A 72,089-nucleotide genomic window follows, 5' to 3' on the forward strand; every position below is an offset into this window, starting at 1 on the left:
TTAACCAATTACATAAATATATCCCTAACAATATTACTTTCTGTTTGGACATTGATTCTTACATACTGTTTATTATATATCGTTCGTACATAAAACTCTAAATATTACATGACATTGTAGACGTTATATATATATATGAAATGTATAACAATTAGTGTGGGAGAACAATTACCATTCTGTTTTTATTTTGATTTTAGTGTTAAGATTGTTTCTATCTATTTACCTCTATATTATGGAAAGTTACGACTGGAACTAAGAGGATTGAGTGCATGGCACGTGGGTTAGCTAGCTAGATATGACAAAATATTGCTCGCAGGCTTTTCACATACACTCCTTGTATCATATTCATATCAAAATCGTAGGGGTAGATGGGTGGATTAGGCCATAGGTTTTTAGGAATTAGGATAGATCTCCATATATATATCCGCCGTATGTTCCAAGAATGGAATCACTACCGAGAAGACTCAAAGGGGTGCAGCACTTGTTTGGCTAATTTTAGGTGGATATGGCATCAATCTCTGGTATCAGGAAATGGAAGCATTATAGTGTTTTCTGTTTGCTTCCAAGAATAAAATTTTAGAAGATCTTGTGGATTTTGATTCCCTTCTTTTCTTTTCTGCCTTTCTCAGTGAAACCCTGACACACACACCCCAAGTGTTTTGGCCTCATTGGAACATACAAAATCTTGGTCCATTATATGTTGACTTCCAGTCAAATAAGTGACAAAATACAATGCACACAAGCTTGATTCCCTTGTGGTGGATAATTTTAGGCCTTTGAAATTAATCTTTATGGTCCCCTTGAGATTCTTCTTGATTGGAGTGTTGGTTATGAAATAAGTTGTGTTTGTGGTATAGTTGGATTGAAATTGGTTTGACTACTAATTATACCATCCATAATGAGTTAGTTCTAATTATTTGTACGAACCTGTGTACAAGTCAAAATAGTACAATATGAGTGCCTTAATGCATTGAAACTATGGATTTTTAACATTCATTTTATCCAAAAGTTAGTTGCAAACCTGCATGACCAGTGGAAAAATTAGCAGATTTGTTTTTTTTTGTTAAGTAAAAAATAAAATAGTAGATGAAACTTATAAGTGTTAATCTTCAACTTTTCTTAAAATGATGTGATTATTTTCTAATAAAATATAGTTGATACAATATATTATATTTTAAAGCTATCTATATTTGTTATTTGAAAGTGTTTTAAATTTTATAAGTTTTTTTTCAAGAAAAAATAATGCATTTTACCTTCAATTATTATATAAGACTAGATGTGTGTGTGTATATTAAATAATGTAAGGTGTTGCTAGAATTTGTTTACAGTGCCCTTTACAAATAGTTCAGTCCTCTATAAGTTTTAAATGGCTTAAAAATGAAGCAAATATAAATTAATTAATCACTTATATTAGGGAAAAAAATACAATACTTTAATAACATAATAATTTTTAATTTTATCAAGAACCTACTCAACAGAAATATGGTAACAAAAAATATTATATTTTAGTTTTTAGATATTAATATAGATTAATTTGGGAGTTCGCATTAAGTTAATGCATTAGATTAATACAATTCAAAGAAGTTGTTACGATAAAGACAAAATGAGAGAGAGAGAGAGAGAGAGAGAGATGAACACTATAGAATCTCTGTATTCTGTATAGTTTTCTCTACACAAAACTATTCAAAAATGTCCATATAGATAGAGTTCATAGTTGATCTAGAAGGATCCTAGATCGGACTAAAATTAAGGGCAATTAATGTGTATATCCTTGATCTTAGTTTCGATCAGGGATCTCAACATGTATTAAATATTATAAATATGGTACATGCGCTGCACTAACACTTGTGTGTGTGTGTGTGTGTGTTTGGGGGGGGGGGGGGGGGGGCGGTGGTGTGGTTGGTTTGGTGTAAGTGATATACTAACACAAATTAACACTTGGCAAATATGTCTGTAATATGTCAAACAATGATCTCATGGGTCTCAATCTAGGGGGCTGCAAATTTTGTAGTTTACGGGATAAGAACTCTTGCTTTTAAAAAGGCCCTTGCCGTCCAACAATTTCCACTCGTACGTACTGTTTTAAGGTGATGGACTCTTTGTTTATGTCTTTTTGCTAGGGGGGTGATGGACATACAGGATTTGTAATGTGGACAAATTGAATTGTGCTCTTTTAGAAAACGATCCCTAAGAAAACAATGGGAGGGAGAGTCCAATGACTTTTAAATGGATAAGACGTGAGAGGAAGGAATAATGAACATTGTTTCCAGAATGCTGAATAATTACTCTGAATTGATTTGGGTTTTTGTTTTGTGATAACTAAAATATGCTTTGAGCTCTCCTAGCCATGCAAATGTAACCAAAGAGATAGGCTCTACAATGATAATCAGTCACTTTTCATAGGACCAGAAATGAGACACATTGTTTGCAAGGTTTTCTCTTCTTGGAAAACTGAAGAGCCGTGTTAGACCCACATTACTTTGAAGTTTGGTTAACCTTATATTGATATATGCTTTTTGTCATTTGCTACATGCAGTTTCTGCTGACCTCTACAATGGCATGCATACTTTACATTTGAAAGACCTATCAGTTCGCTTTTATATCAAAGCTGTAGTTGGAACAGATAATTTTTTATGCATGTGTAGAATTGCATATTTTGCTTTTGGATAAGCATGTATAGGGTCATATATATATAGTGAAGGAAAAGATTACAAAGAGCTCCCTTACTCTTATGTAATTTAGCACTTCTTAAATCCGCTAGCTTATGTTGCACATTATAAAACATGGTGGCTAAATCTGTCAGCATCGAACTTAAAACATTCCTTCTTGCGTTTGCTTGGATATTGATGCTTTTTGGGCTGATATTTGCAGAAAGATTTTCTTAGAATTCTCTACTAACGCAATGTTGCTTGCATTAACTTATGTGTCCTAACTCCTAACATCAAAATTTTGAAGAGAGAGCTTGTGTCAATTATTGAAAGAGTGATGTTAGATACTACTATAAATTTTAGTATATCTGTTAGTGTCAACTTTTAAACGCAAGATAATAGTAATTAAGAAGTCTATTCACCATGTTATTAATGTGGTATCAATTATATTAATTGTCATATCAATTTGTATTACTTGACGTCAAGAGTTTGCCTTGTTTCTTTTGATGACTTCGTCATATCCTCGAAAAGCTTTAGACTTATTGTTGTACCGTGAGTTATGTCATTCCACCTCAAAACCAATTTGTAATGAGGACGACACACCCAAGATTTTTATCATTTGACATCGCGCCCCACACCCCGCAAACCTGTTTTTAGAACAGTTGGAGGGAGTTGAATTGCGGTCTCCCAACAATCCCTCCTCACGATGAGGCTCCACTACTCGAATACATGATCACCTTATCTCTTATACCATTTGTCAAACCATGAGATATGGCACTCCACCTCAAAACTAATTAGTAATGAAAAAAATACACTCAAGTTTTTTATGGCATTCAACATCGCCCCCCCACGGTCTATTTTTAGAGCAGTCATAGAGAGCAAATGGTGGGCCCCCAACACTTATTAAGTACTTTGATCATAAAATTGTTCGCACTAAACTTAATGGAGAGTGATGTAGGCACAGGCTGGGCTTATGCATCTAGCAAAACTGTGTTGGGAGTAAATAGTGAAATGTTCGGTCACATTCATATAAGGAAAGGTGACGCCGAGGCCATGCCTAAGGAATAATATATGTTGAATTCTAAAGGTGACGCCGAGACCATGCCTAAGGAATAATCTATGTTGAATTCTAAAGCCAGGAGGGATGGTGCAGTGCCGTACTGAATTGGCCTTTCTTGTAGCAATCTCTTTAAGATCTAATGAAGATTCATAGTTACCTATTTGGATGCTTGCCTATAGAGGGGCTATGAATCCAGATGTAGCTCGACTTAAGCAAAGCCATCATTGCTAGCACCAAGCCACCAATAATCAGCGAAAAAGAGAATACTATTTTGGATGAGTATCATTGACTCATTTTGATTCCAAAGTATCTTACAGTAGGAGTAGGACCCTTGATCGAGATAATAGATTTTGGGGTTATATCCTCCTCAATTTTCTTATCACCGTATAATTGGATTATGTATGGTTCTTAATTTGAAACAATATACTTTGTCACCCAGTTTACTCTAAGAGTATAGCCATCAAAAGAAACATTTTACTATAACAACGAGAACAACAGCAACAAAATTAGTCCTAAATTTTTCTAGTCAGCTAAGAATCGGGATCCTCAATAGATTAGTCAAAATTGGAGGTATGTAAAATTGTATTTTCTGTCATTATCCATATTCTATTTAATTACTCTTTAATTGACATATCCTTTTTAACTTATACTAATGATATTTTCATTTTTCTTCCATCATTTTTTTTTATTCCCTCAACTTAAATTAACTTACTTTTTCTCACCAATGTATTAACTGTTCTCCTCTAAATATGACCAAACATCTCAAGTGACTCTCCTTTGTCTTTTTATCAATAGGGGCCATCCATATTGTTAACCAAATTTTCTAGTTTCAAATCATATCTTTCTGTGTATTTTTACTAATCCATCTTAACATCTTCATTTCAGTTATACTCATTTTATAGATGTGTTGCTTCTTGATAGCACAAAAACATCCAGTGCCCTAGAGTACAACTGCTTTTATATCAGCCTTATTAAATTTTCTCTTTGACTTAATAGTTATTATACAATTACATAACACTTGTAATGCATTTCTATAATTCATACGCTATGCTCTTATCCTCCGATTTGAATATTTTGCATTCTCTCCATCTTTATGAATTATTAAGTCAAGATATCGTAAAATTTCATCTGTTGATATCTTTTTGACCGTCAAACCTCACAATCCCATCCTCAAAAGAAATATTTGAGAATAAAAAATTAGGTTAAAAAAGGAGAATGTTAAGTACTCAATTTGCTTTTAGAAAAGCTGAATAATTTGGAATAAAATGGATGGTTGATCCGTTTTTAGAGTTGCTCAAAGAATTTGAGAGAGAGAGTCTTGGGATAAAATAAGTCGAGATGCAATATTTAAGCTACAAATTCATGTTATAAGAATGAGGATATAAAATTTCATAAGGCTAATCAACAGATCTAAGGTAAAGATAAAAGTTAATGTTGCTTTATTTCCCCCAATAAATAATTTAAATCTTCAGTTAATTGTCTTATAATCAAAGTTAACCGTAAGAGTGATATCGATCAATTCATAAGAATTTTAGCTTAAGGACCCAACAATGGAATAAGGATTTTCTCTCTATTGAGTGCAAATTCTAGGACAAAATGGGCTTTTGCCCTTTTCGAGCAAATTAATTAGCTTTATACCCCATTTTCCAAACTAAATAGGGAAATGTCCCTCTTTTAAAACTTGATTTATGATAAATCGAGTTAGGAAAAATAAAATTCTGAAGCCCTATAGTGGCGTTTTAATGAGCCTATAGTTACGTTTTTAAGACCTATAGTGACGTTTTTTAACTTGACTTCAATGAAATCGAGTTATAGGCAATTTTTTTACCTATAACTCGATTTCATTGAGTTCGAGTTAAAAAAGTCACTATAGGTCTTAAAAAACGTCACTATAGGCTCCTTAAAACGCCACTATAGGGCCTCACTCGATTTATCATAAATCAAGTTTTAAAAGAGAGGCATTTCTCTATTTAGTTTGGGAAAGAGGGTATAAAGCTAATTAATTTGCCTGAAAAGGGCAGAAGCCCATTTTGTCCACAAATTCTATTTCAAAACCAAAAATTTTCAACTATGTTTTTCTCCCTTCCAGTCGAAACCAACATAATATGTCATTCCATTCAACAGATTGATACACTTATGACTTACCGATCTCATGTTCAACCTAAACTCAAATTCCAATCTTTTTTGACCATTTTGATAGATTATATCTTCATTTTTCATCTTTACTAATTTCTATTTCCATCTCATACTCTATTATATTCTTTTCCATTCTCTCTCTAATGGAAAATGTGTTTTTCTCATAAAAATATTAATTAATTGGAAATAAATTTCAAAGAAAAACTCAATTATTCAAGTATGATACTATCTTGTACATCATACTTCAAATTTAGTGCCACTATATTTTATGCAATGAAAATTTTAAAAATATTATATTTTTTTTAATTGATATATTATGACTAACAAAATTATATATAATGAAGAGTTAGATATATTTATTTTTTGTTATGTTATATATTACAAATAGCAGTAAGCTCATAATTGTTGAAGTGGGCCCGTGTGTGGCTTAAATTGCCACAAGCCCAACTTAGTTGATCAAATCCTATTTGTAATAGGAACCTTTTTCAGCCGACTTTAATATATATATATATATATATATATTGTATTTCTAGTGCAGCCGTGTGATTTAGAGTAGTTCCAATTAACTTAGTGAGTAACCGCAAGTTATACTCTATATTTTTCCCTGATAATAGTGAAATCCCTGCAACTCCGTGAACGTAGGCAAATTGCCGAACCATGTAAATATTGTCTTGTGCGTATGATTGTTTTCTTTGGCGTATGTTTTCTCTATTTGTTTTGTTTCTCATAGGTTGGGATTTCGGTGTAATTCCCTACAACTGGTATCAGAACCTAGGGTTAGGTTTGAGTGGGAGCAATGGCAGAGAAAGCAGGAAAGGCGTCTGGAATAGAAAAGTTTGATGGCACAGACTTCGCGTATTGGAGGATGCAGATTGAAGATTATCTCTATGGGAGGAAATTGCATCTGCCTCTTTTGGGGACAAAACCTGAGACTATGAAGGCTGAGGAATGGGCTCTTCTTGACAGACAGGTATTAGGAGTTATCAGATTAACTCTGTCTAGGTCTGTTGCACATAATGTTGTAAAGGAGAAGACCACAGCAGATCTGATGAAGGCTTTGTCTGGTATGTATGAAAAGCCGTCAGCAAACAATAAGGTGCACTTGATGAAGAAACTGTTCAATCTGAAGATGGCAGAGAATGCATCAGTAGCACAACATCTGAACGAATTTAACACTATCATAAATCAATTGTCGTCTGTAGAAATTGATTTTGATGATGAGATCCGTGCACTAATCGTTTTGGCTTCTTTGCCAAACAGTTGGGAGGTAATGAGGATGGCAGTAAGCAATTCTACAGGAAAGGAAAAGTTCAATTACAATGATATACGAGATTTAATTCTGGCTGAGGAGATTCGCCGAAGAGATGCAGGCGAAACCTCAGGATCTGGTTCTGCCCTAAGCCTTGAGACAAGAGGCAGAGGTAATAACAGAAATTCAAATCGGGGCAGATCAAAATCCAGAAATTCTAATCGAAACAGAAGTAAATCTAGATCAGGCCAACAAGTACAATGCTGGAATTGTGGAAAAACAGGTCACTTTAGGAACCAATGCAAAAGTCCTAAGAAGAAGAATGAAAATGATTCTGCTAATACTGTAACAGAAGAGGTACAAGAACACCCTTGGGTAGTCATTTCAAACTAAGTAAAGAACAGTCACCAAAGACAGAAGAAGAAAGGGACCACATGAGCAAGGTGCCTTATGCCTCAGCTATTGGCAGCTTAATGTATGCTATGGTGTGTACAAGGTCAGACATTGCACATGCAGTAGGAGTTGTGAGCAGATTCATGAGTAGGCCTGGAAAGCAGCATTGGGAGACAGTCAAGTGGATTCTGAGATATCTGAAGGGTTCATCAAATACATGTCTTTGCTTCACAGGTGTAAGTTTGAAACTGCAGGGTTATGTAGATACTGATTTTGCTAGTGATATTGATAGTAGAAAGAGTACTAGTGGGTTTGTTTTTACTCTGGGTGGTACAGCTATATCATGGGCTTCAAATCTGCAAAAGATTGTCACTTTGTCTACTACAGAAGTTGAGTATGTTGCAGCAACTGAAACTGGAAAGGAGATGATTTGGCTACATGGTTTCTTAGATGAATTGGGTAAGAAGCAGGAGATGGGCATTCTACACAGTGACAATCAGAGTGCAATCTTTCTTGCCAAAAATTCGGCTTTTCATTCAAAGTCGAAGCACATACAAATAAAATACCACTTTATCCGTTACCTTGTTGAAGATAAGCTGGTAATGCTTGAGAAGATTTGTGGATCTAAGAACCTGGCAGACATATTGACTAAGGGTGTCACTATTGAGAAGTTGAAGCTGTGCGCAGTTTCAATTGGTCTTCTAGCTTGAGGACAGGAGGATGAGTTGCAGGGATGAGAGATTGTGTTATGGAGGATTGTGGCTAATGTTTGTAGCTTGTGAGCCCTTAAGGGCTAAGGTGGAGCTGATGGAGGAGTTTGCTAGTGTAGTTTGATCAATTCAAGCCAAGAGATTTGTTGAAGTTGGTCCGTGTGTGGCTTGAATTGCCACAAGCCCAACTTAGTTGACCAAATCCTATTTGTAATAGAAACCTTTTTCAGCCAACTTTAATATATATATATATATATATTTTGTATTTCTAGTGCAGCCGTGTGATTTAGAGTAATTCCAATTAACCTAGTGAGTAGCCGCAAGTTGTACTCTGTATTTTTCTCTGATAACAATGAAATCCCTGCAACTCCGTGGATGTAGGTAAATTGCCGAACCACGTAAATATTGTCTTGTGCGTGTGATTGTTTTCTTTGACGTGTATTTTCTCTATTTGTTTTGTTTCTTATAGGTTGGGATTTCGGTGTAATTCCCTACAATAATGATATGCCATAGTAGACAAGTATAATTTAATACTTCATACAAAAAATAATTGACAAAATAATTGATTAATGAAATTATATTATTGACAACTTTCTTCAAAACAGCTACAAAACAGAAGTTACTCTATGCTTCCTGTACCTATAATATAAAAGTTTATTGAACACCGTGAACATTAATTATTATTTAAGCTTGTCCACTTTCTTCTATCATAACTTGGCTGAAAACGTTTTCAAAAAGTGGCACTTATAACGTAAAAGTAGAATTTCTAAAACAAATGATTAATTTGCTAGCAAAAGATCAAGCAGCAGGCCAGCCAACCCTGATTAATATTGCTACTAGGAGAGAACAAAGTACAAACCCAAGGCATTAGAATGTACATATTGGTGCTGAATATATATATATATATATATATATATATATATAAAACAAACTCCAAGACAATTGTAGCTTATGATCATTATGATAATCATTCATATTTAGTACACAAAAATTCAACGACGACTGCGAATTCTAGCTGATAGAGCACGTATGTGACAGGCCATTAATAAAGGCATGCAGACATGGCATAGTTATCTTAATATGTGACAAGTGCCACAACCCGACAAATAATGATAAAAGTTATATAGACAGAATGTACTATAGGATGAATAATTTGAAATAATTCACTGCCATGGCAGCATAATTGGTCATTTTAAAAGGATAGAATGCCTTGAATGACCATAACAAGTGAGTAAATTAAGAAGATGAACGGTTTATGCTTATCTTAACTAATTGAGAATCCTTCCATTCAAGAAAAACAATGTATAGCACTATAAAAGCACATGTAGAAATTAGAAAAGGATAGGTGAAAGAGACAACTTAATCTATCATAGGTCTTAACATTAGCTTCTAAGCATTTTGAAGTTTTTCACATTGGTCATGTGCTCTATGACAGTATGACTCGATTCCTGACAAATTTGCCACGTTTCAACAGGGCATTTGGCCACATCCCAATTGTTAAGATTTTTATCATATTGAACTTTTGGAACAACTCTTAATTTTTTCATGGCACTAAAGAAAATTATACAATATTCTCGGATCATAATAATGATGTACTCTTTTATTTCACATCAATATTGGTCTGATCATAAATTTAATTAGCGAACTTTACTATCATGTGTGAGGAGGGTGTATGTCATAATTGTGCTCCCAAAGTACTGTAAAACTACTTTTAGTATAAGATGGCCTTAACTCCTAAACTCAAATCTTATATTCATTTTATTTCATATTTAAAAAGTTAAAAAAATTCTATTAATTAAACCTTATTTATTAAGGGGAATTTTTGAAAAATAATAATTTTAATTTTTTTAACTATTATTCTAACACTAACTGACTAGTTAATTTAGATAACATGTTGTTGGTAACTTAGTCAATAATTGCACTAGTTAGCTTAAAGATGAAACTATTGAACATTGGATTAATGACTGATTTAGTGAGTTAGTTGTTGTGTAATAGAACAATGAATAAAAGTTGAACGTGAAGAACACAACATTTTACGTGAAAAAGGTCATTGAGATAGCAGAAGTGAAAAACCAATATGATTAGGGTAGAGAAATCCCTACTGCCAAATATTGAATTCTCCTACACAAATATCTCAATCTTTCTTAGCGACAAGTTGCCTTCCTATTTCCTTCTTCGGCCCTAATAATGAAAGTCATCATTCTTTCCTTTTATATCCAGGGAAGGTGCTGGACCTTGTTACAGGTGTTGAATGCTTATTGCTTATAGCTACATTACAAAACCAAGTACAATATTTCTTGGACTTTAGAGCATTTTGGATCACCCGTGTCCGTCTATTTTAGCATAAGTGACTTATTTTTCTATTTTATATACTCACTTCTTAAAACACTTTATATCATATTATTTATTCTACACTATATTTCATTAATTAAATTTTAAATTATCTTGATTTTGTTTTTATTAGTTTCTTTTTCTTCACACACAACAATCATTATCTACCACCTTCTTTCATTCTCAAGATACCTAAAAACAAAAAATAATACAAAATATGCAAAATGATAATGTTTGTGTGAATTTACACAGAAACGGTAGAAGCAATGTATTAATCTATTTTTACACAGTTTTACATGATATGATATGGATAAATTTTGTATTTACTTAGCTAAAATATGATGTTTTTTCTATTATACAAGTATTGACGCATATGGTCAGGCAATAATCTCTAATATATATTTAGGTGGCAAAGGTAAAAAAAACACTTTTATTCTCTTGTACGTATTGGTGCTCCGTGAGGACCGTGACCAATGAGATTTCATTATAGTACTCTACCCGTTGCATTTGTATCTTGTTGTACGACTGTTGTCTTATGCATGGCTGCTCTTCCTTGCATATTACGACTTGCTCGGTTGGAATGTCCTTTGGTCTTGCCTTCAGCCTTGCCTGGTTATTGACAGTCTTATCTTTGAGAGTTTCTTGGATATTCACTGGAAACACAAGCTTTGGTTGAATGTTAGTACTTAGTAATCCATGTAGATGGCTGGGATGAACCTAGGATTTTCTTGAGCGTTTGTGACCGTACACGCTTAGAGCACTCACATTTTTGTTTGTATAATAAAAAAAAATGCATCACATTTTAGCAAACTAAGTCTAAAATTCATCTACATCAAATCATACAAAATTGGGTAAAAATAAATTACTACTATATAGTAACCCTGTAAATTTATGCTAATATTATTCATATTGAATTTAGTTTTTTATTCTTTATTTACCTATTTTGGGGATGATTTAAGAGAGTAAATAGTGATTGTTGTGTGAAGAAAGAGAAAAAATTTTAAAAAAATCAAGAAAATTTGATTAATAAAATATAGTGTAAAATAGATAATATGATCAATATGAAGTATTTTGAAAAATAAATATGTAAAATAAAAAAAAGTAAATTTTTATACTAAATAGACAGAAATTTTTCGTGCTCTTATACGAGAACTTCATGCTTCTTTTTTTTTTTTTTTGGTACAAATTTATGAAAACCAATTACTAAACCGTTTTCTTAAATGCGTGACCAATTATACTTTTCACGACCGAATAATTGAGGGAATATATACTATAAGCACATAAAGCGAGCTATTATCACTATATTTCCTAGAACAACATATCACCAACAGTTTTTTTGACACTTGATTTACACCTTGAGAGTTGAGATCTTCGGTAGACTTGCATAATGCCAAGTACGTGTGAAGTTTGGTTTAGTTTACAAGTTGAAAATATTATCCCTCTCAAGTCGACCAAATTCAACTGATTGGGTTTTGGGTGAGAGTCCAATCCAAGCCAAACAGTTTGGCTATGTATTTTTTAGGAATTTGAAATGATCTATAACAATTAGATTGCTTGTTGAACTTGAGCAGATCCATGATAAATGTTTAAGCTTAAGTATAGGTTGTACCACTACTCGATAACTATCATATTTATAGCATCAGACGAATTGATTAAAAATAATATACTTGAAGAAAAAATTTTGCCAATATCGGTAAAATGGAAATAAAATAAATAATAAAAAATATGTAAAATGATTAAATTATTTAAAATAGATGATGAAAATATTTTAAATTTATTGAAATTTTCAGTAATAGAGTTCATAGATGCAATATATATGCTAAACTTAATTGTTAGAAGTTTGAAATATAGTTTTATCTATAATGTATTATGTTAAATTATTAATTGTCACAAAAGTGTAAATTATTGGAATATAGTAAATTTAATTATTGAACCACATGCTTTTAATTTCTAACACTTTCTCTCGTGTGTGGGCTCAAATTTCAAACTCAAAACCTCATGTTCTAATATCATGTTAATTGATCTATTCTTTCGAAAACTTAAGTTATTGGAAAATGTCAAAATGGTAAATTTAATTATTTAATCACATAGTTCTAACGTATTATCTTAATAAGAAAATATTTCTTTGTTACTTTGCCGGAATTAAACTCATTGCATAGATCCCTCCCTCCCCCTCATAGTTTCATTAAGCTAAACACAAATGGTCGCAGTACGTGTATTTCTTGATGAATGGGGCAATTGGATTGTGAATTTTACTCTTAAATGTGAAAGTTACTACCAGTTTAGTTGTGGAACTTTGGGCTGTTCGATTTGGTCTACAACTGGCCGAGACTAGGGATGTCAACTCGCTTCGATTAATCACATCTATCGCGAGGCTAATAAGGTGGCTGACAGTCTGGTAAATATATATGAAATGTATCTATGTATGTACCTAGATGTTAGGTGAATGTTCTGTTTGTATGGTCTTATATTACATGATCATTGTTCTATGGGTGTTATGTCTATATTACTAACTAAGAGGGAGTTTGGAAGTGGCTGCTGCTTTTTTTTTTTTTTTTTTTTTTTGTTCCAGCTGCACTATTTGACCAAGTCAATTATGAACAGTGCACGGATGCACTGTTCACGGACCCACAAATTCCATTTTTCAGTCACTTTTTCATTAAAAATGGGTCCCACAACATTATTTACATATTTAAAAATTATTTTGCTACAGTGTTTTCAGTTTTCAGTTTCAATAAAATAAGTTCTATCCAAACAGACCCTAAAATTATTGTACCTCTATTAGTTTTATAACTTTAGGTATGCTCCCTTTCTATGAAAAACAAAAACATTAAAACAAAGAATTGCGTAGGACGACAAATTTAAGCTGCTTCCTATTTTCACTCAACAGTAACACCCATACTTTTGAAAACAACATTCCTCGAAACATTTGAAGACAACATATTTATGACATTTAGGTTCCATTTAGCAATTTTCAGTTTGTGAATGAAATGAATTGTATATTCTCTATCCAGATTTGGATACTAAAGAAATGTCTGCTTAATAATCAGTGCTATAAATTGTAGCAAAAGAATGAAAATGCAAAATAGTTGTCACCACGATAGAATTGTTTTAGATACTAATTAATATACTAATCTAAACTAATAAAAAGTTTTATGCACTACACAAACTTCAATTATAAGGCATAAAAAGCCACTAAAATCTTTTGTTTTCAATGTTATACTTAGAAATAGAATGCTGTTTCAAAGTTTAGAAACTAGCCGAAAGCATTCTTTTTTCCACTCTAGACTACTCTTTATTTCTACCCGCCAAAATCTTCTACAAAATTTAATAATTAATGGTAGTTACATTCTTCCAAGTTTCTAATAAGGTCAAAATTCAGTGAGTTATGATGCGAATAATTATAGGAACACGCTGAAAAGTATGTCTAATTTCACAACTTAGGGTCTGTTTGGATAAAACTTATTTTGCTGAAACTGAAAACTAAAAACACTGTAGCAAAATAATTTCTAAATGTGTGAATAGTGCTATGGGACCTATTTTTAATGAAAAAATTGATAAAAAGTGGAGTTTGTGAGATTCGTGAACAGTGCACAAGTGCACTGTTCACATAAGAACGGGTCAACCATTGCGGCTGAAAAAAAAAAAAAAAAACTGAGGAAACGCAGACGCAGCACTAATAAGTGCTATCCAAACGAGCACTTATTAACTTATGTAATGATGAGTAATGAACATTTTCTGTCCACTATTAATTATATTGACCTACCAATTACAATGTGAATAATTCTAACAACATATCAAATCTTAAGCTCAATTTCACACCTTATTGACTTGTCCAATCGTAAATGATCAACATTTTATACCTACTACTAACATGTAGTAGCCAGTTACTTTTTGTCAACTACCCACAGTTACAAAAGTCCGTAATATAAGAAAGATTGTGTCCGTGGTATCGTTGTTGTGTCCCCGTAGGCTTGGACCAAGAGGTTAGGACACGTGTCATGAACAAACTAAGCCCAACATCAACCGGTACTGCTCGACGTCCGATTCCATGTGAGTGAAGTCAGGTTGGTCACGTGGGTCTCGCAGTCGTGAAGTTTCTAAGTCTGAAAAAGTCCGTTGAAAACACCGACTTGTGTCCAATAAGGATAGGAACAATACATATTACATATATAGTGGCCATAAGATCTTGGGAGGTCGGAAAAATATGGCTCAATGCACCGCCGTATCATTTGGGTCCCACTCTCTACCTCATGAAAGTGAGCATTTATTAAGATTTGCCCAATCACACAAACTTGAAAGTTGAAACTACCCCCATGGAATTTTCTTCTTCTTTTACGTTTTAACTTTTAATAAGTACTTCTTAACTTCTTATTATAAAATAATAATAATAATAAACTTCCTTGGGAGGTCGGGTTATTTTGTCTTGTTACTATCAGGGAAGTTTTTTTTAATATAAACTACTATCAGGGAAGTTCTTCACAAACTGTTGTTCCCTTATTAAATAGTAAAATTTTCCTGGTTTATGAAGAAAGGGACACAACGAGAAGTTTAAAGTTTAAACCTCATTTGAATAATTTTAGAGGATGAGATTATGAGATTATGTTCAATGAGGATGAGATTCATGAAGGTGAACCATATTTTGATTTGAATTGTGTGTCTTTCTTTGTAAATCGGTAAAAAAAAAAAAAAAAAAAAAAGTTACGTCATTTTGGCATGAGTTAGCATTTAACGAATAACTCATTATGGAAGAGAGCAAATCCAACTACTATCTAATGTTGGGGGAGTGGATCAAAATCTTGAACTTGAGTGGGCAAAATCAAAATTAACTCAACTTTAAGGGTGTAGTGTGCTATTTAGTCCATTTAAAATAAGAAAGAACACTGATGATGGGGACAAATGGTGTTAGTCTAGAAAATTCAAAGTAGTTAAAGGTAAGTATAAAGGCAATATCTACAATAAAGACAAGTGGGGATGTTAGAATCAAATTCAAAGTAGTTGTAAGAAGAGGAAGACCTAAAATAATATTAGCACAAAGTCATTTTTAAAAAGGAGATAACAAAAATTATGATTTTTTTTTCTTTATATGATTGAATGATGGAGAAAATTAAATTTGGTGGGCCTTGATTAATCTTTCAAGTATCCTTAATTTGAGCTAAAAGTTTTAGCACCAAGAATTTGTTGTTGTCATTCTTGTTGTTATATACTTATAATATACATTATGGAATATAAACTTAGCCATCGAATACCACATTAGATCATATCTATTTTTAGGACTACATTATATTTTTAGTCCCTAAAATTTAGAATAAATTTGATTTTGATTCCTTAATTTAAAAAGTTCAATTTCAAATTCCATCTATGCTAATATAAAAGGTTAATGTGGCCTTTTTTATTTGAATTGACATTTATATATGATTTGGCACTATTTTTCCCCCTTCTCTACTCTTTAATTCTCTCTCCTTCTTTTGGCTGGCTTGAGTCGCTTGACAGGCTTTTGATTTGGCTGATCCTTTTCTCTTCGGCATTGCCATGATTTGGTGCTCATTATGGTGGCGCATGCAATGGTGACTAACAATGGAGGCATGGTGCTTAGTCAACGATGTGGGGTTTTTAGTCGTAAGAGATGGTGGTGGATGGGCAATTTGACGCCACTTACAGCTTTGATTATATGGGTCAATGAATTTTTGGGCTAGTGTCATGTAAAATAAATATTACCACATTAGCAATGTATTATATATATATAAATATATATATATAAATTTAATAGTTAGGAGAGGGTTGTTTGAATTATAAATATTCTTACTAGAAATACTAGAATATGTCAGGTGAGTTACAAAACCTTTGGCACATTAACAATCTATATAAGACATACATCATTATTCATTTCAAAAACTATAGAAAGAAGTTGAATGGAATGATTCAAGTGTTATTTTCTAAAGATTTGAAGGATAAAAATCAAAATATTTAGATTCGAAGGAACAAATTTAGCCGACATAGGACCACCATGTCTTTGATCGTTAACCAAGATAAGAAATTGGCCAGTGAGGCAGTGACCATCAACATTTGATTGGTTTTGTACGGGGAGTTTGTTGAAATCAAGGATTATGGCGTTAACTTTTTTCTAGCAAATCAAAATTCAACCACGATTTCAAGGCTTGCCTTGATTGGCAAAATTGTTCAATTCTTCTTTCTCTCATGTGAATGTTATGGATCGCATGACCCATAGTTTGTTGTATACCACCTTTGCTTAAGAAAATTATTGTTGAAAAAATCACAATCCAAATTAGGTGGACTTGATTTTTGTTTTTTGTTTTTTGTCCATATTACTTTCATGTTTAGGTCACGCGGAAAGATCCAGCTTGGAATTCTATAAAGTACTTACTCATATATAAATGATAAATAAGGACAAATTCATAGTTAATGTTGTTAAATTTATATTATGTTCTAGTAATAGATGCCTTTAGGGCATCTGGTAATAGATTATTTTGGAAATGTTTTAATACTATTTTCATGAAAAATATAAAAATGTGTCAAAAAAAGTCAATTTCTTTTTTATTTTCACATATAAAAAATTTTAAAATATTTTCTAAATTATTGTTCTTAAAGCATCTATTAACTTTTCAAATTTATAATTCATGTTAGTTATTTTCAGTTTTTCCTCCCCTCTCTCCCATTTCCATTTTCCTAGGTGTACTCCAAATATACCGAAAATTTCCTGCATCACATGCTTGTTGAAAAACTAAATAAGGTGTGCTAGTAGCACACAACTCTGTGAATAGGATGGATAGGACACAAAGTAGGCACCATTCCAGCATGTGTAAGTACTAAGGAGGATTATGAATATCTACCTCTGTTGTTTTGGTCCTATCTTGCTGATAAGGAAAGATGGAACCTTCAAGTATAAAGATTTTTCACTTTTTTAAAACCATTGTAGCCATTTAGAACACCTAGCTTAATTCTTAAGCATGTGTAACATCCCTTTGGCCTCTTACATAGTTACTGAGATATATTAATAGCATGCTCAAGAGGTTAGCACAAAAGGGGGAAAAATTGAAGGTTTTACAAACTAAAAATTATTTGTTAAAATTGAAGTAAGGAAATTGCAAGTAGAGAACATGAATGCCTTATTTGGGCGAAAGAAATTGAAACCATGCTATACACAGATTCAAGATCCACGTGAAATTGTCATGCCAAAATATTTGATAATTGCATTACCTTTGATTTGATTTAGATTTTTTTTTTTTTTTTTTTTTTTTTTGCTTGCTTGGTAATTGTAGGGGATTGAACCCCCGAGCAACAAGTCATAAGGAAACCTAGGTACCAACTCGCCTACACAAGGCGGTGGTATTCTTACGAAAGATTAAGATAGAAAATTTCAATTAAAAATGATGTAAGGGATACTATAAACTTTATTAGATAAACCTTACAAATTAATGTGTTGCCAAACAAGAAATTACTAATTAAGACATTTTTATAATATGTCATTGAAATAGCATCAATCAAACTCATTATGTTATTTTGTAAGACTTTGATAGTAAAATTTGTAGTGGCATCAACATTTTCTTTTTATCAATTCATATAAAGAAAATTTTAAAACTACCACATTTTTTATCATAGAAGTCTTATGCATGGTAAAGGATGTGATTGATGTCACATCAATAATATAATAATAAATTTAAAAAAAATTATTATTCTTTTGTTGTATATTTAAAAATTGTCATATCATTTTGAAGACTTTATGGTAAAATTCATAATATTTATAGCATCTCATGTTCACATTATTCATTTTATTTTGTTTTATAAGTCATGTTTTGACCGTTATGAATCAGCTAAGCAAAAAATGACAATCTTTCATAAAAGTTGAATCATCAAATCAATTTTTCAAGCTAATTAGCTGATACACACTTTCTCTTAATTCTATGAGAACCATCAATACATCACTAAATTCTAAACTGCAAGGCAGTAAAATGAAATATCTACATCACATATATACAAAATACCACAAAATATTTGTATGTTTTCTCATTGCTCATCGAATTTGATAATGTTAAATAATTGCAGTAATTTGAATTTGAGAATCATAAAATAAGTAGATGACCTAAGATTTCATAGGTAAATGAAGTATGTTGTATGGTATCTCATGGAGCTACTCCATGAGAGCCCCCTCTCATAGCACATGGAACCCACAAACATATGTGAGTCTCAAATAATGTGAAAGAGTGGCTTCATAAAGCCCTGCTATAAGATAATTTTCACCATTGATAGAGAGTCCAAATTCTTTCCTCCATGCTCTATTTTCACACTATATTTTTCTTTTTAGAGACCCTAAAAGTTTGTGTTAGAGAAAATATACACATTTACGATTGTAAATTCTGATGTGTAAAAAAGTATTCCAAGTTGTGAAAAATGTGTGGTTTGTTTTAGCCAAAATAGTTTATGTTAACATCTCGTATCACTCTCTCTATTTTACTTTCTCATCTAAAATGTGTGGCGTGCGATAAAGTTGATAACCCAAACAATCGCACTCACATGCACATCTAATATCTAATGCTGATTTAAGCTATAACCCATCATAAAACTTGGCGTAACTTCCAGTAAAATCTGATTTTACTACTTCCACATTTCCCTCCCACTCTATAAAAGCTCTAACGCACCCCCTTCCCTCTCATTGATTTCATTCCAGCTAGTTATACTCTCTCAAAACTCTTTCATTCAAAAAGCAATACTACTGCAAGACCAAGCCAGAAATTTAAACACCCCACCCCCCCCCCCCCCCCCCCCCCCCCCCCCCAAAACACACACAAGTGCTACATTTGTATGGAGACTATTTCTATTGTAATATACATATGTATCCTTCTCTCTACTCTTTTCTCTTATCCTCTCATAAAGAAACAAAAAAAGAAGCATGAACGACTAGTTAAGCTTCCTCCAGGCTCAATGGGGTGGCCTTTAATAGGAGAAACCCTCCAACTCTACTCTCAAGACCCTGAAGTCTTCTTTACTGCTAAGCAGAAAAGGTCCTTAAAAGTCTCTAAAATCTTACACATATTCTTCAGTTCCCTTGCATGGACTTAATTCAACTTAATGTTGCTCTTCCCTTTTTTGGTTGTTGCTTAGATATGGAGAAATATTCAAGAGCCACATACTTGGCTGCCCTTGTGTGATGCTGGCTAGTCCTGAGGCTGCTCGGTTTGTGTTAGTGTCTCATGCTCATTTGTTCAGGCCTACGTACCCCAAAAGCAAAGAGAAAATGATTGGCCCTTCAGCACTCTTTTTTCACCAAGGAAGCTATCACAGTCACCTTAGGAAGCTAGTTCAAAGTTCATTATCCCCCGAGACAATCCGGAAACTGGCTCCTGATATCGAAGCCATAGCCATTTCTGCTTTGGATTCATGGGCAAGTGGACAAGTCGTTAATTCCTTTCATGAGATGAAAAAGGTTCGTGTAGTGATCATGTTGATTAGACTGCTTTTAAAATTTTTAAGACATGTTTCTAATGTGAACCTTAAGATGTTTTATTTTGGCTTATCTGCAATTGTGCATGTATATATATAATTTTAATCAGCTTGAAGTATTGATTTTTTTTATTGTCTTAATCCTAAACTTTTTATTGTATGGGATTTCTATAGTATCTTGCTTTTACTGATGAGTTCCTCATAATTTCCTTATCAATGGGTCCTCCACTTCTTTTTGGATCATGTTTTTCTAATATTATACGGATCTTCTTGATCTTCTTCCACAGTTCTCTTTTGATGTGGGCATTCTTTCCATATTTGGTCGTTTGGATGACAAATATAGAGAAAAGCTGAAGGAGAACTATTCCATAGTGGATAAGGGATATAATTCTTTTCCAACAAACATTCCGGGTACTCCATATGCCAAAGCACTCGAGGTAAGCAACATTCTAAACTTATTTATTCCTGATAGTCTTATAGAGGTTTCTTAATCTAACTCTTTTTGCCCCTACTGCTTCTTTACTTTATGTATTCAAGGCAAGGAAAAGGCTTAGTGAGATTGTGAATGAGATAATTTGTGAAAGAGAAGAGAAAAAATTACTGGACAAGGATCTCTTGGGTTATTTGATGAACTTCAAAGATGAGAGGGGCCAAGTTTTAACTAAGGATCAAATTGCTGATAACATTATTGGAGTACTATTTGCAGCTCAGGACACAACTGCTAGTCTCCTAACATGGATTCTCAAATACCTTCATGATGACCGGATACTTCTTGAAGCTGTAAAGGTATGAATTCCATAAAAAATTCTTCACACTAATTGCAAATCTTAACATCTTAAAATTAGAAAAGACGAGAAAGTATTTTATGTGCCCACTTGACGAAACGGACCTCTCAAAAACTACCTATAGGACCTACATACTAATGAGAGGCCCATCACCCACTGAGGGGGCCTATGATATAATTTTTGGGAAAGGACAGTAACTTAAAATAATTTGTAACTGCAGGCAGAGCAAAAGACTATATATGAAGTGAATGATGGAGGGAAGAGGCCCTTGACATGGTCTCAGACCAGGAAAATGCCACTTACATATAGGGTATATGTTGCTTTCACTTCTACGTATAGCCTCTTAGAAAACAATTTTAAGAGAAAATGACTTATGTGAGCAACTGGGTATGGTTGAACTTTCAGGTTATACTAGAGTCCTTCAGGATGGCAAGCATCATATCGTTTACCTTTAGGGAAGCAGTGGTTGATGTAGAGTACAAAGGTTAGAATTCAAACTAGTAAAATTTAATTTCTATCTTTAATTAGAGTCAATTTTCAAGGCTTTCTTTCTTACAGGCTTACTTCAATATTTCCTTGTACAGGATATCTCATACCAAAGGGTTGGAAGGTGATGCCATTGTTCAGGAACATTCATCACAATCCAGAATTTTTCCCGGATCCTCAAAATTTCGATCCATCTAGATTTAAGGTAGGTAGTGTAGCAAAGAAGGGACTCAGTATTAGTCAAATACAGTATTTTTTTTTTTTATGATTTTAGTTTCTAACTGTATCTGTTTTTGGATGGATGCAGGTTGCCCCAAAACCCAATACTTTCATGCCATTTGGCAAAGGAGAGCACTCTTGTCCCGGCAATGAGCTTGCCAAGCTAGAGACACTCATTCTGATCCACCATTTACTCACCAAGTTCAAGTATGATATGCAAAAGATGATTGAATTTTAACACAAGATAATTCATAATCAAACACTCCTACATTTGTAGCATGAAATTTTTACTCAAATACATACTCTACAAACTACATACACAAGTAAAAAATATATAGTACATGTGTATGTATTTGAAGTAAATGAAGTAGCAGTATGTACCTGAGCCTAGAGTGGTGCATGTTTTTTGAGTGCCAAATAATTTGAAAACCCTCTTTTGTTGGTTTTTGATTGAATTTTTGTTTGCAGGTGGGAAGTGGTAGGATCTCAAAATGGGATTCAGTATGGCCCATTCCCAGTTCCTCAGCGTGGACTCCCAGCCAAATTTTGGAAAGAATCCAAACATGATGTGTGATAAATGTGTTGCCTTCTCTAGCTTCCATTTTTCACCCACCTAATCCAACCCAAACCTCCTGTTTTTTAATGGGGTTTCTTTCTTATATGTAATCCATATGAGATATCTTATCCCTTTTATTTATTGTAGCACATCTGATAATTGGTTGCTTGATATTTGACTATATATGTAATAAAATAGAGAAATTGAATGGGAAGCTTACTCCCCAGTGATTTATGTTCTCTAATGTTTCTTTATTATTTGTAATTTTAGAACATGTTCAACTCAAGATTTGGCATTGTTAAATACAGAATATTTCAAAAAAAGAAATTACAGACTAATGTGACAATTAGTATAATTAATGTTACATAATTTGTTAGGGTGATTTAATGTGCAAAAATCTTTATGTTAGACTCACTGATGTGGTCACGAAAAATCCACGTGTTATCAATTTGATTGGCTGACTAAAAACAGAGTTGCCCTGGGCTGGAGGGCACTCAAACTCACTAGGGCACAAAACTTGTTAATGTTGGCTGAGTGAGGGACCCTCTGGGGTGTGGGTTTTTGAAGCCACTGAGTTTTTGGCGGTGGCAGCTAACTTCTTGTGAGGCTAGCTTGACATAAAGGCAATGTGTGAGTAATAAATAATAACTAACCCGAGTACACTAACTCAACTCTTTTGTCTGGATGATTCCAACCAATATGCTCAAAGTGTTTGAATCCCTTTGGGAAACCAAAAAAGGAAATAGAAAAATGGAATCCAGAAATATGGAAATTTGCTGGCATTAATGAAGAGCAAAAATTTGCAAAAGAGTGAAGAAATTAGTTGAATTCAACAAGATTCTGTGAAACTTATTATGAAACAATGTTGGAAAGTTTAGTAAGAGGAAATAAAGAAAGCATATAAATAAGTATTACAAGTTTCTGGTTTCATAATATGTGGCTTGAAAATGCTAGATAAAATATTACTAAGTTTTCTTGTGATCATTTAAAAATCTGGGTTCAAGTCTCTTTAAGAGCTTCTACATTGTCTTCAGCATTTTCTCTTACTCAGTTTATTATTAAGTTGTGTAATCAAACCAAGTTAAGCCATGTCAAAAACTGCTCAAGCTAGGCTTGATAAACTTGAATAAATGTTATAGTTTTGTGATGGCTTTTGATTATTATGATAATTTACTTGAGAGAATGAGAGATTTAATATATTATATCATATTGTACAATAATTACCTACGGGTCCACAACTGGTTGCTTCTAAAAATCGAATCAGCACATAAGAAGAGAATCAATCAATAGTAGTTTCAGACAAAACATAGGCAATCCGCTACTCCCTCGTATGCAACTATGTCAATCTTGAGGTATCAAACCAACTTCCTATACCCATTCCCATTTGTTCAAATAAAATATGGAATCATCTGGAAAATATTTACAGCAATAGTCAAGGCTGGTATTTCTCGTAGGTTCCTCATGAATGGAGAAAACAATAAATAATTATATATGAATAAAGCTAAAAGATTAGGAACTAAAACTAACACACAGTTTTGAAAAGTGACTATTTTCAATATCTTCAAGCACATAGATATATGACAGATAAAGTGGAAAATTGCATGAGACTGTTATATATAGGGAACTAATAATCAAATTAACAGAAAAATGTATAAGACAACAATATCAATTGTGCCCTTGTGGCACAAGGTACTAAGCAATTAAGAGACACTCTGTTTTGGAAAAATCAAAGGGGAATTGACACCAGATAGTATTACATAGCAATGAAAAACAAGTAAAAAATGAATACATTCATGAGAAGCTAACAGTAGCACCCATCAGAGAAAAGGAATGCACCAATAAATAACTGATTTGATTGCAATACAAAAGTGCCAAAAGGACAACCATTAAAGGCCAGGCAGGTCGAAAAGGACTTGATTATCAGAAATGGTTGTAAGAGATACAGTAGCACATATAGGAGTAGCAAAATCGAATTCAAGCATCCAATACCAGAAATTGAAATTCAGGATTCATTGTCACTATGATACATATTTGGCATCATCTCATTATTATTAGAAAATACAAATCACAAATAGCACCACCACTGTACATTCACATGGCACGATGAACATCGTGGCTATAAGTCTATGATATCATCACTCAACTCCCACCCTTATATGTGGATATGGTTTCTCCTGGGTTGATCCTAATTAACCCCACCATCATGATCAGAAACCACCCTAAAACATCACCATCTTCATCCAAGGAAAAGACAAAGGAAAAATAGAAGTTACCAGTATAACTTGATGTGTATGAAATTCTATGGCATGATATCTTAATTAGTCCTGATACAGAATAATCAAGAATCAGAGTAATAAATGATAGTGATGTTAAAAGATAACCACTGAATGATGCTGACAATATGACTAACTCCCTTGCTAATCATGTACCTACAGAGCAGCCACACATTACATATCTTGCTATCCCATTTTTAGGAATTAATTGAAACATTTAAGCTCAAAACAACTTACACATTTTATGTCATTATCATGTATTAAAAGGAAATATCATCTTTCTAAAAATGTGGTATGACCATATAGATTTTTATAGACAAATAAAACAATATATCATGACACAGGCTTGTCATTGATTTATAACAAATCACTGCATCCCCGTTTATCATGATGTTATGTCCATTCTAAACTCATCTCAAACATCACCTCGAAAAGGGGTTTGCATTTTCGAGAAAGACAAACCATAATCAATATTTAACCTCAATAATTATATGTGATCTCAAAGCTTCGAGCACCAAAACACAATTTAGAAAAAAAATTTGAGTAACAAATGTTTCCATCTATAGAACAATGCTTGTCATTGGTCTGTAACTTTATCACCACCCCCATGATCCTCATGAGATCATGTCCTTTCCATACCACCGTCAGATATTATCTTCTAGAAAATATGCTCTTCATACAGCTTTAGGATGAGTTTTTTATTAGTCTCTGAAACGTTCTTGTCTTAATATTGCAAAACTGTGTCATTATATGCGGAGAACGTCATCAAGCTTAAGTTGTAGGGTAGGACTATGACAGATGTGTATAGAATATATGGTTCATATACGTGTATTGAAATATATGGTTCATGTAAAAGATGTATCCAATATCTGGTCATATAAAAGATGACAGATGATAGCAGACTTCTTGGTAAAGACCACAAGTAAAATTCTTTATCATAATGACAAGTTCAAAATTTTTACATTGAAAATGAAATCATGAAGTCAATGCTTGGAGTTGGGACCAAGGATACATGTTATTACTGTAAATCATGTTCAGAATGATGCTTTTACAGAAATAGAGGTTCATTTCAGGGTGACCACTTCCCTATGATTCCAATAAAATCATGCCAGTCTTTACCTAAAAGTGACAGAAGGCTTCCCTACACTAATTCAAATTCATCAAAGGCCCCAGGGTGTGGGGTAGGGCTGGTTTAATTTTGAACTGCTCAACTCCAAGACCATCTAGCCCTCTCTGTCATCCACCATTATCACGAAAGCAGCCCTAGTGCAATGTTCCAGATGATGTGCTTGACATTGTGACCAGGTGCAACATTTCTGAAATAGAGGTAGTTTTTTCATTTTTTTTAATTTATCTTTCTAGCATGTAATTATGTAACTGCAATTAAGCAGTAATGGTGTTCTTTCATTAGGTGTGTGTTCATGCATGCAAATAATTTCTCATCAGACAGTATCTGAACCACAATTAGTACAAATGACTATAGTTTCTGTTGTGGACAGCATTTATATAATGGGAATGCAAATATACCCTAAGTAACCTACTCAGGGATAAGATATTTATTCTCATATTCATGTAAGCACAGTTTTCCTCCAATGAAGTGATAAGAGTTTAAGTGAGAATTGTAGCTGTTGTGGCATAAATGAACTGTATCACCCTAATCAAAGACCTTGACCTAGTTGTGAAACAGCCAACAAAGTTTTTGAACTGCAATATTTCAATGGTGATTTGAAATTCTTACCAATGTTTGTTTTTTATTACCGTCCCCTGCAGTTGCAGCCACAATCGCTGTCATGACTGCAATAATGAGCATACTCATTGTAAGTGAAAATAATCATCTATTTAGAACACATTTGGGATGATAAGACATGGAAAACAAGCATCCAACAAAGAAGGAAAAAAAATGGGGGGACATGGAAAACAAGCTCATATACTTGTGCATGTGCTGAAAGAGGAGAATCCACACAAGAAATGGAAGTGAAAATACTGAAACAAGTAGCTCTCAATGGTGGAGTAAGGTTTTTCCTTAAAAAGGAATGGTCACTTTATTCTTTGTTACAAATAGAAAGTTTTGAACCCAGAGCATCAATTAATTAAAAATACTCTAGCAAAAATTATACAATGCAGAAAATCCACCAACCGTACACAAGGAAAGCAGCCAAGGAAAGTTAGCTGCTATAGCACACTGGACACAACCTGCACAACAGAGAGCTTCCCAAATTTCTGATACTGGTGCCACAGATCACCTGACATCAGACCTTGCAAACCTTTCTTTTCCAAAATATTTTAGAGGCGTTGAAAAGGTATCAGTAAGTAATGGCTAAGATTAACCAATAACCCATGTAGGTAATGCCCAACTTAAGACACACTAACATTGTTTCAAGCTGATAAACATATTGAGAGTCCCAAAGATTACTTCCAATTTACCATCAGTGCATCATTTGTGTAAAGATAATTATTTCTCTTGTTATACTGGTGGTAATAAGCTTTTGATTCAAGACCTACCTACAGGGAAACTTCTCTACAAGGGCAAAAGTGAAAATGGTCTTTATCTAATTCACACTGCTTTCTCCAGTTTAGTTTCCACATATAAATCCCCGATGTCTGCTTCAATTAAGACTAAAGTTTCACACCCTTATTCATCAAAAAGAAGAAAAGTTCCGCACTCTGTGACATGTTCAAGCAGGACATCCACATGATGATGTTCGAAATCAAATTTTCTCAACACCTTTTATTATCTACCACAAAAAAAAAAAAAGTCTCTCTTTGTAGACACTGTATTCATGGCAAAATGACACAATTTCCTTTTGATAAATCTAGCTTTAAATCTACTTCTCCCATATAACTTATCCACACTGATGTTTGGGGTCAAGCTTGCATCAATAAATGGATATAGATACTACGTTTTGTTTGTGAATGATTACACTCGATTTTCTTGGTTACTTTTTCTCAAACACAAGTATGCAGTACCGTCGACCTTTATAAATATTTCTATTTATCAAAAAAATACATCTCAAAAAACACAATGGAAAACCAGTTATCAACCAAAATTCAATACCTCATAGCAGATTGGGGAGGAGAATATACCAATAATGAGTTCCAAAACTTTGTTCCTCTAATGGAATCATACATCAACTGTATATCCTCACACAACCCAGCAAAGCAGGTTTGCTAAGAGAAAAGATAGGCACATACTCAAGACTGCACTTACACTCATCTCAAAAGCTTCTATCCCATTGTGTTACCGGTCTTATGTCTTTTGTCATCTGTCTTTCTCATTAAGAAATTGCCCACATGAACTTTGAACCATTTTTCTCCAGGGGAAAATTTATTCCATATTAAACCAAATGACTTCTCCCATAAGACTCTTGCCTATGCAACTTATCCATAACTTCAACCTTACAACAAATATAAACTTCAGCCTCACACAACATATTATGTCTTTCTTGGCTATGCACCTCACTCAAAGGGTTACATATGTCTTAATCCTTCTGTCAACTGTGTCTATATTTCAAGACATGTTATCATTAATGAGTCACTTACTCTTTTCCTTTTGCTCAAAAATCCCCCTCTCCTTCTCCGCAAACAACTTCCTGGCCTCCTGGCATTTCCAACCAGTTATCGACATTATTTCTCCATCCCTGCACTTTACCCTCACTTCTTGGTCCAGCTCCTACCACTGCTACCTCTGCAAATCAATTTGCAGCTCAGTGTGCACCTGGTCTTTTTTTTTTTCTGCCTCTAATTTCCAACTTAAATTAACCTGTTTCCACCTCGACTCTTTCTCACAAGCCTTATCATCCCAGCCACCTGCCTCAGTTCTCCCTGATATATCAAATTCAAGCAATTCTCATCCAATGCAAACACGGTCAAAATCAGGGATTTCCAAATGCAAACTTTGCTTCAAGGCTGTCTGCATTAATTAACTCACTACAGAACCCCCTACCCTTGCAATGGTGTCAAAGATTCCTCAATGAAAACAGGCAATGAAAAATGAGTTCAATGATGTTTAATGACAGCAAACTTGGACTCTGGTCTTTGGACCTACTAATAAAAGAAATGTTGGATCCCAGTTTTACAAACTCAAATGTAATCCTGATGGAAGAATAGCTTGTTACAAGGCCAAGTTGGTGGCTAAAAGTATTCATCAATAATAGGGACTTGATTCTGAAGAGATTTTCCGTCCCATAGTAGAACTTGCCAGGGTTCAACTCATACTCTCCCTTGCAGTCCAGTTTAAGTGGTCTTCTAGCCAATTAGATGTCAGCAATGTCTTCTTACATGGCATTCTAAAAGAAGAGGTATATATGGCACAACCTCCTGGCTTTCTTGATGCTACAGACCCAAATTATGTTTGTCAATTGCACAAGTCTTTCTATGGTCTTAAACAGGCTCCCAAACTTGGTTTCAATGCTTTACCTCCCATCTTTTACAATTGGGCAATCATGCCTCTAGTGTAATTCCTTCTCTCTTCATTTATCATCATCACCCTTCCATTGCCTTACTCCTCCTTTATGTTGATGATATTATTCTTACAAGCAATAGTTCTTCTTTCCTTCACAATTTTATTCATAATTTGAGGTCTGTCTTTGAGCTTAAAGACCTCGGTCCTCTTCACTATTTCCTTGGTCTTCAAATCCAATACACTGCCTTCAGGTTGTTTGTTCATTAGACCAAATATGACACTGACCTTCTTTGACATTACATGTTTGACTCAAAACCTTGTAAAGCCCCTTGCATTATCTGATCCTACCCTATATATTCTCCCATTGGTGCTCTGCAAATATCTAACATTCACCCGAGCTGAAATTACCTTAGTGGTCAACCAAGTCTACTAAATGTATGCTTTGATACATGAGAGGTTCTCTTCGCATTGGTTTGATGTTCACTCCTAGTCCACTTCATCTTTCTGCTTTCACTAATGCAGATTGGGCTGGTGATCCCAATGATTACATTCTACCTATGGTTTCATTGTATTTTTGGGCTCCAACCTCATTTCTTGTTCCTCAATGAAAAAGGTTATATTCACCCCGCTCATTAACTGAGGCTGAATATTGATCTTTGGCCTCCTCTGTAGCTGAACTATGCTCATGCTTCTTAAGGATATGGGTGTCTTTCTCCCTCATGTGTCATGCATCTAGTGTGACAATGTTACAGCACTTGCTTTAGCTTCTAACCCCGTCTTTCATGCTAAACAAAGCACATAGAAGTTGATTTCCATTTTGTTCAAGAGAGAGTTTGTGAAGACCTAGAAGTGAAATTTGTCTCTAGTTCATACCAACTTGCTGATAATCGTACCATAGGCCTCTCTACTTCTCAATTTCTCCATCTCCATGCCAAACTTCAAGCCCATTAGTTTGAGAAGGGATGATAGCAGACATAATTGGCAGGCTAGCTCACCACATCAGTTATTTCCAACTGGCCACGGTATTCCAGCTCAGCTCAAACAGATTAGCATCCATTTTGGTTCACTTTCTTTTCTTTTCTTTCTTTCCCTGTCATGAGGTTCGCTCTCTGCAGAACCAGCAGCACTTCAAACTCTTACATTTTCACAGATGCATAATTGTTTTCAAGCTTTTCTTTCAACCCCCACTCTCAATTAGAGAGAGGTAAAGAAAGAACCCTACAAGACACCGTATACATTCCTGGGAAGCTTGAGAGAATTTGTATTAACTGAGTACCATACATTCGCAACACACCAAATTCTAGGAACCATGAATTATGACTGGACCGCCTCATTATCTTGGGCGGTTGGAAAATTGATCCTCTGTAAAAATAGTAGATTTCTTTGTACCTTATCACAAACAAGAATAACTGAAAAGGCCCTTATTTTATTGAAAATTTTGCTCTATATGCTAGGCAAACTATCACCTCTATAAGAGTTACCAAAAACTACAATTTAATTTGATGTAATTCGCTACTTTCTACCCAAAAAAAAAAAAAAATGTAAGCACCCAGTCAAAGATGAGAAAAAGGCATCTATCACTGCTCAAGTTTTGACAATCAATCAACAGTTTGGCACACATCTTTTTTGGCTTGGGTTTGCATAACATACCTAACTTACGAGTTCTATTTGCTCCTTGCCTCTTATCCAAGAAGCATAGCAGCATTCTCAACAAGATGGTTTCCTACACTTCTTTAAAAAACAAAAGCTCAACATGGCAAGTCATTGTACAAAATGTGGATAAAACCGAAAATCTTCCCAATTCTACCTTCTTCTAGACTTCCAGTTCGAGAAAATGAAGCAAACCAAGTAACACACAAAAAAATACTCCCGTTTTTGCGAGATTTGAGATCACAATTTCTTTTTTGAAATTCTTAAGACTAATTTCTAGACACAAATTAAGACACATCACTTAATTAAAGAAACCATTCATACCAATTGGACACCTAAAATTGATATATATATATATATATATATATATATTATATAACCTCTCTTTTTTCCCTTTATAAACATAGAATTTTATTTTATATAACTACAACTACAATTCCCTTATTTTCAAAAATAAAAAATAAAAAAACTTACTACGTTCTTTATACTCAATTTTGTTCATTCTATTAACTAATGATTTTCAAACACACGAGCATTCTTGCACAACGAACTAGAAGACTCACCTTTTTTATGATAAATTGGTTAAACGGCACGAACTGTAATCACGATCAAGAAAATTGTGGTCCATTGTAACAGTTCAAAGATTCTTATTGAATTCCAGAAATTCAAACCAGTTAGCGTGTATTAGTGAATAGGGAAAGCACGTTTAGCCACTTACAGTTTTGGAGCTTTAATTCGCTGACCATTGGAACCGTATACGCCAAGCTTTGCGCACACACAGATTCCTCATTGCCTCAACGGCATCCTCAACGCATTGTTTGATCCCGTTTTTTCAAACATATCCCGACGTCTACGGTACGTCGTTTACGAACAAATAAACAAAAATTGCCCTAAACAACTGGAAACACATGTTTTATTTATTTAAAAAAAAAAAAAAAAAAAAGCTTCTGACTTTAGTTGTTCTCCTAATTTTATTATTAAATTTCATATTTAACCAAAAAAATTAAAATAGAGAAAAAATTATATAATACTAAACTTATAAGGAATATTGTGTCCTCAATATTTTTTATAACAAATCTTATTCTTAAATGACAAGTTGTTACTAATAGATAAAAAATGCAATGTCAATAGTGAGCCCAGGTTAAAACTAGTAACAAACTTGTCATCTAGAATTTGTTATAAAATATTTTGGACGTACGATCACTCTAAACTTGTATTCTTTTTTCTTTTTTTTTTTCTTTTTCTTTTTAGAAACACTCTAAACTCATCTGTGTATTGCACCGGTTAACAACTAGTTACTCTTGTTATCCATTGACTTATGACAAATGTTGATGAAGGAAAAAGTTTGGCCATTTTACTTTGACTTATTATATGGTAATTAAAGAGATTATCTATGTGAAGTTTTAGTCACAATATATAAAAAAAAAATATATATATATATATATATATATTTGTGAGTCATGTAACTTATTTAAATAATGCACATTAATAGTCTTACAATTTGTCGTGTAAATGATTGGAAAAAATAGTTTTAAACAAGTTTAGAACTAAACTTTGTTCGTTGATGAAAGGAAGAATGTGAGACTTTGATTTTTGTTATGCTTGACATATGTACACAAATTAATGAAACATGTTCAAATTTGCGGCAAAATGTTGCTAGTATAACATTCAGTTGGGTAATTATAATAGAAATTAAATTCTATAAAGATGTGATGTAAAATTCGAGTTTTACATCCTCTAATCCAAATTTGTCATATCATCATTTCACATACTAAAGAATAGGCACAGCTACACCCAATCAATTTTAATACTCATTTGAAAATCTAACCCAACTGAGAATTTATTGAGATGTTATTAGACATGGTACGATGTATTGAATTTTAAGTAAAAAATTGATATCACAATTTCTTATTAGATGGTGTAAAAGTAAAACATGAGTTTTACACCTCTATTTTTACCAAATTCGAACTCATTATAAAATATCATAAACACATACTGTAGGGACACGTTTTGCAGCCCAAGCCCAAAATGCATGGGATCTTGGCCCAGTGAGCCCAGTACAATAAATTTGTAGAGAGTGGGTCGAAAAACTAGGTCTTAATGAATTGAACAATGGCTAGAATGGATTTAGATAACGATCAAGCAAAAACAAGAAACACTAATCTTAATCAATTCTCTGTCCGAGGAGGTAAGTTTTCATATAAATTAATTAAACGGGTTATAAATATAACTTTGATGGCTACAGTGTTCTCTCTCTATTTTTCTGATTCTCTCCTTATGGAAGGTCTCTTACATTATATAGCTCCTTTTAGACCATCTTAATCCTACACTTGTTGGTCATTTGAGCCCTTACTTGAGTACATGTCCCATCAAATACCCTCTTTAGCATTCTGTGAGTTGTGGTAGCCAATGCAACACTATTTAGGGGTCTTCTCCACATAAATGTAGCCAAAAAAGTAGCTGCAGTGCATTTAATGCGGTGGTAGCAGCTTTCCCTTAGATATTTTTGAATTCCCCTCCTCGTATGTTCATGATGCACGTCCTTATCACTGGAGCTTCTTGGAAGGTCCCCCTGACTATCGGCACATGCATTTGAGCTGTATCTAGCATATGCGAGGAGTTATTCCTCCTCAGACCGCCCCTCCCATTTGTATCTCACTCATTAGATTCTAAACTTGACCCATCCAACACCATTCGTTTGTTCTCGGATTACTATGCTCTCGGCCAAGGCCCAAAGCCTAATATACAATTTGGGCCCTTAACCCTACACATACTCTTTTCAAGTCACATAATAACAAATTCCACTAATTAAATTTATAATATGAACCATTATTTATATGAGAAAATAGTATACATTTATATTACTTCCAAAATATTCTATAATTTTCTCATGACTGTTTCCGGTTGAAAGTAATTCATGAATTATATTCCCTCTTCAAGATCTCTGGAGAATCAGGTTATAATTCTCCTATACTATACTGGTTTCCTCTAGATCTAACAAGGTTTTCTTATTGTTTTCATGCAGTAGCATTACTAACAATTTCCCTTTGTCACTTATTTCCATTTTTTTATAAGTATTTCCACATTTTTGCTTTTACCACAGCAGCTTCTTAAAAAGAAATTCTCAAAGAAACTAATTTTTTATTTATTTTTTTATTATCAAAATGTCATAGCCTCATAGGCTCACAGCTTTGCAAGAGCCTTCATTCTTTTTTTGAATTAAAAAAAAAAAAAAAAAGTTTTTGATGTGGGGCTCATCGATCTCACATCCTATGGCAGTAACGTATAATATAACATGTATACTGTACAAGCCTTGTTAGAACCATCAGCTAAACTGCTCATATCTAGGTATTGAGACAAAAAACCTTACCATCAAATGCCGCCTCCGTTCCTAAATGAGATAAGATTCATTGATTCAAGATTGCTTTTTAGGCTCACATAAGTAAGACTTGAGATTTTTAAATGCCAGACGTCCTGATCATTAATATGGCAAGATACGAAATTGGCCAGAATGAATGACGTAACTCCTATATGTAACTCTGGACTCTAGTGATTCTCAAAAAAAAAAAAGATTCTCAAAAAAAAAAAAAACTCTGGACTCTAGTCTCTATTGAGATTTGAGACACACTCAGGGACCACCTACAAAACAAAATCTCATTTGTTTTTTTAACTTTTTTTACAACAATTTTCATCATCTCTCTCTCTCTCTCTCTCTCATCAACTAAACCACTCATTGTTTGTTTGGTTGAAAATTTTGTGCAAACATAATTTTTTCATATTTTTTGGTATTCGGTAATATTAAAAAAAAAAAAAATCATTTATAATCAACATAAAAGTATGACTTATTTTTAGAGGTTATTTTTCACTATTTTTTTTTTAAAAAAAAAATTATATCTCACAATAGGCTATATGAGAAAAATTAAAAGAATTTTTTTCAACTCATTTAATGTTATTACCAAACATAAGAAAATAAGATAATTTTATAGAAAAAAAAAGTTAAAAAAATGACTCATTTTCTAAAAAATATTATCGTTAAAATAAATAGAACTACTGTCAAAGTTTTTTCCTTTTTTTCCTCTCTCAAGCTATCCAAACAAATGTCCGAGCGAGGATAATAAATGAAGATTTAGGGAGAAGAAGTATAGGGCGCCAATTCTAAAAAATGGAGAAATATATTTTCATGTAGTAACATATTATGAGTTCATTTGGTTAGGTATTTTGGGAGTTTAAAAGAGTGTTTTTAAATATATTTCTCATAACTTTTATACAAATGCTCATTTTAAACTCAAAACACAGTTTTCCAACGGTTTATACGAATACACCTTATAAGAAAAATGGTATGGCTTTTACGCCCAAAAATCCATTCTTTTCCATTTTGGACCTATTGAGCTTATCCATACTAATTAAGGTGCTAAACTCATGTTGGACCAAGAATGAAATTCAATTCCAGCCTCGGACATGTCAATATCAATATCTATATTCTATATATATAAATATATATATAACATTATAAAAGTTGATTTTGTTGTTAATTTCCTTTCAATGTCCTAATATATTGTCACGTAAAATTTTGAAAATCCGTACTTTTCGCATAATTAATTTGAGTATTTCCAATGATTCCACGACACAACCTTGGAATTAATGTTATGACAAATATGAGGAGCATGAGCTTATGAAAACTTGTATGGATAATATGATACATGACCTATCGTACACATTTGAAGAATCTCAATATATAACACATGCAAAAGGCAATTCAATGAAGCCACTAGCTGTTGAGAATTCCATCTATAATAATAAGAGAACACCACAAGCCCTACTGTCTCCAACAGTGATCCAACAAGTACTGGAAACTGGAAAGCAAAAAAGAGCAAATGACATAGAGATGGAGCTAGAAAAATATCCCATGTTTCATGCACCGCTAAAGAAATAAAATGCAATCAGTGACAAGTGAGTAGATGACAGCATTCTTGGGCTACCCCAAGCCAAACAAAAAAAGAAGACAAGTGGAACCCTCAAAACTGTCCCTTTCACCAATATGTGGATCATGCTAAAAAGATTGTCGCGTGCCCTCCAAAGGATTTTTCATAGAAGAATATAATTAAAGATGTGATCCTCGATCGATCGCAAGGTTAGCCTAGGAGGTCTAAACGTTCACGATTTCAGTTAAAAACAAGTGAGTGTGAATATGGTTTGTGTTAGACTGTTATCATGGTGGAGAAATTATACAGTATTTATGGTAGACCACGTCATTTGTCCACAATTTTAAACAAGTGGGAGTTTTTTTACTAGAATGGTGAACCACATCACTTATCCACCATGAAAACCTTATAATTTCTCGTATGGTAGACTGTTAGTGTGTATAATAAGCATTGCTTATTAACAAAATCACACTGTCCTACCGATTAAGCAATATGCCAGCCATGCCTTTTTGGACACTACCAATGCTGTCACATTCACTAATCAACAAGGCTATATTAAGTACTGCGCACAAATCATCATATACAGCATACTGGCCCATTTTATCCAGCAGCTATGTTGAATGGCATTCATATCCGAAGAGCACTAGTTGACTGATGCATGAGTATAATGCATAACAGGGATGATGATGAAATGGTACGAGAGAGTGACATTAAACAATGCCAACCAAGCCTAAGGGTAGAATTTACATGTCATATGATTATTATAGCTAACTCCATATTTGGCAAGTTTGTTATAGTATTTGAAAATTGGAGAGAAAATTAGTCAGTGGCACATGCACGTGCTAAATTTTAATTATGCAAAAAGATTGCTACTTTCATTTTCTAGAAAGAGAAAGATTCCAAAGAAAGAGAATGAATTCACACCTCAATCTACACTCAAATATAAAATTCTTAAATTATATTAACAAGCTATCTATTTACAATGCATGCAGAGAAAAGCAGGAACCTATTGATTAAATTTTGCATTTCACCTAGAACTTGTTCATAAACCAATTTGATAACAATTGGTCATAGATGGTAGAAATATATAAAAAGCTTCATATATAGTGTGAAAGTGATTGCGAAAAATCAAAGATTGCTATCTAATGGTCCGTTTAGATTGAGGGAGAGGGAGGGGGAGTAGAGTAGAGTAGAGCAAATTTAACATAAAATTTGCTTATTTTTAGCTAACTCTACTCTATTCCCCCTCCTTCCCCCTTCCATCTAAACAAGCCATAAATGAAGTTTCACATTTTTCTATGCTTCACTAATGCCTAGTGCCCATAATAATAATAAAATTAATAAATAAATAAGAAGGAGATGGACATGAGTTTCAAATTGAAACAATTTAATAAGTTTTGGACAATAATTGACAATATCAAAATCCCATGACCTAATATGAAGCATCAAACATGGTCTAAATCATTGGCCTTTTTATTTGATTTCCCATGTACCTTACTAGGCCTTAATTTATGACTTACAGAGTCTAATAATTATCCTTTTGATAGTGATACATTTTATGTGTTTAATATGTGTGATATCTCTCTCTCGAAAATAATTTAATAGACCTTAAGAGTAATGCTTTCTCCTTTACATGAATGGTAAATCTTATCAAGAATTTAATTAATGAAACCTTCTATCATGTGAGAGAATAGGGTATTATTCTCATAAACAATTACTCATATCTTAATGTGAGCACACAACTGAGTAAAACCTTTATATTATGAAAGAGATTTTATGTATGTTCCGAATGTAAGAGATACCTTCTAAAATTATAATCCTTATCCAATAAGACATTAAACTAAGTGACCCCAATTAACTATATGATTAATAATTAATTATTATTTGTAACGGTTACATGCAACAGCATTCTCACGTGAGGCGGACCTCACAAAGCATAAAAGAAATGTTGTATGCAAGGTGAACCTTATACCCAGGGGCGGAGGGAGGGGGGCGAGAAGGGGCAGGTGCCCCCTCTGAACTTTCAAATTTTTTTACTTATAATATTATAATGACCTAAAATGCCTTATTTGCCCCCCCCCCCTGACACAAAAGAAAAAAAAAATCAATTCACGATACCTTTTCTCAATAGACTTCTCCTCCTACTACAATTCTAATATATAAAACCAATGGGTCCCATTTAATAATGATTAAAAAAAAAAATCTCTACATTGAATAGGATGAGAGTCTGAACATACTACACAGTAGCTTGATGGACTTTTAAAAACAAAAATGTACAACTATAATATAATACAATGGGTCCCACTTGGTAATCATATACTATATAATAAAAGTTGGGCATAGAAGCTGTAGTTGCGCTAAATGGCTGCACTAAATTGCAGAAATTTTTTTAGAATTTTAAAAAAATTAATTTTTTTTTTTGTAGTTATCTTCTTCTCCTATAATTTATAAATTGATAAAAATCTTAATTTGTTTACAATCCAAACTCTTCATCTAATCGTTTTATTATTATAATTTATAAGTTGATAAGAAATTTTTATTTGATTACAATTCAAACTCTTCATCTAATCCTTTTTTTTTATTTATTAATTATACATGAAAAAAAAAAAAAAAAAACACTCTCAAAGTGATAGAGAAAACAAACAGGTTTATTCTTTATTGTTTTTCTAAATTTATATCCTAATTTATAATTTGTGTTAATTTCATAATTTTAAATTATGAATAATTTTGATTATATTCTTTATATTTAATGTAAATTATCGTTTATAGGTTTTTGGTTGTGTTATATTCTTCCAAAAAAAAGAAATAAAATAAAATAAAAGAATTTATATAAATTTGGCAACAGAGCTAAATAGATAAGGCTAAGAAATGTTTACTAATAATAATTTTATTAGTAACTTTTTTTAACATGATTTAAAAAAAATGAATAGAGAGATAATTTATTAACGTGATTTAAACTCTTCTAAAACTTTTTTAAGGGTTGGTTTAAAAAAATTGCAAAGTAATTTTCTAATTATTAACTACTATGCGCTAACTTCTAACTACCAAAATCCACAATTGAAATACTAATTCGTATGAGTCTATGAGATACCATTTCCAAATATTAATATCTTAGCTATTATATATTAACGCTAACTTTTATATATATATATATATATATATATATAAAACAGGGGTTTTCTACCTCCTTGCAAAACAAATGGACTATAACAAGAATTGGCTAGACAGTGATAAAACTACACCACCTCTTTTCTACAATATATGTTAAATCCAAATAATTTTCCATGCATATTCACACGCTACACAAAGGAATTATAATAAGAATTAGCTAGTTAGAGGTAAGACTACACCACATCTTTTCTATAATATATGTTAAATTCAGATCATTTTTCATGCATATTCACACGCTACACAAAGGAATTATAATAAGAATTAACTAGACAGGGGTAAGACTACACCACCTCTTTTCTACAATAAATATTAAATTTAGATCATTTTTCATGCATATACACACATGTAGCATGCAACGCACAAGACTTAAACTTTAAGTTTAAACTTAAACTTGGTATGGTGAAACTCACTTGAGTTTCAGTGCCTTCTTCCATGCTTTCAAGGACAAAAAATAAATTCTCATGTGAGTCTCTCTCTACTTCAAATTTTTAAATGTCTAATAATTTAGATTGTTCTTAATTATTGAATTGAAGCTTCACTTAAACATTATTTCAATTATTGTTTCGAATAGTTTTTAATTATTAAATTCAAGGGTTTTCGATTTAAATATATATGATTAATTGAGCCTTAAAGTTCAATGTATTATTGAAAATCATTATATATATATATATATATATTTTAGGTATCTCTACCATCTTCCATTCAATTATATATATATATATGCATATTATGATACCTTATTATCACACAACATGCATTCATTATATAACTTAAAAGTAAAATATTCATTTATTTTTATTATTTATTTTAAGTAAATTAATAAAAATAATAATTTTTCTAGACAGGGATAAGACTACACCACCTTTTTTCTACAATATATGTTAAATTCAGATCATTTTTCATGCATATTCACAAGCTACACGAAGGAATTATAATAAGAATTAGTTAGATAGAAGCAAGATTACACCCCCTCTTTTCTACAATATATGTTAAATTCAGATCATTTTTCATGCATATTCACACGCTACACAAAGGAATTATAATAAGAATTAATTAGACAGGGGTAAGACTACATCACCTCTTTTCTACAATAAATATAAAATTTAGATCATTTTTCATGCATATACACACATGTAGCATGCAATACACAAGACTTAAACTTTAAGTTTAAACTTAAACTTGGTATGGTGAAACTCACTTGAGTTTCAGTGCCTTCTTCCATGCTTTCAAGGACAAAAATTAAATTCCCATGTGAGTCTCTCTCTACTTCAAATTTTTAAATGTTTAATAATTTAGATTGTTCTTAATTATTGAATTGAGGTTTCACTTAAACATTATTTAAATTATTGTTTCGAATAGTTTTAATTATTAAATTCAAGGGTTTTCCATTTAAATATATGTGATTAATTGAGCCTTAAAGTTCAATGTATTATTGAAAATCATTATATATATATATATATATATTAGGTACCCCTACCATCTTCCATTCAATTATATATATATATATATATATATGCGTGTGTGCATATTATGATACCTTAGTTTTACACAACATGCATTCATTATGTAACTTAAAAGTAAAATATTCATTTATTTTTATTATTTATTTTATGTAAATTAATAAAAAAAATAATTTTTCTAGACAAGGATAAGACTACACCACATCTTTTCTACAATATATGTTAAATTCAGATCATTTTTCATGCATATTCACACGCTGCACGAAGGAATTATAATAAGAATTAGCTTGATAGAGATAAGACTACACTATCTCTTTTCTATAATATATGTTAAATTCAGATCATTTTTCATGCATATTCGCACGCTACACAAATGAATTATAATAAGAATTAACTAGACAGGGGTAAGACCACGCCACCTCTTTTCTACAATAAATATTAAATTTAGATCATTTTTCATGCATATACACATGCATGTAGCATGCAACGCCCAAGACTTAAACTTTAAGTTTAAACTTAAACTTGGTAGGGTGAAACTCACTCGAGTTTCGGTGCCTTCTTCCATGCTTTTAAGGACAAAAATTAAATTCTCATGTGAGTCTCTCTACACTTTGAATTTTTAAATGTTTAATAATTTAGATTGTTCTTAATTATTGAATTGAGGTTTCACTTAAACATTATTTCAATTATTGTTTCGGATAGTTTTTAATTATTAAATTCAAGAGTTTTCCATTTAAATATATGTGATTAATTGAGCCTTAAAGTTAAATGTATTATTGAAAATCATTTTTTATATATATATATTTAGATACCTCTACCATCTTCCATTCAATTATATATATATATATATATAAATGCATATTATAATACCTTAATTTCACATAACATGCATTCATTATGTAACTTAAAAGTAAAATATTCATTTATTTTTATTATTTATTTTAAGTAAATTAATAAAAAAATTATTTACATATAAATTTTGATTAAACCGTGCATCGCACGGGTATAATGCTAGTGATTAAAAAAAAATGTTTCATATTCATTAGTTTACTCATTAGTGACTTTGGCATTGATCTTACTAGTTGCAATAGTTACTGCTGAAATAGCTTTTTCGGCAATGAACATAATTAAAAATCTATTACGTAATCAAATAGGAGATTAATAGATGAATGATTGCTTAGTCACATATATTGAGAAAAATATATTCAAGACTATTGAGTATAAAGAAATCATGCAGCGGTTTCAAAATATGAAAAATTATCGAGGGCAATTGAGTAAAATAAGCTAGGTGTAAAAAAATAAATTAAAGTTTACATTTTATGTCAGATTCTGTATGACAATTACATTATAATATAGTAGTTTATTTATTTTGTTATTAATATTGATTAATTTTTTTAGATTAATTTTTTTCTTTCAATCTTATCTTTTAATCTTGCCTCCCCGACCTAAATTCCTGGTCCCGCCACTGCTCATACTCGAAAAAAAAATTGCATACAACTATTACACATAGAATCAAGATTGTGATTAATAAATTAGACACGGTAGAATATAGACACATCTCTTTATTTAAACGTGCCTAGTGCTCTTATACATAATACCATGCTAAACCCGCATTTCTTGACTAACCCTCACTAAAGCACTGAACTCATCACAATGGTGTGACACATTCTGCTAAATTCATACTACAAATTACACGTAATTTTTAACACGTATTCAGTGCCCTGGAATATTAGCCGCAAGCTTTACCCCCTTGACCAAAAAAAGAAAAAACAAGAGTGCGCATTACGCAGAGCTTATTATTGTCCGCTAACTAATTGATCAGAACATATATAATAAATAAAGCAAGATCTCATCCTCGACCTCCCTAATTTCCCTTGCCACCCTTTCTCTTCTCTCTCTCTCTCTCTCTCTCTCTCTCTCTCTCTCTAACTGAGCGAGCAAAAAAATATCTTCATAATCTTTCTCTGTGAAAAATTAGGGCCAAGCTTTAGATCTCGGAGAATATAGAAATGGCGGTCAATCGCATCCGATTCTTGCATTGCGGTCGCTGATTTTCGGTTGCCGGAATCGGAGTTGGCAGCGATTGATTTCGCCGGTTGATGCTTCTCTGTGACATTCTTGTTCGGACTCTCACATGGACTCGATCTGGAGCAATGGCGTCGAGCCTGTTTCTTCTTTCCTCGTCGCTATCTACTTTGCTATCGGCTTCCTCGCCGCCAGGTTCTTCCTCGACAAATTCATCTTCCGCGTAAGCTTCTTGCTCTGTGTTTCGGCTCTAGAGCAATTATTCTTTGTAGCTTTTCGTTTTACTTTGCAATTTTTCGAATTCTTGATTCTTGTTTGTTATGGTTTACTTTTAGAAATGAGCTTGTTTGCTGAGAAAATTGTGGAGGAAAAGTATCATTTGGACTTTATTTGTAGTGTGATTGTTTTGTACATTTCTTTTTAGGTTACAGCTATTTTAGATGTATGATCTTTAATATTAGAATTGTTTCTTGGATTCAATCAGCAAAGAATGAGAGCATTTAGTTGCTAAATCTTATTTGAATGCATGATTATAAGGATGTAAGTGCTGCTCAAGGATTTTCAGTATTTGTGAATAAAGAATGTTGTAAGGACTAAGGAATAGAGGGGAAAAGATTCTAATGCTCCGTTTGTTTCAATGGAAAACCCTGCGTTCAGTGTTTTCCACTAATTTTTTTTGGGAAAACAACTCTATCTCACAGCAAGCTAAATAAGGTAAATTAGGAGATTTTTTTCAACTCAATTAAGGTTGCTATCAAACATAGGAAAATGAGGTAGTTTTATAGAAAATACTTTTTGGAAAATGACTCATTTTTTAGAAAACATTATTTCCGAAACAAACAAAGCGTAAATTATAACTGAAATAGTTGAAGTGAGAGGGATTGATGATATGGTGGTATTTTGTATATTTATTCTAATGATGAAAATACTGTGTTGTCAGTTATCTCTATTATCATCGATTAGGATTGAGCTTGACACGGCCTTTGTCATTCGATTAGGGGACAAGTATGCACTTAGGAGTTCCAATCATTGCTTAATTTTGTTTATTTTTCATTATATTTGTAGGTTTGAATTCTGTGGTGAATGGTTTATTTAGCTTGATTGATGATGTGCTGGGCAAGAGTCTCGCTGTGGAAGGTTTTTTTTTCCTGAACAACTGGGGGTGAAGGGGATTCAGCCATTGAGCTACAAGGCTCTTGGCCTAACTGTGGAAATTTTAGCTGCCATTCATTTAAAGGAATGGCTCTTTACTTTAGTCATTAGGTAGGCCAGCTTTTACACTAGGCCACTTAGGCAATTTAATAAGGCCCTATGATTTTGGTTCTATAGTATAGTATTATACTTAGAGGTCAGGCCTTGGTGCCACCCAAAGCAACAAGTCGTGGGTTTAGGACTGGGAATCAACCTCTCCAAAGTAAAAACATGGGGGGTAAGGCTACTAGTTACCTACTAAAAGTGGGAGTTTTGTGCATTGGTATGACCTTTTTAGGCATTTTTATGCTTATTACAACCTAAATGGGTTCTAGTTAGCTCAACTAATAAAGTGTATTGTCATCGAATAAGACTTGGGTTTGAATTATGAGCGATCATAATGGATCGGATATCATCATGGATCGGATATCATAGGTTTCAAATCATACCGTGTCTATATCTATATAACCCTAAAGTAAAGTAGATCTCATATTTAGCTAAAAATGAAGAAATCAATATACCCTTTTTTGCTCTCAGTCTCTCTGTCATTTTAAAGAAGACTATATCATTTACCAATAAAAATGTCTTTCCGTCTTTTTCTATTTCGTAAAAAAGTATAATTTGTAGTAAAATACATATAATTTATAGAAAGAAACAATTTGATAATAATGTTGATTATGAGACAACACAATCTGCAAAAATATATATATATATATATATTTTTTTTTTTTCTTATATATAATAGATTAAGCTATTTCTTCATTTCAGAGCAGAACCAGTAGGTTTCAAATATATGATTAATTTCAAGATTTTTTCATTGACAACTCAATAGTTAAGGGAGGGGGATTTATACCCTAGATGTTATTATTGGAAATACTAGGAAATGTCAACTAGTTGAGCTATAAGGCTCTTGGTGTTTAATTTCAAGAAATTTAAATTATTAAACGATGATAGTTTATAAAAATATTGCCTGTCTTAAATGTTTTCTCAAACTTGATATTTGTTTTCATATTTATGGTGCAGATTTATTTTTAGAACGGTAGAACTATTGGTTTAAAAAGTAGTTATATAAATAGAACTAAATACTCTAATTGACGTATTGAATTATGTAAAATGACTAGATTCTTTTCTAAATGCATGTATTGCTATAAAAAATCTACAGATGTATGTTATAGTTACTTTTCCAAAAAGAAAGCTTTTATATTTAAAATGATGAAATCTACTGATGTGTGTTATGATTTTTTTTTTTTTTACCTATCCAAAAAAAAAAAAAAAATCATAGCATTTTATAGAATTTTCTTATACATAACTGTAATACCTACGGTCAAAATGAAGTGTATGCGTATATGGTTCAATCAAAATATATCCAAAAGACAAAGACCAAAAAGCACAAGAATGGTAAATTAGCCTTGTTTATGTCTTTAATATGTCAAATAAAAAATTGTTTGTGTAGGAAGAATGTTATATGTATAATAAATCAATGGTCCATACCATTTCCTTCAAGATCCAGTGGTTAATATTAATGGTATATTTTCTAGGAAAAAAAAAAAAAAACTCTCCTAGGCATGCTTTTTGCTTCTTCAAAAAAGTACCAAAAATAATATCTTCATCAAATGAGTTTTGCTTCAGCCAAGCAAAATGCTTAGACTTGGGGGTTTCGAGTTTTGAGCTTTATGCACGCTTAGGTACACTTTTAATATTGCTTTTTTTTTTTTTTTCCTTTTTTTTAATAACAACATTGCTGTTGTTGATTAAACTGGGAGGTATTGAAGACTTGAAATTGTTATTACAGCTAATCAGGAAAGGAAAAAAGAAAAAGAATTTTCTCTGCTATGTGTTTGCTTGATTCGCATATGAATGATTGTCAAAGAAATAGAACAATAGTAAATAAATAGAATGAAAGGAGCGTAGTAACTTGTGGAGAGAATGGTCTACTGTGCTCAATTTAAAGAATGGAAAACCGACATGCAAAAAAAAAAAAAAAGAATTGACTATGATTGAAGTACAAAAGGAATGCAATGTCAATAAAAAATGAATACTTAGGATTGAGCAAGCATGTCAAGAAGGAAAATTTGCCCAGCTATGGAAAGAAATATTATCACATTAACTAAAGGAGAAATTTTGTTGCTATGGCGATTATACACATCAAAGAAAGAGTTGACTTTCCTTCCCCTTGAACTTTGGGGGTTATATGCGCTGTAACGATAGAGTAGTAGAGCTACCAGTATTACATGCTCCCTTTATTGGCAAAATTTTTGCATTATGATGTAATTCAGTGCTTCAGTTGTTGCATTGGAAATCTTCAGAGAGTTCAGCTTGCAACATGAGTGTTCTGTTGCTGAAATTTTCCATTACATGCCCTGTAATGTATTATTTGAACGTTTCAAATTCTTTTATGTTTGAATACCTTGCCAAGTCACCTTCTGTAAAGTGTTAATATGTGTTCTCAAATCAATGTGTTTTTGAATTTTCACAAAATACAAACCACATACTCTCTCTCTGGCTGTTTTCCCATGTTTTCCACATATACTATGTTAAAAGATATCTTTGTTCATGTGCATGCATGGATCTGTTGATGTGATACAAATTATTTCGTGTCATGTTTCTTCATTTCACTTTTCTTAAATGGCAGTGACGAATTTCATCAGAACTTTCTTTTTTATCTTTCTGATAAAACAATAGCTCTGCTGTCAACAATTTGGGGTATATTTGGATTAAAACACAGTATTCATTTAAGCTTTCCACTCTTGTGAGAAATGATGTTCCTCAATGAAGCTCATGCTCATAGTAAACTTCTGTGCTTATTACTATACCTAAAAGCAAAACTCATGCTGAGATAGTTAATGGTTATTGGAAATATCTGATGCTCTTTCTAAGTATCAATCTTGCATGCTTTGTTGTTACAAGAAAAAGAAAATGAATAGGACAAGACATTTTAAACACTATGTTTCATTAATATTATTTGAATAATTCTTTATATATTTTCTTCCAGAAATTGTCCATCTGGTTGTTGAGATATAATGGAGCTGTTCCACTAAAGATTGATGATGCAGCACGGTCAAAGATTGTAAAATGCTCAGAGTCAATTTGGAAGCTAGCATACTATGCTACTGTTGAAGCATGTGTTCTCAAAATAACACACAGCGAACCATGGTTCAGGGATACTAAAGAATACTTTAGAGGCTGGCCAAATCAAGAGTTGACGTGAGTAATTCACATGCTTGGCTTCATTTTCTTACTAGGTTTCTTGTAAGTTTCTTCATAATTTGTTTAAATGTGTAAAATGAAAGAAAAACATTGGCTACTAGCATGCTGGTATATACCCTTATCCCCAAAACTATACTATGGCATTGCACAAGAGGCTTCCCTTTCGCCTTTTATTGTAGAATCACAAGAAAATAGAGCCAAGCAAGTCCTCCAGAGAGACGTAAATAATTAAAAAAACCTAAATATTCTTGCTACTTTTTTAGAATGGCTAGAGGCAGCTAGAGGCATATATGTCATAGCATTGAATGGATGATGACCAAGCTGTGGATATGATATAAGAAACCACTTTTTTTCTGTCTTTTTGCTCTGAAATATTTTTCTATGGTACCATACACACACTGGACAAGATGGAAGATTTTTCCATTCTTTTCTTGCAGAGCAGAATGTCTGATTATTTTTTTATTTTTTTGAGGCATAGCCATCTGCTTATTAATTACTGCATGGTTTTTGTTAGCTTTCGTTTCTATTCTGAATGCATATGATTGGTAATGATATTGCTCTCTTTAGAAAGCATGCCAGTTTTACTTTTTGACATACATAACTATGGAGAGATGTCTTTCTCTCTCTCTTTTCTTTTTCCTTTTTATTTTATTTTATTTTTTTTTTTGGGGGGGGGGGGGGTGTGGGGGGCTGGGGAGGTAGGGGATTTGGGTTGGCTCTGGTTATTTGGTTGGTTTGCAATGGATATGGGCTTTCAACAACTTGAATATTTAATTTTTTTTTTTCTCTAGGATAGGATAGTTCTAAACTTATTTGAGTTATACCATCAAAATGAATTGGTATAAATTGTCTAAAATGACCATTTTATTTATCATTTCAGGCTTCCCCTAAAGCTTTACTATATGTGCCAATGTGGATTCTACACCTACAGCATTGCTGCGCTCCTTACATGGGAGACTCGAAGGAAGGATTTCTCTGTGATGATGTCCCATCATGTAATTACTGTTGCCCTGATTGGATACTCATATATTACAAGGTATTATTTCTGTTTTGTCTCTAAGTACAATCATTCAGCAAGTCACATTAAATAGTTTTTTTGTGTTTTTTTTTTTTTTAAAGTAATACTTTTTTTTTTTGGAAATGAGGAAAGCTGATGTACACAGGATGAATACTCATGTGTGGATCTCTTGTAGTGTTCTGCCCCTTTGTTGGCATAGAGCTGTCTTGATTTCTAGTAATTTTTCTGTGGCACAAGTCTAGCCAGCTGTGCCTGTAAATGTGTTCTGGATTATTTTTCTTACACATTTAGTTTTTAATTATTTCGTGACAAATTACTTCTCAAAAGGTTCAAAGGAGGAAAGTCCTTACGAATTGATATTTTAAACAATTAAGTTTTGGTTCATTTTGAGATGGGAGTTTAATTATAATTTTTTTATATATAAAAAAAAAAAATTAGAGTTTAATATGATACCACTCAAACAATAGGAGAAATTATGTAATTTACCAAAGTTTTTTAATAAAGTGTAACCACTTCGTGCTAGAAGAGTGTAGCCACTTGGGGTGTAGAGAAGTGAAGACAATCACTTGGTGTAACCATAGATTCTAGGACCCAATTTTTTTTTAAGCATATGATATGAGTGCTTGAATTAAGTAATGATAGCAATGGCATACAATTATTGAGATGTTTTAAAGTCAGAGGTTTTTTGCGGATCAGCTTTATTGTTCTCAACACCAAACATATAAATAATATTCGTAGTTTGCATATGTTAGTTAACCTTTAAATTTCTTCATTCATCAATTGTGGACATTTGGCAAGTAAAAATGAAGAGAACTCCGACCGTTTAGCAATCAAAAACATTTTCCTGCCCATTACAAAGATAAAACTAAAAATTGGCTGCCATGATTAGATATATGATCTTGATAAGAGTTGCAGCCTTCTGATTTAACTTGGATACATTTTCATAACTGGTGTGGGGATTTATTTTGTCAGTTTTGACTGCTTATTCACTTGGAAAAAGTAGCGCCCTCAGGGAAGAGAAAGACCTGAATCTATTACTATATTCCTGACCTTAGCAAGTCAAGAGGCAGTCCTACTAGAGGTCAGATTGAAGACTTCGTTCAGTTAGCTACTTACCTCAGGTTTATCTATCAATTAGTTAGGGTCTTATCAAATTCTGTGCATGGCATGGGTTGACTGCTAGTCTCCCAAGAAACTTAACGCTCAATGTACAAGCTTCAAGCACATTATCCTATCACTTCTAGCATGTTCATGTTTACACAGAGAGAGTGCATTTCAATTTCTACTTTCACACCCTCAAAAAACTTCGGCTTGTAGCCCAGGTGATGTGGAAATATTAGTTTTTTTGAAAATTTTCAGCTAATCAATTGTACCTGTAATAATCAATTTTTATATTAAAAAAATCAAATATTTAAATTTAGTGTTTTAAAATGGTTTCAAATAATGTAATGTAAGTGAAAAGATGCCATTTTGATTTTTTTATGAAAAAAAAATCCTTTTTTATGTTGCAACATGTGGCAAGTAAAATGACTTTCTTTTCATAATCTTATAAAAGAACTTTAATTTTGCGATATTTGGCAGGCAGAACCTTAAGGCCATGGTTAGATTCATTCACTAACACTCTTGCTGAGGCAGTTAGCCCATCATTTTTCATTGCAATTGTCTGTCATTCTGTTCTCTATTGTGACAGACCAGCCAAGTATGCCGATTCTTACTTATCTGTTTATCCATGTTCCTGGAATTTCATCATTTATTACAGTTTTTATTGTGACGTTGTTAGTTAGTTTTTGTTTGCTGTTTTAGGCAATATAGCAGCTTGGCAGTGCTATGCATTATAAAGAACATTCATGCTTACCTTCTTAAAATTTCTGGGATATATTGATTGTTATATAGAACTGTTCGTGGTAATATTTATATTTACTATTTGTTTACTGTTTCTTCTTGGCACCATTTTCGCTGCTAATCTTATGTTAATACAATACAATATCACATTAAGGAACTTATCAAAAAAAATATATCACATTAGGGAAGGCACTCTTGTGCCTGAGCTAAACTAAAACCATATGTTATTGAGGATTCTCCAGTTGGATGTTTTAAGTGCATAGGTCTACACTAACAAACTGTAGTTTAAGAGAACTCTTAAAAAGCAAGTATCTCAGCCCTTGTGAGTTATGTACCACTTTTTGCTTTGTTGGTTTTTGTGCTAGAGTTTCTAGTAAGCAATGTTTAATAAACTTAATGTAGAAATATCCAGCAAGAGAACAGGTACTAATTTTCCATTTATAGGTTTTTCCGGATTGGCTCAATCATCCTTGCCCTGCATGATGCAAGTGATGTATTCATGGAAGCTGCTAAAGTTTTTAAATATTCTGAGAAGGAGCTTGGAGCAAGTGTGTTCTTTGGATTCTTTGCCATTTCTTGGCTCATTCTGCGGCTAATATTCTTTCCTTTTTGGGTTATAAATGCAACAAGGTTTGCCCTCATGGTAAATGATTTTATTTCACCACATTTGGCTTTGATACTCCTTTGACTTATCCGTTCTTACTATTGCCATTTCCCAGCTATGATCTCATTAAGTTCTTGGATCTATCAAAGGCCTATCATACATTGCTGTACTATGCTTTCAATACAATGTTGCTGATGCTACTTGTGTTTCACATATACTGGTGGGTACTTATATGTGCAATGGTCTGGAGACTGTTGAAAAATAGAGGAAAAGTGGGAGAAGATATAAGATCTGGTAAGCTTTTCACTGCTTGCATATTATCATTCAAAAAATTTTTCCGTTACATCTGGAATCTACTATAAATCTGTGTGTGTGATCTGAAATGGATGGATTTGTATATATGTAGAACCCATAAAAAATGAAGCTTCCTTTCTACAAGTCTTATTTGTTACATCGAGGAGACTCATTGCATAATGTTCTCATGTTTGTACAACAATATCAATTTGACATATTAAATGAATTGGAATGGGAGCAATGGCTTGCCTGCATCCTGCAAAGCAGCTTTCTTTACTATTCTCGTTACCTTTAGGTGGTGATATGCTGATATCTCTTCCATTTATGCATTACAAAGCATATGCAGTTTAGGGATGAGCAACATTATATCCATTTTGTATTATTTTCTTTTGTAGTCTAAAGTAGCTGTTTTATTTTTATTTTTTTAAATTTAGAGCTGAAGATTTATTATCTCTATTTAATACAGATTCAGAGGATGATGAATAGTTGGAAGATTTTGTACAAGTCATACGTTCTCACTGATGATGTAGCCCCCTGGGAATTACTTTTGACAAGTTTGTAGAGGTTTCACTATGATCTCAATTGTTTGCCATCTATTGTACCAAAATTGGAGGGGGTTGGGAACTTTTTGATTTCTAAATTTTTCCTCTTATTCTTGGGGTAGAGATAAGGAGGTGGAAGACCATTAATCTCCTTTTTGATATCTTTTTGGTGTATAAATGATAGGTGATTCCTGTATAATTGTTTCTCTGGATAATATTTTGTTTGGATTAGCCCTAAAACAGATAAATGAAGAAGTTGAAAAAGAAAAAGAAAAAAAAAGACTTTTCTTTTTCCTAGTCTTTGGTCTTGCCATCCTTCCTATATTTTATATGAGCATTTAACTGATAAAAGAATATCCCGGCTTGGATTATGTACTACCAACTATGATAATTCTACAACCTTTTTGAATGTGGCCTGACTCCCTCATTCCCATGTGAACAGCAAATTAAAATTACGCTTCTGCCTTTCTATTTTGTTGGTTTAACTGGATTTTTACTATATGCAAGCTGATCCCTAATCTGACTGTTGAACTATTATCAGTAATATGGATTTGTTTTTTTATTATATGCAACCTGATCCTTCTGTGGCCAAAGAACTAGCATGATCATGATGGGTAGTTTTCCCCAGAAGACTTCATATTGTGTGGACCGCACAACTTCCAATGATCTTTGTTGTCCATAAGGAAAAAAGATAAATGATTTTGCTGCTGCTGTAGTACCAACTACAGCCCAGTCGATTGTCGCAATGTTGATTCAAACTATCCACCCTTCGATTTCCTGGAAGGATCTATACGGAGTAATTTGCCTGCATAAACTGCAGTGCTGGAAGGTAAGCAAGGACCAAAGCTGCTTCTGGCGTCTGCTAAATAAGGAGACTTATACAGTATGCTGAGGTAACTACAGCCCTAAGGTTTTTTTTTTTGGTCTGGTCGATTTGAGATAGCAAATTAAGGGAATTTGGGGCCTATCAACCCGGTTATATATATATATAAAAGAGAGTCAAATTTATTACTCACAGCAATACAAAAAATGGAGGATAATGGTGCATTGTGAAGAGCGGCTCAAAAATACTCACAAAAGGGAAGACATCAGTTAAAAATAATTCTTTCCCTATTTTCATCTCAATTCAATAAGAATAAAATGAGGAGATGATGAAGGAGAAATAAGTATCTTGTGTACTAACTACATGCAATATTTCCCATATGGATTGGTGCAACTGCAAGTAAACTGAATCCATTTGAAGTGTTTTGTTCAATACTTTGATTCCCCAGTCATGGCTATGGCACTTCTCTCCTCTCCAACTCGAGATTCAACAAAGATCTGTACATTTCAACTAGATCCTATGGAATCCTAAGATTGCCATAACCTCACCTCACCTCACATGCTTGTCAACCTAAATGCCACCTAGATTGCCAGCATCAATGAGACAACCCTTAATTTACCCTTATCGACAACTAGCAGGTTCACAATCAGCAATGGTTGGAATTCCTTCAAAAATGATTTGATCGAGTTGGTTGGTAGCTTGCTGTTAAAACCAAGTTCACAATCAACTTATGATCACATCCTTATTCCACAATACTCCATATCTAGTATGTGCTAATTCTTAAATCGAAAAATTTTGCGAGTCAGTGTCAGACCCACGGTAGCCTCCCTAACACTAAACAAAGAGTGTGTCCCACAATTTCTACTTCATTACTTTTTTTTTTTTGAACAAAATTTCTACTTCATTACTTGATACTTCTATAAAGCCCACAATCCACAAAACCTTACCCTCTCTCTCTCTCTCTCTCTCTCTCTCTCTCTCTCTATTAACCACTTTCCAAAGATATTATATATAAAGTTGGATCTAAAAAGGATGATGGTGCTAAATGAAAATTGTCAATGTTCGAAGAGTTCTCTTCTAAACACCCATACTAACCCACCCCCCCCCCCCCCAAAAAAAAAAATCAATAAATAGATTTGTTCTTCACACGTCAGTACATGTCAATCTTGAATTTTTTTTTTTTTTTTTTAATGGCCAAATTACAACTTATCCACATGTGATTTAACAGAAATTTAAGTTACCTACCTGTAGTTTAAAATTTAACACTTTACCTACCTGAGATTAGGTAAGTTAGAGTTTAATAACCCACTTTTGTTAAAAACATGGCTAAACAAGTAATTTTACTCCACTTTTATGTTTCTCTCCTCAAAAAATACAACAAACATAAAAATTCAAGATCAAATAAGATAAGAAAGAATCTAGCGAAACACTTACATCATGAGATTTCAAACCATAGGTGAGTAACTTAAATTTCGGCCAAACCTCAGGTAGGTAAAGTGTCAAATTTCAAATCACAAATAAGTAATTTAAATTTCGGTCAAACCACATGTGGATAAGTTGTAATTTTCCCTTTTTTAACAGTAATAGGAATTAGGAAGCCCGAAGACTTATAATTAGGTAATAAAGGAAAAACTAATAACAAGACAAACTCGTTAAAAAAAAAAAAGGATAATTACACTTTGCCCACCTGTGATTTGCCCCTAATTCTATGTGTCTACCTGTGGTTCAAATTTTGACACTTTTCCCACCTATGATTATCACCGTTTATGTGCCGTGTACCCACCTCTCCCTCACCGTTACTCTAACATAGAAATATGTAAAAACTCACTCCCATCCAGATCAAAACACTCTCTTTCCCAAAAATCACTCACTCACTCTCATCCAGCTTGTTCACCCAAAATCACTCAATCTCACTCCCAAAAATCACTCACTCACTCACTCCCATCGTTCATGCAAACCGAACCGAGGAAGACAGCTCCTCTATTCAGCTATGGCAGGAAGACTCACTCATAGGAGTATCGTGCAATGCGCTTCGCTTCACTTGAGGTAACTGGGATTTGAATGCTTGAGGTCGTGCATGCAAACTGAGCTGAGGAAGATCAGGATTATTGCTCCTCTGTTCAGCCGTTGCAGGTAGATTAGGATTTTGCTTTTTAATCTTTGAAATTTAGGGTTCTAAATTGGGTTTTAAAATTCCTTCTTCCAAAGTGGGTTTTAAAATTCTTTCTTCCAAATTCGGTTCTTGCTTAACCATGGAACTGGTTAAGCAAAAACCCAATTTTTTCTTTCCAAATTGGGTTTTATTTTATTTTTTTTTTCTGAGTTGAAGAAATTTCCGAGCAAAAACCCAATTTTTTTTTTACAGTTGCTCCTCATTTTTATATGTTGTAGGCTTTGATGATTGTTCTGTTTAGTATTACCCACCTCTCCCTCACCGTTACTCTAACATAGAAATATGTAAAATGATGCCAATATAAAGATGATTTTAGCATAAAATCATCTTTATATTGGCATCATTTATGTGCCGTGATTTATGTAAAAACTCATTTCTGCTAAAATCATCTCTAACATAGAAATATGTAAAAACTCATTTCTGCTAAACTCATTTATGTGCCGTGATTTTCATTTTGGCATCAATATCTACTAAAATCATCTTTATATTGCTACAGCTTCTCATTTCTGTACTTGTTGGTTGGATTCTGGGGCAAGCTGTGAACTTAAACTTTCAGCTTTTCGAGACAGCAATGCTTTTTATGACTGTATTAGTAGTAGCCTTCATGCTGCAGGTATGTATTTCAATGACAAAGAATTAAAAATCTCTATAGTTTGGTCAAATGTTTATAAGAGAAGGAAGCATTTTAAATAATATTTGCGATGGTAGGCTCTGATATAAGCTGAATGGTTATATATGCATTTTTAAAATAAGTCCAACTGCATTCTGAGTTCTCTTGTTTGCTCAATTCTGTTTTGAAATAAGTTTGTGATAATAATTACTCTCTTAATTGTTGTGGATTCCATTTTTGCGATATTTTTATCTTTTGGTAATTTTATGTACATAATTACATATTCTTTTGTGTCGCAAATTGACTTGTATGATAGTAAAGGCTCAAAACTGGTTCTAGGTCTTGGACCAGTGAACTAATGGACCTTGTTTCTCATTTGTGGAAAAATGATGCAATGTGCAAGTGTAGCTGATGAGGTGTTGTGTCTAGGTCTTGGACCAGTGAATTAATGGTGCTGCTCTTATTACTACTCTTATCCTTATAGGTATTGAGTCTTTATTAACAATAGAACTAGATGCCTCATTTTTATATGTATGCTTTAAGGCTTTGATCATCTTCATTTATAAGTTTAAAAAACCCCAAAAAGGAATACACTTGTCATAAAAAATAAAAATAAAAAATTGAAAAAAAGGGGCAATTTTGTTGTGTTTTATCATCTTTATTTATTCTGTTGTGTTTTATATGTAGATGGTTGACTTGGCATTCAATTTTGAGATTCATCATGGTGGCCAGTTTGTGTGGAACCTAGATTTGGTATATTTAGGAGGTAGTACTTCTTTTGTTGATAATGTTGACCCAGATAGACTTAATTATTTTGAAATACAAGATATTTGTTCTAATGTGGGGTCAGTTAGTACAAGTAGATATCATTATCTTATTCCTGGAGGTAATTTGGAGCAAGGGTTAAAGCCTATAAATGGAGATGATGATGTAGTTTATATATGTGAGATTCATGTTGCATGGCCTACAGATAAGATAACACTATATGTTGAGGGTGGTGAGGAGCCACTTGCAGTTAAACAACCATTTGGTAATGAGGAAGTAGCAAATGATGATGATGTGCATAAGGTGGGTCAGAGTGATGATGATGTGCATGAGGTGCATAAGGGAGGTAATGTAGATGCTGAAAGAGGTGGTGGACAAGATTTTGATTAGTTAGAAGAAGGGTTTGAGGGACCAGATTTTGATGATGATGTATTTGGAAATGTAAATGATGGGCCATCTACACATGCAGCCCCACACAGGCCCTTTGAAGGAGATAATGGGCCATCTACCCATGAGGATGTACATGTGTATGCAGCCCCATATAGGATTATTGCAGCTAACAATGACTCACCTCTTGAAGAGGGTGAATGGATTGACCTACCTCTTGAAAATGACATGGAAAGTCTAGTAGGGTCTGATGATGATCAGCCAGCACCAACTGCTGCAAAAGAACCTGAGTTTAATGTTCAAACTGACATAAGAAAACCAGAGTTAAAGAAAGAAACAAAGTTTCCAAACTCTAAGGCATTTAGGGAGGCATTGAGGGAATATGCTATAAAGAAGCCAATAGATATCAATTTCAAGCTGAATGAGAAAAAGAAGATATCAGTTTATTGCATAAATGAATGTGGATGGAGGTGTTATGCATCTCAACTACCTGGGGAGTTGACATTCCAAATAAAAACATTCAATCCAGAGTGCACCTACCCTAGATCCTTCAAACACAGCCAAGTGACTTCAAGTTATGTTGCAAAAAAGTTTATGCAGGAGTTTGACAAAAACCCCAATTAGAAAGTGGCTGGTGTTCAACATCATGTGAAGTAAGCACTTGAAATTGACATAAGTTACAGTCAAGTGTATAGGGCAAAAAGGAAAGCTATTGACTTGATTACTGGGGATGAACAGCTGCAATATGGGAAGCTTAGGGATCATGCAGAGATGATAAGATTGAATGATAAAGGAAGTAGGGTTATTTTGCAAACTGAAATGGAAGATGAAAATGCACAGCCCAAATTTAAGAGAATGTATATCAGGTATAATGCACAAAAACTTGGGTTTTTGGGAGGTTGTAAATCAATCATTGGTTTAGATGGGTGCCATTTGAAATGGAGATTTGGGGGGGCAAATACTTTCTTCCATAGCTAGAGATGCAAATGATAATATTTTCCCAGTTGCATTTGTTGTTGTTGAGCAAGAGAACAAAGATTCATGGGTATGGTTTCTGCAGCAGTTTTTAGATGACATGGGGAATCTAGAGCAACTTAATCTGGTCTTCATCAGTGATGGACAAAAGGTATGACCTACAATTGTACTAACATATTTAACCCACATATTTAAAGTTCAATAATACATGCTTCAGTTCATTTCAATATGTTTAACTAACATATTTACTTGATCTATTTTGTATATGAATTAGGGCCTTATACCTGTAATTGAGATGTTGTTCCCAACTTGTGAGCATAGGTATTGTGTGAAGCATATCTGTAATAATTTCAAAGTGGATCATAAGGGCTTGGAGTTGAAGGATGCACTGTGAAGATGTGCTAGAGCCACAACAATCAGGGAGTTTGAGAGAAGAATGCAAGAAATGAAGGACTTGGATGTCAAGGTATGGGTGTATCTTGCTGACATCAACCCTGCACAATGGTCTAAGTCTCACTTTAGTAGTAGAGCTTTGTGTGACTATTTAGATAATAACTTGAGTGAGTCTTTTAATGCCATGATTTTAGAAGCTAGGGATAAGCCAATTTTAGCAATGTTGAAGTGGATCAGAGTTAGGGTCATGCCCAAACAATACAAAAAGATGAACGGTATAGCAAAATACACTGGAAAGGTTTGTCCTAATATTGAAGACAAATTAGCGAAGTTAAAACATGAATCTATACCTTTCAGTGCTACTCCAACAGACAGCTTCGTGTATGAGGTTGATAATGGTCGTGAGAGACATATGGTTGACTTGGCTAAGAAAGCATGCAGCTGTAGGATTTGGGATTTGACAAGACTTCCTTGCAAACATGGGATCTCTGCTATTGTTAAGAACCTGGAGAAAGTGGAGGACTATGTGCATCTTGTTACTTGAAAGAGACATTTGCTAAAACTTACAAAGAGATAATACAGCCAATGCCTGGCCAGTTTGAGTGGGTTGAGACTAACCAACTTGCTCTCTTGTTACTCCTCATGTGTATAAACCACTTGGCAGACCACCAAAGCAAAGAAAAAGAGATCCTAAAGAGCCAAGGAACCCCTTATAGAGTTTCTAGGATGAACAAGACAATCAAGTGTGAGAAGTGCAAGAAAGAAGGACATAACGCAAGAGGGTGCAAGGCAGGCATCACTGGTGAAACTCCATGGCAGAGAAGAAATAGACTTACTAAATTAGCTGCTGTAAGTATTTCCATGTTTTGAACTATATTCATTTCCTCAAGAATTTCGTGTGTATGTAACTTGTACTATCCTCTTTGTAGGCACAAGGCAGTAAATCTACAAAAACAAAGCAGACTACAACACTTCAAACTGCATCTCAACCACCAAGTACTAGATCTCAGCCTGCATACAGAGCTTTTGGTTAAATTGCATCTCAACCTACACCAAACAATAGATTTGAGGCAGCAACTTAACCTCCAACTAGATCTAGGGCCAACTGGTTCTCTTCATTCTCACAACCGAGCTTCCATACCCCTAGAGAGACATGGGATTCTTTACCATCTCAGTCTAAATCCAAGGCAATCTACCATATAAAAATTAATTAAAAGATAAAAACACCATTAATATTTTATACTTTTCCAAATCCTTCAGCTGGCCATTTTAGAATCTTCAATTCTATGTGGCAACTTGGCCTTAAGCAATAAATCAAGTGTTATATTAACACAGTCCAAAAGCAAAGTTATACGAAAGTTTAGGAATATACCCAAAATGAAAATCATCAATACATGAATACTAAATAGAACAATCATCAAAGCCTACAACATATAAAAATGAGGAGCAACTGTAAAAAAAAATTGGGTTTTTGCTTGGAAATTTCTTCAACTAGAAAAAAAAAAAAAAAAAAAAAAAAAAAAAAAAAAAAAAAAAAAAACCCCAATTTGGAAAGAAAAAATTGGGTTTTTGCTTAACCAGTTCCATGGTTAAGCAAGAACCAAATTTGGAAGAAAGAATTTTAAAACCCACTTTGGAAGAAGGAATTTTAAAACCCAATTTAGAACCCTAGATTTCAAAGATTAAAAAGCAAAATCCTAATCTACCTACAACGGCTAAACAGAGGAGCAATAATCCTGATCTTTCTCGGCTCGATTTGCATGCACGACCTCAAGCATTCAAATCCCAGTTACCTCAAGTGAAGCGAAGCGCATTGCACGATACTCCCATGAGTGAGTCTTCCTGCCACAGCTGAACAGAGGAGCTATCTTCCTCAGTTTGGTTTGCATGAACGATGGGAGTGAGTGAGTGAGTGATTTTTGGAATTAAGACTTAGTGATTTTGGGTGAGCAAGCCGGATGAGAGTGAATGAGTGATTTTTGGGAAAGAGAGTGTTTTGATCTGGATGGGAGTGAGTTTTTACATATTTCTATGTTAGAGTAATGGTGAAGGAGAGGTGGGTACACAACACATAAACGGTGATAATCACAGGTGGGCAAAGTGTCAAAATTTGAACCATAGGTAAGCACATAGAATTAAGGCAAACCACAGGTGGACAAAGTGTAATTATCCCAAAAAAAAAGTTCAATAAAAATAATAAAATAAAAAAGATATTTTAGGTCTGTCAAACAACCGCATGACCAACCTAACCAGTGTTTGTTGACTGAGAACGATCATCTACCGCCGCATTAAACCATAAATCATAAGGCTGTTAATCTTCTATAAAGCCCAGAGTCCACAAAACTTTACCCTCTCTCTCTCTCTCTCTCTCTTTATTAACCACTTTCCAAGGATATTATATATATAAAGTTGGATCTAAAAACGATGATGGTGTCATGAAATTGTTTCCAACTTGTTCTTGGTGTTCCCCAATCACCGTGGGAAGAGAAAGTTCTAAAATGTTAGGCAATTTGTAATTTTGAGGATTCCACTCACAAAGGCCATCAAATGTTGGACATTTTTAGCCAATCGTATAGGTCAATGCAGTACAAGTCAAGATCCAAATTATTAACTTAGCTTAGCTTTATTGCCTTCTAGTTCCTTTAAAGAGTCATTAAACTCAAAAAACAAGCAAATTTGACTTAGCAACAGGGAAGATGGGAAACAAAATTTCTCATCACAATAATAGTGCTCATTTGATTTCCTTTAACACAAAAAGACAATAATGCTTTTGAAGGGTAGTGCTTATTAGTTTCTTTTGGCACAAAAAGACATCAATAATATGGTCTACATCATAGAGTTATAGGCCTCTAAATTCCACAGATGATTCCCCAAAAAATGAGACAAAAGTGGAAAAATTCACTATTCATCTGTCACTATTCACCTATCACTATTCATCCGTTACTGTTCACCCGTCACTATTCACCCGTCACTGTTCACCCATTACTGTTCACCCGTTACTGTTCACTCCGAATTTTGCTTATTTAAAGGGGGGCTGTCCCTTAAGTTTGGAACAAGCTTTTCTTCAGAATTTTCTTTCCTTAGAACTTCTTCCCTTAGAAGCCTTCTTTGAGAGAAAGTTCCTTGCTTCTAGCTTCTACTACCACTATTTCCTACTACCTTACCATCTTGTATCTAGGACTAGAACAAACTTTGTAACTGTTAACCTATATTGTTGAGATCTTGTAACTACTACTACTGTAAGTGTTTGTTCTACTTTCAATAACAAGTATTTTCTGTTTTCTATTCATTATACTACTTGTTGCTACCTCCATCTTGGACGGTTCTAAATTTTTATTACTTTCATATATACTGCTTGGCCGGTTCTACTGTCTTACTGTTGCTTTTAAATTACTTTGATTATAACTGCAATACCGCCTTCTTGGCTGGTTCTACTTTGCTTTATATTATTTTCAATGTAATATTACTGTGCTTCCTCCTTCAGCGTTGTGTCCCCTTCCCCCTTTATGGTATTAGAGCCATTCTTTTCTGGCTGGTGATAGTGTGGTTGTGTTCTCTGTCTCTCTGTCTGTTTCTACCCAAAACTTTGATACTCCTTTGTTGTGTTCCCTTCTTACAGTCGTTGACGCCACCCTAGTCATAAAGTGAAATATATATATATATATATTTATTTATTTATTTATTTATTTATTTATTTATATAAAAGAAAATCAAATCTATTACTCACAGCAATACAAAAAATGGAGGATAATGGTGCATTGTGAAGAGCCGCTCAAAAATACTCTTAAAAGGGAAGACATCAGTTAAAAATAATGCTTTCCCTATTTTCATCTCAATTCGATAAGAAAAAAATGAGGAGATGATGAAGGAGAAATAAGTATCTTGTGCACTAGCTACATGCAATATTTCCCATATGGATTGGTGCAACTGCAAGCAAACTGAATCCATTTGAAGTGTTTTGTTCAATACCTTGATTCCCCAGTCATGGCTATGGCACTTCTCTCCTCTCCAACTCGAGATTCGACAAAGATCTGTACATCTCAACTACATCCTATGGAATCCTGAGATTACCATAACCTCACCTCACCTCACATGCTTGTCAACCTAAATGCCACCTAGCTTGCCAGCATCAATGAGACAACCCTTAAGGACGACTGAGCTAACCATCAATTTACCCTTATCGACAACTAGCAGGTTCACAATCAGCAATGGTTGGAATTCCTTCAAAAATGATTTGATCGAGTTGGTTGGTAGCTTGCTATTAAACCCAAGTTCACTATCAACTTATGAGCACACCCTTATTCCACAATACTGCATATCTAGTATGTGCTAATTCTTAAATCGAAAAATTTTGCGAGTCAGTGTCAGACCCACGGTAGCCTCCCTAACACAAAACAAAGAGCGTGTCCCACAATTTCTACTTCATTACTTTTTTTCTTTTTTTTTTAACTAAATTTCTACTTCATTACTTGATACTCCTATAAAGCCCAATCCACAAAACCTTACCCTCTCTCTCTCTCTCTATTAACCACTTTCCAAAGATATTATATATAAAGTTGGATCTAAAAAGGATGATGGTGCTAAATGAAAATTGTCAATGTTCGAAGAGATCTCTTCTAAACACCAATACTAACACCCCCCCCCCCCCAAATGATAAATAGAATTGTTCTTCACATGTCAGTACATGTCAATCTTGAGTTTTTTTTTTTTTTTAATGGGCAAATTACAACTTATCCATATGTGATTTGACCAAAATTTAAGTTACCTACCTATAGTTTACAATTTGACATTTTTTACCCACTTGAGATTAGTTAAGTTAGAGTTCAATAACCCACTTCTGTTAGAAACATGACTAAACAGGTAATTTTATTCCACTTCTATGTCTCTCTCCTCCAAAAATACAACAAACATAAAAATTCAAGATCAAATAAGATAAAAAAGAATCCAGCGGAACACTTACATCGTGAGATTTCAAATTAGAGGTGAGTAACTTAAATTTTGGTCAAAACTCCAATAGGTCAAGTGTCAAATTTTAAATTACAGGTAAGCAATTTAAATTTTGATCAAACAACAAGTGGATAAGTTGTAATTTACCCCCTTCTTTTTTTCTTTTCTTTTTTTAATAAGCCCGAAGACTTATAATGAGGTAATAAAGGAAAAACTGATAACAAGACAAAATCGTTAAAAAAAAAAAGTTCAATAAAAGAAATAAAATAAAAAAGATATTTTAGCCTGTCAGACAACCGCATGACCACCCCAACCGCTGACTGAGAACGATCATCTACCGCCGCATTAAACCACAGATCATAAGGCTGTTAATCTTCTATAAAGCCCACAGTCCACAAAAGTTTACCCTCTCTCTCTCTCTCTTTATTAACGATGATGGTGTCATGAAATTGTTTCCAACTTGTTCTTGATGTTCCCCAATCACCGTGGGAAGAGAAAGTTCTAAAATGTTAGGCAATTTGCAATTTTGAGGATTCCACTCACAAAGGCCATCACATGTTGGACATTTTTAGCCAATCATATAGGTCAATGCAGTACAAGTCAAGACCCAAATGATTAACTTAGCTTAGCTTTATTGCCTTCTAGTTCCTTTAAAGAATCATTAAACTCAAAAAACAAGGAAATTTGACTTAGCAACAGGGAAGATGGGAAACAAAATTTCTCTCTACTATCTCTTGCTCTTTATTGCTCTCATTCCAAACTTCACAGCTTCTCAAATTCTATTTCAGGTATGCACGAAACACTATAATAGAATAATGTATAATTGACCCTCTTCTTCTCTTTTTTGTTGCTAATCAGCTATACTAATCATAAAATATATGAATTTGTTGGGCTTTTGGTGGACCAGGGGTTCAACTGGGAGTCATGGAAGAAGGAAGGAGGATGGTACAACTTCCTAAGAAACTCAGTTCCTGAACTGGCTACTTCTGGGATTACTCATGTTTGGCTCCCTCAACCTGCTCACTCTATTTCTGACGGTATATCTTTACCAAAAATCATTATATATAAAAAGTTTATAATCTCCACCAAATTCTATTGGTTTTTTTTTTTTTCCTTTTCATGATAAATTTATTTGAATTTGGTGTTTCAAACTTTCAACTTGTTTATGGTTTCCCTTCATTCTAGCTGAGCTAAAATGCCTTGTGTTGGTTATTTGAGTTCTTTTATCTGTCTCTTTTGCGAGTAAATAGATTTAAAGCAAAATCATATCTTTTGCAGTGTATCTATCAATCTATGTGATCAAATGATTATGGCCTCTAGGGGTGTCTCATTTGTAAGATTTGCAAACTAGAACATTTATGTTACAATTATCCTCCAAAATGAAGGAAATTGGCTCTTAATGGAATTCTTCTGAGGCTCATTCATCTCATACTATGTAAAGACTTCAATCAAATAGCTAGAGGCAGAGCTACCTAGTGTCCAGTGGGGGCTATTGCAACCACTGTAATTTGAAGAAGGAAAAAAAAAATTTGTGTTGGATTAAAATTGTAGAATTTTTTTGATATTATTTGGAATTGCACCGATTTAGATAAGAATAAGTGGGGTCAATGTAAAATTTAAAGACATTTCACCATAAGAAGAAAAGAATATATGGACCCCCCCCCCCCCCCTTTCCCTTTTCACTTTTAGAATCTGAAATATTGGTTAATTAGTTTTAAAGATTAAGGTTATATTTAGATGATATTGAAGTTAAATGGAGAACTAAAACATTATCACTTTTATTGAAATAGAAAAAGTTGCTGAATTTTTAAAAACTTGTTCCATTAATTCAAATTTATCTTCAAACCGGTTCGGAGGAAAATTGTTCCAACCCACTACGTGGTCACATGTACTTCTAGGAAACATGCTTGCCAAGTTACTCAAAGGTTCTATTGAGCTTCTCCCAGCTACTTATGTTTTTTAATTTAGAATTCAGTACTAAACATGTTTGAAATTTTGAACTGGAAGGTGATCAATGGTTTAGAAAACAGGTTTTGAGAATGAAAACTAAAAACAAATTTTTTTGTGGGTTTGAAAACAGAAAACAGTTTTTCGCAACCAAACAGGCATAGTCTTTACTCTTTAGAAGTAACAAGTATAGCAAATAGAGCATATGGAATCTTTGCTAAAATTGTTTCCTTGCTTTTTCTCTAGTCTAGGCCCTCAAGGGTACTTGCCTGGAAGGCTCTATGATCTCAATGCATCAAAATATGGAAACCAAGATGAACTGAAGAGACTGACAAAAGCCTTCCATGACAAGGGGATCCATTGCATAGCGGACATAGTCATAAACCACAGATGTGCAGAGAAGAAAGATAGTAGAGGAATTTGGTCTGTTTTTGAAGGAGGGACTCCAGATGATCGCCTTGACTGGGGTCCATCTTTCATTTGCAGTGATGATACTCGTTATTGTGATGGCAATGGAAATCCTGACACTGGTGGTGGTTTTGACGGTGCTCCAGATATCGATCACACAAACCTACGGGTCCAAAGAGAGCTATCAGATTGGATGAACTGGCTAAAGACTGAAATCGGGTTTGATGGGTGGAGATTTGATTTTGCCAGAGGATATTCCCCAGCTTTTACTAAGAAGTATATGGCAAATACTAAGCCAAATTTTGCAGTAGGTGAAATATGGAACACTCTTGCTTATGGAAGTGATGGAAAACCAGTGCACAACCAGGATGGTCATCGACGCGAGATTGCGAGATGGATACAAACTGCTGGAGGATTTGTTACAGCTTTTGATTTTACAACTAAAGGGATACTTCAAACTGCAATTCAAGGAGAGCTGTGGCGGTTGAAAGACTCCAATGGAGGTCCTCCAGGTGTGATTGGCTTGAAGCCAGGAAATGCTGTAACGTTCATAGATAATCATGATACAGGTTCCACACAGAAAATTTGGCCATTCCCATCGGATAAAGTCATGCAGGGATATGTCTACATTCTTACTCATCCAGGGATTCCATCAATTGTAAGTTATTTTTTGCTCATTTACTTTTTCTCTCACCAGATGTTTTGTTTTTTCATATATTTTCATATGGTGTTCCTAGATGAACAAAAAGTAGATCCAGGAAATTGTCTGGAATTCAAAAAATAGCCTTTAGTGCAGAAATCTGTAAGTAAATTGATAACAATCTGTTCAAGTTTCAAAAATTTGACTAACACTTCACTTGAAAAAGCATACTGTATTTTACTTATTTTCTGAAATTTGGTAAATGTACACCTGTATCTTTTAAAAAAAGAGGGGGGGGGGGGGGATTAAGGCTTTAAAAAGCTATATATAAGCAAATAAAGGCTCAATGTCAGTTGGCCTGATTGTGTGAAATTCATTTGAATATGCAGCTGTTATATTGACATACACTAACATGCTGTGTTAATCTATTCAAGGATGCAAATGAAAAAAATTATCAGTTGTAGCATAGGATCTTGTTACATAGCTGCACATTGTTTTGGCAACTTTTTCTGCAAACAAAAGATAATTGCAAAAACTGTTCTTTTACTACTAAAAAGGTTCTGATGGACTTTGGAGCATGCAAATTACTATTAGCAGATACAATTTCCATTGATGTCTAATTATTGACATCAAGACAAGTTAATCCAAATTGACAAGCTATTATTTAATGGTATTGATACTAATGATTATTGACAAATAAATGTTCTTCATTCTTTCTTTGAATTAATGTGAATAATTTATTTCGTGACAGTTTTATGATCACTTCTTTGACTGGGGTCTCAAAGAGGGGATCTCTATACTCATTGCAATTCGATCCAGAAATGGGATCAAGCCCACAAGTTCCGTGCGAATTCTAACCTCTGATGCTGATCTCTATGTGGCAGCTATAGACGAGAAGATCATTGCTAAGATTGGTCCAAGATATGAGGTTGGGAACCTGGTCCCTCCAACCTTCCAACTTGCTACTTCCGGAAATGACTATGCTGTGTGGGAGAAAAAAACTAAGGGGAATGATGATAATTAATAAAAATGAAAAGGAATGACAAAAGGTCATTATGATAAATTAGCCTTTGCTTTGGATCCTTTGAAATTTAATATGCTATGTTATTATTGATGATAGTTCAGCATAGTGAGAACTTTCATTTTCATGCTATCCAGTTTGCTTCTAAAGTATAAGGCTTGCGTAGGCCGGTTACAGACTCAAGGACATTGCCTCAGACCCCACTTGAAAGTTTCTAAGATTCAATTTGATCCATATACCACACACTGGATATGTTCCTTAAAAAATATCTGTCATAATGTTTTTTCTATAAATTAGAATTGAGTCCTGGAAACCAAGGTTGTAACAACAATGAAGTATATGATAAAATTGAGAAAATTAAGGTTTGATATGCCTTGCCCATTTTTTTACTGACAGACTTTCATATAGGTAGCCTCTACAAGGAAATCTAGCTTCAATAGCCCAACCAGATGTGACATTGTTCAAGAATAAAATGGTTCACGGTTAAGATTTTCTTTCCTGAATCCAATAATGTTCAAAGATTTTAAAGGTTGAGTCATGAAGCTGGCAGCTCATGAATCATGAAGCTGCTCTGCATGGACTTCGATCATCTTTCTATTACTGTATTACATCACTGTATTCGTACAAAAAAAGTACTTCTTTTACAAGCTTTAATTTTTTAGAGGTCAGTTTACTACAAAAGGTGTCAATCCGATTCTGGAATCATTTATTTTACAGGTAGAAACTAGAATTATTCTCTACTCTCCTGGTAATGGCATCAGAGATTCTTGTCCATTAGGATCCAGTAAAACTCACAGAAGGGACACATTGTTAATTTGAATCACTAATTAAAGTTTTGGTTCTTGGAAAAATATTCTTTGTGACAAGTAGCAGCATCAGCGTATCACAATCAGAAACTAAGTTTCTATGAAAACTTGGATGACACAAAGACAATGGTTACTTGCGGCTTAGATGTCGGAGAATCTATGTACAAACTACAAACTCTGTCCCGCACTTGCTTGCTTTGTATGGAATTACCAGTGGCCACCAATGGCAAAGTGGACACTGACTGATCAACTAGGCCACCATTATATATTTCCTGTGAAGTGGAATTCTGAACCGGACCCAACCTGGCAGCATCATATATATATATATATATATATATATAACTCATATAATGTGTGAGAAGGTTTAATACATAAGATAATTTTTTATCCTTTTTATTTTTAATTTTTTCCTAAATATGAAATTTGATAATTACAATTCTTTTTAGTAAAATTAATAATTACAATTACTAATAGACATTTATTATAATTAACTTTGTATATAAAACTGTATATTCTAATATTAAACATTTAATATGATTATATATCTTGCCATTTCACAATTAAGATATCATTTTGATAAATATAAAAATGTTTGTTATTATTTCATGTCATATAATAAAATATTATTATACTGAATAAAAATGATAATTGATCTTAAGTAACATACTATCATGTATATTTATGGATTTTTTTTTTTTTTTTTGTAATTCGATAATTGAGAGTGGGATGATTTGAATCCTAGATATCTCTATTGAAAACATCAAGAAATGTCGACTAGTTAAACTACAAGGTTTTTAGGTCTTAACATAGATAAAAACTAAATCTTTAACATGCAACAATCTCTATTAATTTCAAAGGTAAGAATAATGTATAGATTCTTAGATAGGTTTCTGATGATGCAAAAAATTGTCAGTTGGACTCCTCGTCAATATAGATAAATTACGTCAAGTCAGTAGCTGTGAAATCCTGCAAAAGGGATAAATATACTTTGAGTACACCAGTGTGGTGCGTGCCAAAGAGCCTTCGACAAGCTAGTCAATAAGGTCAGAGCTCAATTGATCATAGAAATTGCTATTTGGCTAGAGAGTTGTTATGCATATCTCGCGTACCTTTGTTATGATTCCTTGTGTCTTTTTATAGGTCTTTGCCCCTTAGGATGGGAGTAAATGCCTCTCTTTATGATTATGGATCTGTTGGTAATGAATGCTGAAGCATTATAGAATTCAATGATCTTCTGTCAATTGGTTTGTCTGTTACGCTTTTGCTTGTCTATAATGTGAGCCGTTACCCATGTCATTTATGGAGAGCTCTTTTAATGTTGGCTATCCTCATCCATATGATAGACGAGGCAGGTTTATCTCTTCTTTTGTTGTCTCATAGATGAATTTGATTTCTCTTCTTCAGTTTCCTATTTAAATTTAAACACAAGTACATAAACTTAATTGTTCTTGAAAATATAACACTATTTATGCTATATGTTTTTTAATTTAATTGGAGAACTTAATGTATTATACCTAAATTTAATCCTAATTTTACAAGCAAGCGGAGATTTTTTTTTTTCGTTTGAAAAAAAAATTGAAACAAATCTCTCTTCCCTTCAAATGCAAGACTATAAATGCAAGATAGACTTGGGCCAAGTCCATCCGGCCCAACCCATTCAAAACTACCGTCCATTACTGAGCTGGCAATTGACCTTTTCACGCTCTTGAAATTTCAACTCACACGGTGTTTTTTGCTTCTGAGAACGACCCTCTCAGAGTCTTATATGTTCACACTGCTGTTTAAAAGATTTTTGTTTGGTATGTTAAAACACAAAAAACTTGGTCAAATCTTAATGTTTTCGCTTTGCCTTTGTGTGCTTCGCTGGCTGACTCTGGAGTCCGATGTACTGCGTAGTGTAGTTTACACAACTACAGCTAAGCTAATACGAATGCAACACTGTACACGTGTATAATATGATCATATTGCAGCTTTGTTTATATAATGATTTTTTTATTATACTTTATTGTTTCTGGAATTGTTCAAATTGATTCCAAAAAAGAATTCAAAGATTTTATTATATTAATTTCCCATCATGATGCACTAGAATATAGGATATATTATATTACATTAACAATCTTGACATTCATTTTTATTTGTTATGTTATATTCTATACTAGAACATAATTCTCTAAATCTAGTACCTTGTGGTTTCTTTCTCAAAAAAAAGTACCTTGTGGTTTAGTGGCACTATTCAGCCTTTCCATGAAGAAGATATAACTTCAAATTTTCTTTCTCCAATTATTATTATTGTGTATCAAATAAATATGTATTTTATCATATTTAGATATGTTAAAAATTTTAGTACTATAGTAAAACGAAAGTGTAAGTTTTCAGCACTTGTTCCTTATATATCACTATATTGTCATCTAAGATTCTTCTTTCTTTTTTTTTTCTTTTTGTGTGTGTGTGTGTGTGTTTGATAGAGGTCATATAAGCTTTAAACTCACCTTTTCATGTGAGCATTTTAATTTTCTAAGCTATAAATGCTAAAATGTTACTAAAAATATATTAAAATTTATATATATCACGAATTCTATTGGACCAAAGCAACCTAACATTGGAAAAATTGATTAAATATGTTTGTTACTTTTTAAATAATTTCTAATTAAATTAAGTTTAGTTATATTATATTATGTATATACATATATATATATATATAGATAAAATATATCATCTAATTTAGCTTTTTATTTATTAGTCATAGAATTGACTCCTCTTCAACTAAATAAGAATAAGGTAAGACTTAGTTACAGATCCTTCAGTGTTGCAACTTAGGGTTTAATTGTTATTGAGAGAGTTAATAATTTTTATGTTGTATTGTTCAATGTAGCCTATGTTTAAATTTAATTGAAAACCTGAAAGTACAATAGTTAAGGGATAATATCAAGCACCCATATTCAAACACTTTCACCCCTAACTAGGGCTGTAAATAAACCAAGCTGTTTATTAACAACTTGAGTTCAGCTTGGGAAAAGGCATGCATATGTGTGTTTGTTTAGAAAACAAGTTATAAGTTTAGACTCGATTATTAAACGAGCAAAGTTCAAACACAATAATATATTTGTGAACAAGCTCATAAGCATGAAGACTTGATTTAATTATATATAATATTATATTTGAATATGTATATTTGTCAAAAAAAAATATAATTATATATACTTAAAATTGAATTCTATGATTTTGACAATAGGTTCATATGATCTTAAATTATTGTTTGTAACTTATTGATGATATAAGTAGTTTATTTGTAGTAAAAATTCATAGAATTATAAAGAAATAAAATATTTTAGTCATGGTTTCACAATATATAGGAAAAGAATAAACTAATCAAGTAGCTCGTGAATAATCTCTAGCTAGCTCAACAAGAAAATGAGTCAAGTTTAAATAGAAAATCTGGTTTGGTGATGAGCTTAAGCTCAGCTCATGTTCGGAAAAAAAAAAATTAAATGAACAAGTTTGAACTTTTAATAATTGGCTCGGCTTGGCTCAGCTCATTTACAACCCTATCCCTAACTTCCTCCCTACCAATACATTGTTTTAGAAATTGATTGTCTCCTTCAACCTAGCTTAACAAATGATTTAGTTGTTTTACTCCAATTTTTCTTAATCAATTTATATACCTGGGGATTGAAGCCAATTTATTTATTTTATTTTTAAAAACCATCAACAACTTAACGAAAAGAATTTGCACTGTCAATTAAACTATTGTAAAAATTATTATATCTATAACATTACGCATTTACAATTCTACATATTTTTACAAATTATATTATAATCATTTGTAGTGGGGCGTTTGTTTACTTTAAAAAGATAAACTAATCAAAAAATGAAAAAAAAATAATAATAATAAATAGATAAATAAAAACAAACAAAACAAAACAAAACAAAAAATAAAGTGATACACGACAATATTATGTTATTGTTATTTAAAGGAATGATTAATGTGATAATTTTCTTCAAACATCAAGGAATGAGAGTGTTAGTTCCCTTAATTTTGGAGGTGGAATGTCATTCCTCCAAAACCTCAAGTGAGGTTTTTCATAATTTATTCTAAATTCAAGCATATGGCTACATTGAATATGATTGTTTTTGAAAAGATAGTACTATTTTTAGTCCATAAAGCTCCTTAAAAAGCAATATTTTCACAACAATTTTATAACAAAGTCTAAGTGACAAGTTGTTAATGGTTGGTCAAAAAAAGGGTATTAGTTGTGGATTTATTTTCTTATTTACTCTTTTAAGGGTCTATTTGGAAATAATTTATTTAGCTGAAATTGAAATTTTTTTTACTGAAAGTAATATTAAAAATAAAAACAAAAACTAAAAGCTAGTTGAATAGTACAATAGAACTTATAAATAGTACCAAAAAATGCAATATGACTCATAAATAGTAGAAAAAATAAGTTAAAAACTCTAATAAGCTTCAACTTTCATCACTTCCCAAACACACTCTAAATAATTTTGTTAATCAATGAGCACATATATCCTTTAATTAACTCTAAAAGTTAGAAAAAAAAATCACATGTATATATTAAAATTATATTTTATCATGTAAAAAATAATTTTTTATTTAAATTTTCCTTTATTTTATTATTTATGATGATTAAAATCTTTCAAAATAATTATACTCCAATAAAAACTGTAGGAGATTTTGTCTCCATTTTATTACATAATAGTAATAATACTATAAAGAGTAAAGACAGGAGAGTTATGGAGACAGCATAGCCGTTAAAGCTGCGATGTACTTTTGCTTCCCAAAATTGTTACTATTTCTGTCTTGAAGCCTCAAGTCTGTAAGAAGCTGCGGCCTTTTGGCGAAGAGGAAGGAAACTTCCACAGAGTCCAGAGACTGACGAAGTCCCAAGTTCCAACTCTCAAATCTCATCAAAAGCCAAAAACCCAATGTCTACAAGTCCGCGTGTACCCCACAAATACACATCCCCAAATTATATAACCGCCATGTCAACCAAAATACTACTCTTTTAAGTCTTAAGTCACCCTGAAGCAGTGTCGGAGACTAACATAACATAAGGAATCCTCTTAAGTCACCCTTTTTGCCTATATTCATGTAACGTGGTCCTTTTTAAAAAAAAGTATCCGTAGCACTGTAGCAAATGTTTTATAAAAAATATCATTTTGATACAACAAAAACTTACTTTATTATTTTACCACATTATTTTATAATATCTCATTTATCAGACGGTTTATCATTTAATTCTATGCATTAAAATAATATTTACTATACATTAAAATAATATACTATCTCCTCCCCATTATCATCAACTCATCAACAACCGTAACAACATCAACGCCGATCAACAACATCAATAGCAACAACACCAACAAATTCCAAATCCAAAAACCTCAACAACCCAAAAAAAAAAAATCTCAACCAACCAACAAACCAGAGACGAAAAAACACCGACCCAAAACCTCGACCCACAACTCACACAATGCCGATCCAAAACGCTGACCCAAAACCCACATCAAAACCCATCCCAAATCTCACACCCACAACC

The 72,089-nt window shown here is 33.1% G+C and overlaps 3 protein-coding genes and 1 long non-coding RNA gene across 6 annotated transcripts; 3 read left to right on the plus strand and 1 right to left on the minus strand.

Annotated features, from left to right (window-relative positions):
• Positions 1-19,324: 19,324 nt before the first annotated feature.
• Positions 19,325-22,310, plus strand: LOC115967648 (abscisic acid 8'-hydroxylase 4). The gene is made up of 9 exons (XM_031086791.1): positions 19,325-19,547; positions 19,648-19,969; positions 20,274-20,423; positions 20,524-20,772; positions 20,992-21,081; positions 21,177-21,255; positions 21,356-21,462; positions 21,565-21,683; positions 21,945-22,310. Exons 1-9 carry the CDS (start codon positions 19,348-19,350, stop codon positions 22,048-22,050), a joined length of 1,422 nt encoding a protein of 473 aa, XP_030942651.1. The 5' UTR covers positions 19,325-19,347; the 3' UTR covers positions 22,051-22,310.
• Positions 22,311-23,854: 1,544 nt separating this feature from the next.
• LOC115968902 lies at positions 23,855-31,065 on the minus strand. Of its 2 annotated transcripts, XR_004086822.1 has the most exons (4): positions 30,921-31,065; positions 26,044-26,099; positions 25,425-25,621; positions 23,855-24,356 (listed from the first exon to the last, which is right to left on the minus strand). It is a non-coding gene; the product is annotated as an uncharacterized LOC115968902 (long non-coding RNA). The 2 variants fall into 2 exon arrangements; XR_004086821.1 differs by lacking the exon at positions 25,425-25,621.
• A 10,606-nt stretch (positions 31,066-41,671) lies between these two features.
• Positions 41,672-50,930, plus strand: LOC115968467 (LAG1 longevity assurance homolog 2). Its single transcript, XM_031087871.1, has 6 exons — positions 41,672-42,158; positions 46,119-46,330; positions 47,214-47,369; positions 49,638-49,823; positions 49,913-50,091; positions 50,558-50,930. Exons 1-6 carry the CDS (start codon positions 42,045-42,047, stop codon positions 50,575-50,577), a joined length of 867 nt encoding a protein of 288 aa, XP_030943731.1. The 5' UTR covers positions 41,672-42,044; the 3' UTR covers positions 50,578-50,930.
• An 11,070-nt stretch (positions 50,931-62,000) lies between these two features.
• Positions 62,001-65,854, plus strand: LOC115966222 (alpha-amylase-like). 2 transcript variants are annotated; one of them, XM_031085468.1, is made up of 4 exons: positions 62,001-62,494; positions 62,614-62,743; positions 63,905-64,719; positions 65,586-65,679. In XM_031085468.1, exons 1-4 carry the CDS (start codon positions 62,411-62,413, stop codon positions 65,589-65,591), a joined length of 1,035 nt encoding a protein of 344 aa, XP_030941328.1. In that variant the 5' UTR covers positions 62,001-62,410; the 3' UTR covers positions 65,592-65,679. The 2 variants fall into 2 exon arrangements, with proteins under 2 accessions (XP_030941328.1, XP_030941327.1); XM_031085467.1 differs by having other exon boundaries at positions 62,002-62,494; positions 65,453-65,854.
• Positions 65,855-72,089: the final 6,235 nt, after the last annotated feature.

This window comes from Quercus lobata, chromosome 11 (assembly GCF_001633185.2).
Source record: "Quercus lobata isolate SW786 chromosome 11, ValleyOak3.0 Primary Assembly, whole genome shotgun sequence".
Lineage (NCBI taxonomy): Eukaryota > Viridiplantae > Streptophyta > Magnoliopsida > Fagales > Fagaceae > Quercus > Quercus lobata.

Coding starts and splice junctions, on each gene's coding strand:
- LOC115967648 (XM_031086791.1), top strand. CDS start 19,348: ATGGAGACTATTTCTATTGTAATATACATATGTATCCTTCTCTCTACT. Junction 19,970..20,273: donor CCTTTCATGAGATGAAAAAG/GTTCGTGTAGTG, acceptor CTTCTTCCACAG/TTCTCTTTTGATGTGGGCAT. Junction 21,082..21,176: donor AAATGCCACTTACATATAGG/GTATATGTTGCT, acceptor TTGAACTTTCAG/GTTATACTAGAGTCCTTCAG.
- LOC115968467 (XM_031087871.1), top strand. CDS start 42,045: ATGGACTCGATCTGGAGCAATGGCGTCGAGCCTGTTTCTTCTTTCCTC. Junction 42,159..46,118: donor TCGACAAATTCATCTTCCGC/GTAAGCTTCTTG, acceptor ATTTTCTTCCAG/AAATTGTCCATCTGGTTGTT. Junction 46,331..47,213: donor TGGCCAAATCAAGAGTTGAC/GTGAGTAATTCA, acceptor TTATCATTTCAG/GCTTCCCCTAAAGCTTTACT.
- LOC115966222 (XM_031085467.1), top strand. CDS start 62,411: ATGGGAAACAAAATTTCTCTCTACTATCTCTTGCTCTTTATTGCTCTC. Junction 62,744..63,904: donor TGCTCACTCTATTTCTGACG/GTATATCTTTAC, acceptor TCTCTAGTCTAG/GCCCTCAAGGGTACTTGCCT. Junction 64,720..65,452: donor ATCCAGGGATTCCATCAATT/GTAAGTTATTTT, acceptor ATTTCGTGACAG/TTTTATGATCACTTCTTTGA.